Source organism: Poecilia reticulata, chromosome 3 (genome assembly GCF_904066995.2).
Source record: "Poecilia reticulata chromosome 3, P_reticulata-male-v2, whole genome shotgun sequence".
NCBI lineage: Eukaryota > Metazoa > Chordata > Actinopteri > Cyprinodontiformes > Poeciliidae > Poecilia > Poecilia reticulata.
In genome coordinates this window covers 21,417,938-21,490,026 of record NC_088832.1, presented here as the reverse complement: position 1 = coordinate 21,490,026, position 72,089 = coordinate 21,417,938, and the positions used below count along the sequence as shown (strand labels likewise).

Genomic DNA, 72,089 nt, shown 5'->3' with positions numbered 1-72,089 from the left:
ATGGGATTAATAAAATAATTCAAGGATGTCATAGTTAAATGTGAACCGTAAATTTGGAAAAATCAGGTTTATTTAAAAGGAATTTGTGAATGAAGACTAATTTATATTGATTGAAACAATTCATTGTGGGATTAATAGTTCTTACACCAACCTTCTTGCTCCTTGTAGTTCATGGCCATGTAGGCCAATATGAATAATAACTTTTCCAAACCTCTTAAACTATTCAGTTGGTTTTCACTAATGAGATGATCTTACACTACACACATCTACACCTAATTTTTTTATTTTTTATTTTTTTGGCGTGGATTGAACTGGGTGGGAGTCAAGTGTAGGATGAATTCAAATATTTAATTTAAAGAAGAAAAAAAAAGTGACGTGTGCGCGTGTGGAAGAATTGTGTTTTGTTAAAAAAGAAAAACAGAAGCAAAGAAACACATGAGTCATGTTGGAGAATCAAAGAATAATATGTAACATACCATATTATGCCCATCAAAACTACAAGTTGTTATTCTCTGTGTGATCTCAGAGTGGACATAGCATGAAGATTTGTCCAGAAGAGTTCCTGGTCTTAAATTAAATCCCTCAGAATGAAGTCTTCGGGAAGCTACGTTAGCTAACAACAGGCGCTAATGTTCATTTGGTCTCTACAGATTTTTAAACCACAGATGGATGAAATGGCTTCTGGTAAATTACAGCGTAGCATAGTTCATGTGACAGGTTGCACAAAGGCTCCATGCAGAGAGTGTTTGTGCAGTAGAGAATATAGGAGGCGGCATAGCATCACTGGAGAAAAGCAAATTACGTTCATCAAAGATATTTCCAATAATTACCTTTTTAAACACTGTGCAGGTTCATTTAGCCATTGCTTATGCTTCTCAAATTAACACAACATGCATCAGTTCAAGAACTTTATTTCTTAAATTCATAACAACTGCACATAATTTACCAAAATGAAAGCTGCTACATGAGCCAACTGACTCCATGATCAAACAGGTTCCATTTGGCTACTAAAACTATGAGGAGCAAAACAGACTGTCTGCAAATCAACAAAGAGAGCCACATGGAAGAATTACCTAAGCTAATGTCTCCTAGAGCTGTTTGCTCACACCATTTAAACCCTCTGACTCTCCTCCGGTATCCTTTCTCTTACAATTGCTGTTTTTGTCAATCCCATTTTATTTATCCGGAAACGACTTTAGTGTTATTCCCCCTGACCAAATGGGCTTTGTACTCTTTGCAATGGTTATCTCTTTACAATGCAGACCAGCAGAGCATGTGGGAAGTGTGAGGATAGCTTACAGTATGAGTAGGCAGTGAAAAGAAAATCTAGGTCTGTACGCACATAATCGAACTCAGTCACTTCCTTTAACTATGACCAATTTAATCCGTCCACATGTTAACCAAGTGCCAGACCTCACTATGATCGTATTTTATTTAATGTCACATCTAGTAAGTGTTTGTGCAATGCAGAGGTAGCATGATGGAATATCATAAACCCACAAGGACATATTCTGTTTTATAAATCCCAGGAAAAGTAATTCAATAATTTTGCCAGGGGCACATTATTGCAAATAATTGTTGTTGAATTTATTGCAACTACCGAACAAAAAAGTTCCAACTTTCCAGATTGAAATAATAATAGTGTGGAAAAACAAATGACAGCTTGTTGCAGAACTGAGCAATTAGATCATACGATTTGGGCCAACCCAGCATGTGCTTTTCTGGTGAAAAAAAAAATTAAAAATCATATTTATTCCAGCATTCATTCAACTTCAGCAAATTTGGTTTCTTTTTTTTCTTCTTTTGCTCCATCTGCCACATTTGATGATTTGGGAACTGTATCTTTTTAACAGTATAAGACAAAAATTTTACACAACCAAACCAGTAATATGATTTAAATATACAGCAAATTATTACTCCATTATTACTAGCCAGGAAGCAAGGAGGCTTTCTGCCCCGGCATAAAGCCTTCTTTATGCCGGGCAGAAACTAACCCACTAAAGCAGCCAGAACTCAGAGGCACCGGGGCAAAGAGGGCACATTACCGCTAAGCCCTGGGAGACCGAGAGGCATGGAGTCCTGTCCAGCCCAAGGTCCCCCCAACACATCCCTGGAAGCCATAGGCTCCTGTGTAGTCCTGTTTGTCTTTTGTAATGAATTTTACTGAAAGAACCTTTACTTAACAATCTGTATTTCGGATAGACATGCTAATACTTTTGCTTAAGAGAAAGACATGAACACCCCTTCCACCCATTCACTTGTTGTTTGAACGTCTTAGTGTTTCTGGGATAAGTGGCCCGGGAATACAAACTCATTAGCAAGCCTCAGTAAATCTGGCACTGCAACACATCCATCCACCCCCAACATCTAATCAAACAGAGACAATACATCAAATGTCTTTAGAACAAAATGAATCGATTGGGTATCGCTATGCCGGTTCTGGTGCGCTAAATGATGCAGGCTGACACACATCAGAGCTTGAAGACTTTTCCTAAACAACAAAGCATAAAGATATCTCCTTTTTAAAATGGTCTATCCTGTTTTTTTCTTGCTCTGGATTTCCATCGTCTTGGACTAATCTTGGTAGGATAAAGAGGGTGTGCAGCTGTAAATGAAGCACGAGCAGGGAGGGACATAACAGAACAGAACCACAGAACCAAAGATCTGTGAGGTTTCAGCAGACCAGGTGGAATAATTAATTTGCTGTAGAAGATCTTGAGCACACCAACAGCATGAGTCGAAGCTCAAACAACTGATATCTACTCAGTCTCAAAAGAAAGCTTTTGGTGCTGTTGCCTAGAAGTCTTTCCAAGTTTCAAAACATCCTCCAGTATGCAGCTTCTGGACATTCTCAAAGCAATAAAAAAAAACATCCAGAGATTGGATTCTGACACATTTTATACATTTTTTGTAGCTTTTATATTATGTGGTGTTAAAACAGCTTAATAACGCTGACGTAATGTGGCATAATTAGATGAGAAATAGTGGAAGCTTTTTTTTTTTTCCTTGTTAGGAGATAGAGTTGTGTCAAGCCCGTGGCTATTTGCATTTTAGCAGGTTCTGCTGCCCTTGTGACTAACCCTGTTATCACATGATAACATTGTGCTTCTCAGCCATACCCCAAACGCATAATTTCTTAATTAGCTTACTTCAGTGTTGCTAAGCAATTTCAACTGCACCAGCAGGAAAAGAAGCTGTGAAAGCAATCATTTTAATCACAGAACATTTTTTTTTCACTATTTGGTTCCAATGGCTGTCAACAAGGTAATTTCGGTGAAGTGTTTGTGAAGCATGCTGCTTCAGGAGGGACCGATTCTCTGTTTCTAAACTGACATTTAAAACGTTTTCAGACTCATAATGAGCATGCATAGCTATGTAGACAGAGAAAGCAGAATAAACGGAGATTAGCTTGAAGCCCAAGTGAAAGGTGGATAAAACAGATTTTCCACCCTGGAAGAATCCGTACTCCCACCAGGACTGCCCTCCCACTTGGTTTGTAGAGTGGGAAGCAAGTAGTCAGTCTCGACTCGTGCCATTTTTAGCTTGTTCTGCACCAGTGCCACCATGATTCGACACTTGGTGAGCAGAATAGTGATCAATCCCTCCACCTAGGAATGGAAACGGACAGCCATAGCCGGAGATATTCGAGCTATGGAGGAACTCGCTGCACTGTTACTATGGCAACAAGCCATGTGGGGAGGGGTGGGAGAGAAAGGGAGGGTGGCAGTAAGGGGGGTGTCAATGTTGGCTCTCTCAGATTGGATGCTGGTTTGTTTGGTGCAATGGTTCAGCCTAGCTTTTTGTGCACCTTGAACTAGCTTAGGCTTCTTGGATTTATGATGCAAAAACAGCAAAGACTGCAGATGTGAGTCATTGAAGCCCAGAATAATTGCTTAAAGCCATGAAAAACAATAACAAAAAAAAGCCTTTTTTATATTCAGTGACACGATAACTATGTCAGAATTTTCCATAACGGAAGCATTCTGTTCATCCTTTAGCTCAGAAATGCTTTCATTGTTTAGCATCTTCACTTATATGTAATATGTGGGCTAAAACATTCAGTTAGTCTTAGTTGCTTTATTTTATAAGCTTTTTTAATTAAGAAAAAAAATCACACAGAATACAGGAATATTACAATGCTACAGTATTAATATTTTAAGTATTTATAAATCCATTATATGCTTTTTTTCCACCTCTGTGTATTTGGTAGAGCAGTCAGTCAGTGGAGCTTGTCTGCGTCCCTCAGTGTTCTGACCCCTGAGGATATACATGCAACATTTACACACAGCCTCACCCAGTCTCTCTGATAAATTATTACTGAAATGCTTTCACAAACACATCATCTCACCGTGTCCCTGAGCGACTACACTGAACGCTCAATATCGTCGGAGTGAGTCCAGAAAATATGCATTATACAGAACATGTAAGCGGACACCTTAAACGCAAAGACGTGAAACCGTGCACACACACGCGTTCCAAACTTTTGCCCCATCCCGGCTCCCGAGAGCCTTTTTCCCAGCCGTCTTTTTCTCACAAAGATGCATTGATGCTCTGAACACGTGTAAGACTGTCACACAGGAATAGATCGTTCACATCACCCCTGGAGTAAACAACTCACTCAGCTGCACACGTTCAGGACACAGTCACCATCATCATTATGGGTCGTTTCGCAACTCTGCTTCCTCACTCACTAATGGCAAACATTTTGAACTTTTACTTTTGCATGGGACAAAAAAAAAAAACAACAAAAAAAGTTAATTCATTTGTAAAACCAGAATGAAAAGGCAGCAGGAAAGACTGAAAAACTTTCTTATTTGCTTCCTAGTTGGCACCAGTGGTCACCAGTTGGAGCAGGAACCACCGTGTGGATGTGCTTGTAATTGTCTTCCTCTCCTCTAATCTGAAGACTTTGTCTGGGAGCGTTCTCCCACGAGTCTCAAAGGAATTAGCGGGTCTCTAACCTCTCTCTGGGACGTTCCCTCCCAAGGGGAGCACGATGTCTGGCTGAGCAACACCTCTTGTTCCTGCAGCGGCTTTCAATCTGCCACTCATGAAAGAGTGGAGATGATGGACAGGCTGATGAGACTCCCTCAGTCCCTGAGTAATATTACTGTGTGCTCCAGCTCTGGAAATAACACATCAACGGTCCTACAGTGCTGCATGCTTTAGATATTTCTTTTTGTATCTGGATGTTCTTTTGCTCTACAGTAAATCCCAAAGATAATTAACCCATGATTGGTGGGTGACCTCTGTTTCACTTACATTTATGTCAAGCTTATACACTGGCTCCTACCTTATAACTCCGCTGCTCTTTCATTTTTAATTTAACAAACTCTTAATTGCATTTACAGTTTGGCTGTAAATGGATGAGTTAGTATGAAATGAATGAGTTGTGATTGGTTCCATAACAAAACCACACTATTTGATTCCAGTTGTGTTGCTTCCAGATTTGTTTTTGATGCCTTAACTCTAGTTCTCGTATACAACCCACTTTAATTCACGTATACAGAATGCAAATACAGCTGTTTAGAAGAGCTGATGGATATTTTAACCGTGTGTCAAATGAAATAGGGCACACAAATTAAGCCTAATTATTATTTTACTACAGGCAATGCATTTAAAAACAAAAGCTAAGAGGTAGGTAAAAACAAGACTATAATTGTCATGTGATAAAGTCTTAAGAGGACATTTTTATTTTATGCATCCAATAATTCTGGCATTATGTATTTTCTTTTGCGATATGTATAAATCAAGAACTTGGCATTGACTTTTTGAAATACATATCTAAGTACAGGTCTGCATTTTGGATGGAGACTATCACTATTGGAATGAATACCATAATTAACCCCCCCCCCCCCAAAAAAAAACAACAGGAAACAGAAGAATGAATTATGTCGACAAAAATCATAATTTTGATTTTGGACCAACCAAAAGTCAGTCCAAAAGTCCAAATCCTCCTCAAATGTCTTCAGAATATTTTGGCGTGTTTGATTTGATAGAAGTAAGGGTAGGCTTAAAGTTTCATAACACTAGGTCTGACAACTGGGAGTTGCAACTGAGCCAACAGAGATTATTACCTGCAGCTATTGGCACTGAAAGATGCAGAAGAAAATAATCCATTCCACTTCTGTTTGCCACTCAAAAATGCTCTGTACCTCTGTGGCTAATTTCAACATTGTTTAAATATTCTTTTTTCTTTTTTTTTCCCCATTCAGGATAAAGAATATTCAATTTCCATGTCCAGGATGAAATTAAGCTAATTTTTAAAACAGATGCTATTGTGCTTGAAATTGTGCGCCTGCTTTTTTAATTAGCAGATTAAGAATTTTACAGTCTTTACCTCAATCGATTGAGAAAGACATGTAACAATGCTGTTGCTAATGTAGGATTGCAAACATCCTATATTTGGACAACTAATGAAACACACTTCTGGGTGTGTTTTGGTGAGGGACCTGGTTTTGTATTAATGATTTTTTTTTTCTAAGCAGTTGAGGCACTACACACTGCTTAGCAAGGACAGGTTTGTTTCTTTCTGTACAAAATTATCTCTCTTGATCAGTAAAATGTTTTTTTTTTTCAAAAGATTCCATTAATTGAAGATAAAACTGTAAAGATATTCTGCGAATCTCTAAACACTGCTTGTTGTCACAACTCCATTTAATCTAAAGGGCTAAGTGGCCCCTGCTCAGCAATGTTCTGTACCACTTTACCAGGATAATTAATTTCAAAGGAAAGAAATAAAGATTGCAAGTTGAAAATGAACCGTTATGTAAACTGACTCCTTTGCTGCTTGTTAAAACGTGTCCCCTGTTCCCATCACAGTGGGATTATATTCTAATTCTGTCCCTGTGGACAGCAACTGCAAATAAAAAGATTTAGTCTTGGTTTGGCTTGTTGTCTTCCATTCTTAAACGGATATTTGTATATTTTTTTCATAAAGTCACTGCTTTTTTTGCATTTGCATGTGAACATGCGATTTAAATTTGATTTTGGTAGGGAGAGTGTGGTTCAGAGGATCAAATGCTCTCTCTGAGGATCAAATGCTCTCTCTTGTTTACCGCGCCTCTAAATCTTTTCCCTCGGGTGTGTGCACCTGATCCCAATCATCTGGCTCCCCTTTGTGACCTGCAACACCTGCCACACACACTGTCCCTCACTGACTCATTATGCTACCTGTACTTACTTCCATGTCTTTCCACAGGGATATATCACGTCTTTTAAACTGTCTCGGTGTCTCTGTCATCTTAATTGGCTTACATAGTTATCCGCTGAAGTCAAAGCTTTTTTTTCCCATCGTATTCTTCTGTGGATGAACCTGACTTCTTGTGTTTAACTTTGCCAGCTTGTTTTTCAGATGTCACATCTTGCTGCATCACAGCGCTCTGCAAATAGTGCATGAGTGCTAACCTGCTACAACTTCAATATGATTTGTATATATATATATATATATATATATATATATATATATATATATATATATATATATATATGTCAATATGCAATGTAACAATTTGGTCACATAAAATGCTCAAAGTGCCAAAGTATTTAAATGTCAGTTCTTGCATTGAAAGACTCTGACATTTATGGATGATAAAGCAGGAACAAATGGAAGCGCTAAACACACACACACAAAAAAAACATTTCAAATGAGTATATTAACATGATAATCAAAGCAAAAGTTGATGACAATTCAAGTAATTTGCACTTTCAAAAACAATCAACCAAAATTAGCCCACAAGTTCATACAAACAAAAAGTATGCATAAAAGCGGAATGAGTCAGACAAATGTGCTGAAAACAGAAGAAAATGGAGGCGCAAATAAGCATAAAGGCTAAGAAAAGTACTGAAATCTCTCCATATAGAAAGCAATTCTTTCCCCTATATGTGCAAATAATATCAATTGGTTTGGTCCTAAATGACAGACTGTAAATAGATTTCTCATTACCGAGGTATCAGAGAGGTATCTCATGAGGTACAGAAGCAAAGAGCTCCAGCAAGACCTTTGCAACCTTACTGTTGTAAAATATACTGATAGTATTTAATACATGTACTTCTTAATTTATTGTTGCAAAATCTTGTGAAAAATCTAGAGGGAAGACAAAGGTGGATCTTTCAGCATGACATCAGCTGCTTTTCCATTACACATCAGCCCAAAACCTTGTTGATATGCCACTAATGTAAAAAAAAAAAAAGAAAACACACACAATTTTGTAATTGCGGCGTTTCCATTAAATTAAAAAAATGCAATTAAAATCACACATGAATAAGTTTCTTCATACGATAAGACATTAAAAAACAAGCTAAAAAAATCACCTCATTCTGGCACACAAACATACGTTTTTTTGTTTGAAGACAGTTTGTGTGTAAAAAAAGTGGCCAAAACTACATGTGGTATTCAACTAGGTTCTCCTTACATTACTTCCCTGTAATGAAGTTGTCATTAAAAAAGGGCTTTCTTGCTGAAAAATTGACAGTCATTCCTCTGTTTTAGCCAAACCTTAATGCATGGGCTAATTTGTTCTCATATTTTGTTTTTCTGGATTACTCCTGTTTTTTTTTGTTTTTTTTCTAACATCTGGTGTGAATGTCATGTCAATAGCCAACAGTTTTTTTAATTTTCTTTCTAATTTTATTACATAAATATGTTTATTTGCGTGACACCTCATCACAGTCAAGAATACATTAATCGGATAACTTTCTGTCTCTCGTATATCTGTCTTCTCACAACATCTTGAATTTACTTAAAGGTTTTTCTCCTCACTTATAGCACAGATGTTCAAAGCCTCTCTTTTAAGTGCACAGAAGAACAAATTCAAAATAAGAGCAGCTGAGGTGAATTTCTCTCCAATGTCCTTCTCCGCGCAGGAAGCTCCTCAGAAATGCACATTGTTTGGTACAAAGCAAGCTGAAAAGCTTGGACACACGAGAATAATTTCTAATAATTCTCATATAGTATTTTTTTAGCCACACGTGAATTCTGCTGTGCTCTGCTGGCTGCTCACTGCCTCATTTCTTAAAATGGTTTGCCGTTTGACAACTTTAGACCAGTTTCACCAGGAAAGCTGCAACTTTCACAGAGGTCAAACCACAATAATGTGAAAATCCAGAACTAAAATATTATAACCTACCGCCAGTGTTATTGTGCAACATAGCACTACTCGCCTGTAGTTAGAAGCAAATTATACATGTTAAAAACCATGATTGATATTTAATGGGATGTGGGTTGAATTTGGGTCCTCTTGTCAGTGGACTCACACCTGTGTCCACCTCCTCATGCCTCCAAGTAATGACCAAATCATCATCGATACTGTCAAGTCAAACTGTCATAACTCATGCAGTGAGACATAAAATGTCAGTGTTCTCACATACCGAGCTTTGAGTGGCATCACGATATTTATAAAGGGAAATGACTCAGATAGGGCTAGCCATTTTACAGTCTTGTTATGGAATTGTATTTTCATAGCTGTGGCTGCGTTGAGTGACAATTGAATAAGCCAGGGGATGCATATAACACCATCTGGTTTTCAGTAAGCTCTATTCTTTAAATATCGCTTTATTCCGAGACGACGACAACTGAAGAATGAGCGTTAAACGGCACTTACTAATTTAAAAGCCAATTTTATTTTAGAGGCAGCCAATGTTGTTCCTTCACCAGAATCTTTTCGATGTTGTGTGGCTGTTGTTCCCGCCTAATACTGTTCAGTTCAGATGTATATTTATATCATTTATTACCAAACAAACTAAATCACAGAAAATGCAACATTCCCACCATACAGCATCTAACAGACGATTTAAGAGGACAGGAAACAATAAAGTTTCCTAGTAACCACAACTAGAACTTTGTTTAACCATGTTACTTACCAGGATGAAGCCGTTGGAAGAGCTATTGCTCCAATTAACTCAGTATTCTCTCTGAATCTCCCTCCTGTCCCCCAAATAGCTACCTTGGAACAGTGCTTTTTTTTCTGTCCCTCAGGTGACCCTCACCTCAGATCTTGTTCACTTGCAAGAGATAGCTACTCGTGCATATATGTTATTCCTTAATGGCATTTATCACATCAGCTACCATTTATCATGATCATTTTCTTCACCAAGGTAGATCCAGCAAGACCCGAGGCCCAAAGCACACCACCCCTTAAGGAGGGACCCGACAGAGCCAGGGCACACAAGCCTCACCATGCAGTCACCGGGAATGAGCTAGCTCATAGTCGAGCACCCAGCCAAAGACACCAAAAGCCACCAACGCACAGGCGGGCAGAAGCTCCAACTCTATACTTCCACATCCAGGTAATAATACCTCAGAAGGTGCTCGCCTTCATTCTAGGGTGGAGACAAGTAGACCAAGATCCTGCAGTAATGAAGGAGCCCATCAGATCAGACAAGGGGCACTCAATGCCCAAACAACTTCAATCCAAACCATGAATCGACCATCCAGAGATGGGGCCAATAAAAGGGGGCCAAACAAGCCAGAGCAGCCCACAAGTTTTGCTGACGTTTAGTGACTTATTGTTTATCATTTGTGAAATTGTGATAAATAATCCTCATACAGGCTCATTGTCTTGTTCCTAAATTCTAGGATATGAACTTTAGTGCTATGAGTGAGACTCAGCTCATTAAATCAGGAATGGCTTCGGAAGGCTAATAGTCACTGGTGTCAGTATTCTTCTTTGGTTCTTATCACTCTGTGAACTCATGTTATTAGCTGATAGCTAGAAAAAAAAAGCATCGCTAATTGAAAAGCACTAAATTGGAAGGAGATTGAGAGAAACAAAGCGCAGTCTTCCAAGAAATAGGAAGAAGATGATAATGGTGAAGACTGCAAGAAGTGAAAATTAAAGTAATTATGGTGAGGAGAAAAGCATATAACTACAGTATTATTATATTTGGGAAGGAGAAGAAAAGCAGAACGACTTGGAGTGAAGATTGTGGGTAAAGAGTGCCTTGTTTCAGTTGCCATGGACACCAAGTAAGCTGATTTTGTGCATTGCAAGCACTTTTCTCTGAATGAAAGCCCACATACACAACCAAACATTAGGCTCATTAACCATTCAACACAAAATGCTCACACAACCTTAACTCTTTAGCATTTTACATAATCAGCAACTCGCAAAAACATGTTTTACAGAGATCAAGTAATGAGGACCCCCAGCTGGGTCCTAATTAACAAAAAGTATCAAAGCCGAAAGTCAGGTTCAATCATCCAGAATGCCCATATATTAGCCAGACTCTATCATATCATAATAATCATACTTACATTATTTTAATTTCCATGTTTTTATGTATTCCTCCAAAAATTTAACTTAATTAGAAAGATGTGGCCAAGTCAGGAAAAAAAGGATTTTTTGTCATGAAGCTTCGGCACAAATTCAATCTGGAAGACTCTTTAGCTTCACCTGCCTCATCAATCAGCGCCTCCATCTCATCACCCTGGAGCGCTGGGTCAAGCCACATCATGGCCAATCATCGATCAAGCTCCAGTTCATAAGGACCTTCATCCACGGCCTCCTCTGCTTACCAGCTGCGATCAACCCACCTCCGCCCCATATCCACCTTCTGCTCCTGGCTCTTCAGGCCACATCCTTCTTGGACCGCCGCCACCAGTACAGGCCCCGGGGGGATTGCATTCCTATGCAGCATCAGGAATGTTTATCGAGCTTATCGAAGTTCCAGCTCGACGTCCTCGGCCGGGGCCTGAACGCCAAAGGACTTTAATGTTTATTTGTCATTAAACTTTTTTAATCGTTTTCTTTCTCTGTCTGAGTCTCTCCAGATTGAAATATCAGTATTTCTTCTCAATCTAAGGCAAATTAGAAATAAAAACAAAAGTTTGAAAACCTTTAAAGTAAATTTTTAGAGCGAGAATCCACATTTGACAGATGCTGACTTCTTAGACAAAATAAAAAAAATAAAAACCTAATTCTTATCAAGAATTAGGTTTTTGTAGCAAAAAAGAAGTAGTACTTTAGTTACGTAGCTGTTGTCAGACTTACCAACAGTACTCCCTAAATTATAAACACTGAAGATGGCAATAGCACTTTCAGTGCTTTTTTTGACCATTTTGCTTGAACCAGGTAGAGAAATTGTGATATAGAATCAGAAAAAGTAGACACTGTAAGCACTACAATAATTCATTGACTAACAAATTGTTCTCCACCAATGATGCTTAAGGCATCTGCTTTGCAGCCCCAGCTTCTTCTTTTGCTAATTTCAACACTAAAGGGTTATTTCACTGTTTTAAGGATTCTGGACTGAATTGTTCATCTCTAGTTTAAACATTAGCATACTTGAACTGGTCAAGTCTGAACCTAATAATTCTAAACACAATATTATTGACTGCTGCACAGTTTTTTCTGTTCATTAGAAAACAATAGGTGTCCAATTTCAGTATCGTTTTAGGTATTAGGAAAGCCTTAGATTAAATGAGAATAAAAACTTTACCTTTTGATAAGTTAATTGCTTTTATCTGGCCATGTCCCTCTTGGAAAAGAGATTGTAGATCTCAACGAGGTTCTTAAATGGTTAAATATAGATTATTATTATTACTATTATTATTACTACACTAATTTGAGGCTTTTTTAATACAAAGTTTTGAATTGTGAGATTACTGTGTTTGTGAAAACAGGGGAAAGAAGGCATTACTTATTTTCCCAAAATTGTTTTAATTCTTGACTTGTCTTACTCTTGTAAATATAATATGCTTTTTCTCATCTCATTAGCTGGATCTATCATTGTCCCTCTAGTTAAAGCCCAAACAGTATTCAGTATGGTCGGAAAATGTTAATTTCAGCACAATTTTATTTTTTCTCTGAGCCTGCAATCATGTGACAAAAGCTCAACACGAACACCGCAAACATAAGAGATGGGAAATTGCAGTGCAACATAATGAATTCACAGCTCACTATAGATCGTATTTATCTTTGATGGAATAGAACAGGCTGGATGTTCTGTTCTTCGTGGAAGGAGTATGGAGAGCATAAACACGGCCAGGATGTTTACCTCGTTTTAGTCATTTCTAACATAGTTTTCTTCAATGGCCTGTGTCTTGTAAAATCTCAACGAAAAAAAAAAAAACATTGGGATTTTTTAATTCTTTAGTAGATAAAATTGCATATATATTGAAAAATTCAAACCGCCTTCATTTGTTCATTGATTTCTACACCTCGATAGAATCGTAGATGTCCAATTAAACCAAAATAAATCGTTTGCCAATTTATGATAATCAGATTACCTATCTTACATTTGCTTTCTCCTTTGTGAGTTATTGCTTTTTCTCTTTTAAGATTAATAGTGCACACACTAAAACTACATACCTTAATTAGTGGGCTTCTCAATCAATGCAATGATTCAGTGGATGTGAAATTGACCAAGCTCCCATGAGAACTGACAGGTGAAGTAAATGCACATAAAGAACAACAATGAAATAGAGCATATTGACACCAATTATCCCATGAGAAATATAGAAGGCTGCCTACTGGCCGATTATAATTGGACTTCTAGAAGTCAAAGAAACGATCGGAAATTCTGAAAATAAATAAATAAATAAATAAATAAATAAATAAATAAATAAATAAATAAAGACAGGCAGATATTTATACATTGTTTCCTGATTAGGTTTAGCGTGTGGGGAAACAACCTTGGCATTTATGTAGCAGAAGGTCGTAACATGAAAACATCAACGAAAAGCACAATTTCTCTCAATAACCAAAAAACTATTCTGTACTCAAGTTTTCAAAATCTGCGAACAGTATCGCAGATTTTGATGGGTTTTGAGTGGAAAGCGGTTTTGCCAATGAAAGCCTAAAATGATTTCACAAAGCGAGAGAAAAAAAAAAAAAAGTAGGTTCTGATTGGCCATGTGCAGGAACGTAAAACCACACCAGGCTTGTCAGAGCACTGGTCGTTTTATTTATTTATTTAATTATTATTATTATTATTTTGTACTGGTTGTAAAGCTTGCGTCTTTTTCGCTCTCGCCTGCTCGGAGTTAACGTGTTCAGCTTTTCCCGGGATTTGCATCGTTTCGCAGCTCTAATTAAAAAAAAAAAAAGATTTGGAGACAGAAGTCAGCAGCGTGATGCAAACGATTTATTGCAGCGGGAGTACACGCGCACATTTCAGCACATTGGACAGCGCACGGCGCCGCAGAGGCGGTGCGTGGATTCAACCGGTGGCTTTCGGCAGAGCAGCAGAGTGAGAGGAGTGTTTCACTCATTGTTACACAAAAGAAAACAAGTCTTCTTGCTCCACATGTGGGATAGGTTGCTTTATTTTTGGAGCACTTGGACTTGGGGGGAAAGGGGTTGTCGCGCTTTCTAATAAAGTCCGGCGTCGGAAGGCGTGCCGCTCGGTGAGCGTTTCACTCCACACACCGTGCCGACCAGCGTTGGAATAGGTGCCGACGAGAGACCGTCCATTTATAAGGATGCTGGTGGGAAATGCCTGGAGACAGAGATGACGAGATTTGTCAAAAAGCACTCGAACTCCTGTCAGATCTTTGCTCAAAGGGGGAAGTGCAGAATGAAAACTGTCTGGATTTTATCTACTATTTCCGAGATCTGACCAGACCACGATATTCAGATTCAGGTAAGGCATCAGTAGCACGCTTTCCTTCAGCGGCGGTGCTGACCAGGAGGAAACGTGCATGTGACTTCTTTCGTTGAAACCGACCGGCTTACAGCACGGGCTTTCGGGTTAGAGTATTTACTTGATTATAGATATTTAATCAACAATCTTGGTTTTTATTTTTGTCCCTTAAAGTCATTTACCCGTTGTTAAATCGAAATTGCACTTTATATTTGAAGAAATGTCTTGTTTTTATTTTTTCCAAATCGTTTTTGCGATTTCATTTTGGTACCCACCAGAAGAAAATATTAAACTAACTTAATTCCTGACGTTGTTTCGTATAGTTAATGCATCTTTTCTCTATGTTGAGTAAGCAGGAGGTCCATTTTTTGCCTCTGTTACTCGCAGTTCTAATAGGCTCCTACTTATTTGAAAGTTTATTTTCCTCTCTTGCCTAAAAGCCTCTGCCTTGGAGGAATAAAGCGTTTGCCTGAAACCACATCAGAATCAAAGCCAAATGTCAAGAAATACGATTATGTTAAATCATTAAGGCTTTGAGGCTATCAAACCTCACCTGACTTGGCTGGTTGAGCGCGCCTGCGCACAAAAGCAATTCATAGATCGTGCTGGGCACAATTCCTGCAATCCTCCACAAGCCTATTTTTGTCTATATAGTTTCGATGATGATTTCTGATTATACAGAAATCGTGCCATTTTAGGTCTTTCTGTCCTTTCTGTGATTCTTTATATTTTTACTCTAGTCATTTTCCTCCTTAATTTTCTGTCCTGAGTAAACTCACTCACATCCCCAAATGTAGGATTTGTACGGGCTCACAAGCAGACACGGAGGTTGTCGATCTCAAATCACATGATATTTAATTTGATTTTTCACCGTCAGTGGACAGCCATTGGATCAACTACAGCTCTAAAGAGCTTGGACTAGACCATGCTAAAAGTTTGTTTCTCATGTTTTTATGCAAATCTTTTTATTGTCAACCATTGACAACAGTTAATACCAGTCACATATTTAGATCAAATTGTCAGACAGGTGCAGCAATATTAAACTATTAAAGGAATTCCGACTTTGCTTCATAGCTATATCTGACATCTTGAAATTGACATCTGTCTCTTTAAGAAGTTCCTCCCATTTCTGACACTTCCCCATCATCATCATCATCATCATCATCATCATCATCATCATCATCATCATCATCATCATCATAGTAGTGCTTCTCCCAAGGTGCCATTTACAACTGTTCTTAGGAGGGTTGGACTGAGAAGCAATTCAGATGATAATCTCAAGAGATGCACAGTTCCATCCCACTTGCTATCTGCTGCCGCTAGTCTGGTGGAGCTGTGTAGGGAAGGCAGATAGAGGTCCTCTGTGGGGCAGGAGTTTGGGTGGGCTGAAGGTCCAAGATGAAGCTTTGGGTGATAGGTGATAGAAACATTTCTCAAACATGCATGAATCAGCTAAATCAACACTCCAAGTATGTTTTGGATGAGGGAATAAAATTAGAGCATGATATGAAGCTCATAAAAGTCAATTTTATTTTACCTTTTAATGTGCACAGATCATATGAACAGAGAGCACTGACAGACATTCAGACAAAACACTTTTGAGCAACACCATCATGTATTCTTCAGAATGCTGCCTGCATTGTTTTGACTTTATTTAAAGGCAGGTAAAGATGTTTTGAAATATCCTGCGAAAATGTAACATCTGTTTTTGGACACTACCCAAAAATAAACTAAATATTTCAGTCATGGGTTGTGCACCAGAACTGATCAAAGATAACCTCATAATATTGCTGGTAGCAGAACTGTTAGAACCATATTCATTGTCATTCTTGGTTTCACAGCAGTGCAAAGATGCCCTGCTGTCATCTCTATTATCCTGGAGCTGATTTCGTTTTCAATATGGACAATCCAATTTTCCATTTCAAATCATAAAGGAAAAAGGAAATGTTTCTTGGTTTCCCTTTGAGACCCAGTTTTAAGTAGAATACATTCCCAGAATAAAAACACTGAGCAGGAGATGACCAAAATAGGTTGTCTTATATAAAACGCCGCAATTGTGCAACATTTCTTGCTGCTTTTAAAAGTAGCACACAAACTGCTGCTGTTTGTAATTCCATTACATTTCTATGTAACCATCAGCCAATAAGTGTTGCAGCTTTAAAACTAAGCTTCTGTGAATATGAACACCAAGCAGCAGGTAAAACCCAGAGGACAACAATTTAAAATGCAAGAGTCTGTCCCTGGATACTAACTTCTAATTAACAACTGGAAAATCAAGTAATGCTGCTTGTTACACATTGAGAAAACAGCATCTCGGAGCGTGCACACTGCTTTTTCATCTCTTGCTCACCTCCTACACTATTGCACCTCTGAAGGTCTTGTGCTCTAGATTTGGTTCAACTTCTTCATTGTGATGCTGTCTCCAAACCATCCCAGATGTCTGTTGATTCCTCTTAACCAGTCGGTTCTTCAACATTCTGCCAAGCTGGGCTCGGCGTCCTCAGATGGCAAATCCCTCAGTTTCTCCCTGATCACACTTACTCTGGTGTTCACAGAATCTCGCAGCACAGAAAGGACAGTTGGTCTAAGTTCTTGTGCTAACTCTTATGACTGTGCCTACACACAGGCTCAACAACGTACTAAGCAAATTTGCTGGATTTGATTTCTGAGCTACAACAAGAAAAAAAGAGCTATCCTTCTTTTTATTTCATTTATGACCATGTCCATTATCTTCATGTCAAACAATACTCTTATATCCAGGAAGCTTAATTGCTAATCATTGCACTTTTTAAAAATTGCCTTTGATGGTTCCCAAAAATATAGCCAGATTGACTTTTGTTTCTCAAGGTGGACACAGTGTTTATGTTTGTAAATGCTAATTAGCATAAACTTGAAGTAAATGATACACTTCTTCAGTATTATCTCTAAAAACAAAAATTAAAAAGTAAGACCATTGGCTTTGACACATTTGGGAAATATTTAACACGTAATGATTTGCTAATGTTAATTAGAAAAGAAAAACTATTACTATTGATTGAAGTGTCTATCTTCTCAATGTCAATTTTGATTTAAAAAGTTGCAAGCTTCAATGACCAGGTCACAGTAGGATAGAAACATCTTTGCTTATTACCAGAGATGTTTAATGGGGTATTCTGCTTCAAAATTCTGCGCAAGCCTTCCCCTGGACAAATTTATTTTGAATATATGGCACAAAATTCCATCTCTTCTCTTTTACAAAAAGATAACTTATGGCATCTTGCACAGTCAGCATAAGAAAGCAGAATGTGTGCACCACTGACACCATATATCCAAAAATAGACATGGTCAGGTGGATTTGCAGATACTGCCGCTATTAGAAAACACTGTGCAAGAGGGTGGAGTTTTAGAAGATACCTATGTGTCCAGCACAGCTGAACTCAAGGAGATCAGTCAAAAGCTAAGGCAGATGCGGGCGACCAGCGTTTCAATAAATGAACATGATTGGAAAATAAAGTTCTGCTGCAAAGTTGAAAAAAATGGAATGTCTCAGATGGCTAGTTGAATGGCAAGATATGATATGTTATGATATCAAAAAGACAAGTACTTTCTAAACTAAGTGCCATTTTTTCTGTTTGATGTAAAGAACAAAAACTTGACGTAACAAGTACTATAGAATGGAAAACAAAAGCGGAGACATTTAAATCAAATTCAAGAATCTGCCAGTGTGACAACAGCAGGAAGTGGGCATTGATGGACGTTGTAGTAGTGCCAAGCAAAAGACCAAACACTGATGTATAACTACACCTTAAACAAAGAAAGACTCTAGACCAGCTAAGGCGTGTTTGTTATGTCTGCAAAATAATGTTTTTATAGCTGTCAGATTCAGCTCTGACAGATATAGGCTGATGCTTTCACCTGCAGCTATACCAACTTCAGGATAAGAAATTGAAACTGGAAGTGATTGGAGAGGTAAAAATTCTACCTCAATGTGTATAAAAAAAAAAATAAAAATAAAAACATGAAAACTTCTACTGCCCTCATAGCAGGGATGAATTACATACATATTCAGTTTTTGCGTTAAAAAATTAAATCTGTATGTAATAACTTGGTTAATTTTCAGTCTCGACTCTACAGAGACATATCCATAAAATCAACTGAAATTAATTAATTAAAAACCAATTCATGTCTTATCATAGTCACCATGGGAGTGTATGTTTGAGAAGTAGAAGTAGTGTGAGGGTTACCAGATTAGAGATCAAGACCATCAAAGCACTTCTTTTCAACTAATCATTGCCCTCAGAAAATGAAAAGAATAAACAGAAGCCTGAACTCTGCAGCTAGAAGAAATGCATTGGTCCCAGGTAGTTCTTTGTCTGAAGCTCATAATGAGAGAACAATAAGAGGTATGTTTCTAAATGCCTTATTTATCAATAGTCTCATTTCTAGTGCATTATTCTCTCTAAAACTGCAAAAATATTGACATTTCACCTTTTTTTTTTTTTACTTCATATTTTGGGCTGCAATATTAATAGGAGTATTCATTTGCATATTAGCTTGTTTTTTGTGGCTGACTTTCTGCTTACCTCCTCATTTCATTGGTACTCTAATTCAAATCCTACCCATTCTGACATAAATGTTGGCATATCTACATTCAGTAACCCAGAATTGACTTCCCGTTTTGATAATCAGCTTTGTTAAAAAAAACAATACATTGTCGAGCGTAGCGCTTTGAACTGCAACTGGAAAGACAGAGGCTGCACAAAAAGAATCAGTTTAGTGCATAAATACTTGGTTGGAATTTGTGACAAAATGGCGTGGCAACATAAATACCAACCTTGTTGGCAGGAGAAGAAACCACTATGTGCATGATATAAAAATGCTGCATACTGTGCAGATTGCAAACATTGTACACATTACCGGTTTAGGCTTACCAAAGACCAAAGCAAACATGTCAGCTGAGAGTCTTCCAATTGCACACAATCCATCCTGGTAAAACCAGGCGCAGCTGTAATAGTAAAGGCAGGTAAATAACTGGAGAGCACTGACTTTGGCAAGGGAGAGTATTGGACCCACCGGGTTGTGAAATTAGTACAAAAAATTAGCCTAACTAATAATACACAAGGGAAACATGCTTATCTCATGGTGGACCTCTGAATGTTTACATGCATTAGGACAGACTAAGCATTCAGAACTTCTGGGATCAATGCACAATGGTTCATATAAAATTCCTTCTTCAAATTATCATTACAAGATTGTAGCAGTAGAACAATTTGCTTATCTGAAGACCAATCAGATTTTTCACACACAGCTGTGTGATGATAGCTGTGAGGACCTCCTTACACACCCAATCTTTAGTTAAATTTGAATTCTATTTAAAAAAAATAAATTGTGACAAAAAAACAAAAACATTATGCAAGCTGGGAAACAGCAAAGATTAGTTTTTAAGATTAAAGAAGTGTAAAAAAAAAAAAGTCATTAAAAAATAAATACAAGTAATCTGGGGGTATATTTACTGAATATTAAGGTGAAGACGACAATTGAAGTCTGACAAAATAACCAATACAGCAAACTAGAGAAATTCAGCCAAGCATACATACCTATTACCTATATTGCCAAATTATCTATCCCTTTGGCAGATGCAGGTTTAAAATAATCCTTTACTTTTACTAACATGCTTCGTCTGACAAGAGCTACTTTGTGGTGGCCAAGTTTGAGTCTTGACATGCATCTGGTAATCAGTGGAGAGAGCTAATTAACAGGGGGATGGGAGGAACTCCTTACAGAATGGGGGAGTCTGCTTCACTCATAATCTCTGTTTTGACAGTGATTCAAATATCATAAGATGAAGTCCACAAGTACACTGTGGGCTTAGAATCACTGTGATGTGATTTTTCACTTTTATTCTCCCACACCCACTGGATGTATAAGAATAAAATATACTGAAGCATTTTCCTTTTTTTTAAATTATTTTGTGGCCACAAAGTTCAATGTATTCTGTTAGCACTGCATTAATGTGAAGGGGAATGAAAAGATAACGGGGTTTCCAAAGGTTTATAGAAATTGCATAAAGTGTGATGTGGATTTGAAGGCTGGGAGTTCATCTGTGTAGTTAAATCAAAAGATAATCTGTTCACTACTCTGGCATTTATCAATACAAATAACACTTAATGATCTGATTTAAAACAGGAAATGTTTAGTCTTCTTATTTCAGACACTGAGAAGATTATTATTTGTGGGAGTGAAAATATTTGATCTCAGTTTTATTCTTTAAACTGACCATCTCACAGAGCACTGTGAGATGGTCAGAGCTAAGGATATTTTCAACCTCACCTTACTCAAATATCTGCTGTCAGCTGTATTGACTTAGTTGCAAAGCTACCAAGACCTAAACATAATTGATGGCAGAATCAGGCTCTGAGGATGCTTGTCTTCATCATGAACAGGAAAGCTGGTCAGAATTGGTAGGGTGGATGTAGCTAAATACAGGACAATCTTGCAAAAACCTTGAGATTAGAGCAGTGATTCAACCACCAGCAAGACGACAAACATAAACATATATCCAGAGCTTCAGTAGGATGGTTGAGAGCAGTGGTCGCCAAACCAGGTCTTAATGGTGAGAAACCTCATTTAAATGAATGGCGATGAACTGTCCTCAATGACATTCTGATAAGAAAATACAATCATTCAAATCAGGCCTGTTGGAGCAGGGGCAATCTGAAATATGCAGGACAGTGAACCCTGAGGACAAGGGTTAGGCCCACTGCTATTTGCATACTAAGAGATTGGAATAGGCTGCTCAAAATCCAATCCTTTAATTCATTTAAGAATTTGTGGAAAAATCTAAAATGTGACATTTATAAATACTTGCTAATTTTATAGGAGCAGGAAGCAGTTCTGCAGAGAATCAACTGGAACAGATAAACAGAAATATATGGCATGCTATTCGAACTTTTATTTGGAAAACATTCTATGTAAAACCTACATATAATTTATTTCATCATCAAAACTGTGCAGTGCTGTGGGTTGACCTTTACATCAAATCTTAATAAATTGCATAGAAGGTTGTGGCTGTAATGGAAAAAGTGCAAAGAGGTTCAAGATGTATACCCACATCTGCAAAGCCATCTATTTCTCTAAACATCCATCCATCCATCCATCCATCCATCCATCCATCCATCCATCCATCCATCCATCCATCCATCCATCCATCCATCCATCCATCCATCCATCCATCCATCCATCCATCCATCCATCCATCCATCCATCCATCCATCCATCCATCCATCCATCCATCTAGTGGGACTGGGACAAGGCTGGGACTAGGGACACCCTTGTCCCCACTAGGGACACCCTTGTCCCTAGTGGGGCTGGGAGGGGTGCTGGTGCCTATCCCCTGCGAACGTTTCGGGCGAGAGTTGGGGTACACCCTGTACAGGTCACCAGTCTATCGTAGTATTTCTAAATATATTGAGTAGTATTCTTATTTTCAACATTTTAAAATAAAAGTGTTTTTTGTAGGATGTTTTGCATACTTTTTTTATTTTAAAATGTTGAAAATGTTGAGTAGAAAGGATCCTGTTGACAAGCGCCTTTTCTGCTCTCTCGAGAAAAAAAGCTCTTAACCTGTTTATAAAGTCTGAATGGTTTCATATTTATTAGATTTTATTGACTCAACGAGTAAAATAAGTTCGATTCTGCCATGTCTGTCTCACTGCTGTGAGTTGCATTTTTCCTGTCTTGCCACGGAAATATATTACATATTCACTTTTACTTATAAAAGATGGCTGGGATACTTTATCATGTTAAAAAATGAACTGAGCACAAGGTAGTAGTTCAGCTCCTACACACCGTTATATTTTTTATACGTATGAGTGTACAATGTGATGAGAAAAGTACAACCGCTTTGACATTTTCACTTCATTCCTCCTCTACGATAAGCAAAAAGAACAAACTACAGTCTGAAGGACATTCAGATTGAATGAGTGAAAAATAAAAGAAACCCAAGGCTTATAATCTATTGAGTTCAAGATTTTTTTAAATATTAACAGGACAAAACCATGAAATCCACCTTTTGCTGGATCATTTAATACATAAATAAGGTAGTATAAACACAGCACCATCCAACATTTTTTAATTTGTACGGTACTTGAATGAAGTTAGCCTTTTATTATACTCTCTAAAGTGGTGTTGATCATTGGTACATTTTCTAGAAAGACTGAAGAGCCAGAGTTTTCTATTGACTTTGGTTGCTTTTTGTCAGCACATTATTAGTCAGGTCTTTTTCTCTCAGATTGTACAGTGTGAGAGAAAGTGCACTGGGTCGATGGGTAAAGAGGAAAAGTATTTTCAGAGCTTAAAAAGTATCTGTAGCAGATCTTCAAAATCATAAACTGGACGTTTGATCTAAGATTTTCTCTCAAGAAACTGTCTTATAATTTGACAGTGCTAAGTGCAACATATTAGAAAATGTATAGGTAATGTTTGCAGATACTTTTGTTTAAAAAAAATATTTGCTGCAAAGAAATCTAAATCTTAAACAATTTATATGTTAATTACACTGTCATACACATAAACACTGCTACATCCTTTGAGTATAGAAGCATTTGTATGCACCATACAACAGAGTTAAATGTCTTAAGAGAAAAAAAAATCCTGTCAAAATGTTCAAACTGAACCCTGATGAACTAAAAGAAAAAGTGAAGTAAAGCTAAAGTCTAAGAACATTTATTTGGCAATCCAAAATTAGCACATTACTGTATGTGTTCTATATAATTTATAAACAAAAACTATCTTGAAATATCCGCCGGAAGATGAATGTGTCTGTGTTAAGAATTGATAATATTCTCACTTTTCTCCTATAGTTAATCAATAGCAATGGTGTAGCTTTAGCAAGAAGCAAACATTACAAGTAAAACCTCAAATTAACTCTGATTTCTTTTCACTTGTCATCTTCTCAGATATATCAGTGAGTCTACTCTCACTGGTGGTTACTGCCTGTGGATTGGCCCTATTTGGGGTCTCCCTCTTTGTCTCGTGGAAACTCTGCTGGATACCATGGAGGGAGCGAGGACTTTCACCCACAACAAAGGAGGCTCAAGGGCACATAAACCCCACCATGAGCCCCCTGCCCACACAGCCTGCACCCAAACATCCAGTTTACACTGCCGTAGACCCTCCGATGCACAACCGCCGTAAGTCTTCGCATTGTTCTGTCGCCAAAGAGCCTACACCCGTGGCCTCGGTTGTGTCAGTGGAGGCTCCCATGACTCCTGTGTCACCTCCACCCGTGGCGATAGCCACACCAGAGGCAGCTATGAAGATAAGCCACACATCCCCAGACATACCACTGGATGCTCAGAGTAAAACTCGGGAAAATGGAGTTCACACAAACCCTCGAATGCAGAGGCAGACAACAGAACCAGCACCAGGACAAGAAATGGGGTAGGTATTGGTTTTCCTAATAGTCACAACTAAGAGGTATTCCTGTTCTGGGACTCCAGCCTTTCCATTATCTTGAATGTAACTACTCATATGTCTCTCTTTACAAAATGAAAAAAAAAAACAAGTTGAATCTTACTGCCGTTGATTCTTTTTGGCGTAGTCTGACTTTGATTATTTGTTTGCCTTCTTTGTCCTCAGTCAAGGCTCCATTCGCAGACATATGAACCTCTCTAACCCAGACTTCAATGTGGCGCAGTTCCAAAGACAGGATTCCCTTACTGGAATGGGTCTTGGCCTTGGCCGCCTCAAACCCGAGCTGTACAAGCAGCGCTCGCTCGAGGGGGACGAGGGCAGTCGCAGAGGTGGGGGCTGTGGGCGTCTCCACTTTATTCTTAAATTTGACTGCGACTTGGAACAATTAATAGTTAAAATCCACAAAGCAGAGGACCTCCCAGCCAAGGATTTTTCTGGTACCTCTGACCCTTATGTTAAGATCTACCTGCTGCCTGATCGGAAGACTAAACACCAGACCAAGGTGCACCGCAAGACGCTCAACCCCGTGTTTGACGAGGTCTTCCTGTTCCCTGTGGCCTACTCTGAGCTTCCCACACGAAAGCTGCATTTCAGCATCTACGACTTTGACCGCTTTTCACGCCATGACATCATCGGTCAAGTAGTGGTAGACAACTTCCTGGATCTGGCAGATTTTCCCAGGGAGACAAAACTCTGCCGCGAAATCCAGTATGTCTCCTCGGTAAGTCATTTCAGGTACTCATTTTGTTCCATGGTTATAGAAATGAGAAGTAAAAAATAAAAATGAATGTATGTTTTATCATGGTTCATTAGAAGTTTTTTTATATATTTATTTTCTTTTCTTTTCAAGCAGTTGAATTCTCATTTCTTCATTAAACACTTGTTCTCTGAGGTTCTTTGTGGTGTGAAGAAGCATAAAATCATTGTCTGCTTTCCCCTTTGCATTGCAATTAGTTTGACTAGTCACTGTAACAACAGAAAATATACATATTTGAAAGGAAAAACAACCAGCACACAGTAGCCGTCAGATGCCTATCTAACATAATCCTTTATAATGTTCACAGTTGCCAGACATATGACTCATTTTAGTCTGGGCCTGCTGCCATTACTCTTTCTGCTGAAACTAGCCAAAAGAAAAAGAATTCACAAGACTTTTGAGAAAATCAGCAGGATTAAAATGCATTTCCCACATCGGGTTTATTGCAGTTGTGCTTGTGTCTATTTTAAAAGGTGACAAAATTATAATGTGAGATTATTTTTAGGGATCACAGCTGCTATGTTATTCGACAAGTATGATCAAAGATGGTAGTTTTTTTATTTTCATTTTTTATTCTTCATGACTCTAAATATAGAAAAGAACACTAAGCATAATCACTGGAGTTTGGTGGCTCATTTCGTTTTTGGGTTAATGCTAAAAGGGCATATTCTGGGACTAAACATGTCTAACAAATAAGTTAACATGTTTTTTTGCTCAATCAAAGATGATGTGGGGAGATTTATGTTTTCTGTGTTTGTCCTTTCCTTGCAAAGCATTTTTAAATGTCCTAAACTGCATTAAATGTTTGTCATAAGTGGCTTTTAGTGTCAGTATTAGATAATATTTTAAATGAAGTATCTTCTCTTGAGCCTTGTCTGCAGCAGATTGATTGGCTTCCTTGTCAACCTGAGATATGAGAGTCATGATTGTGTTCACAGACAGTAATGTTTTAATTATTAGTACTATTGCCTCTATATTTTGTTTTAAAATACTTTATTGTGGTAGTGAAATTATTGTTTGCGTTAAATGAAACAATCAGCTAAACGACTTTCTTTTTTTATTCATGCCATGGCCTTTTTGTCCCTTAAATCCCTGAATTTAAAAATGTGAAGAGATTTAAGGGCTCCAGGCTTCAGCTTTAACATCAGTGACTCACAGTAAGAAGTTCTCAGTTTGAAAGTTGGCAACGCAAACTTTGCGGAGTTTATACATTCCCACTGTGCATGGGTGGACTTTCTTCATGTACTCTGGTTAGATCCTAAAATCTTCATACATGTGTCTTAGTTAAACATGAAATCACAAATATTATCCCTAAGTATGAGTGTATGCCTTATGGGTCATTCTCTCTTTTGGGCTTCAGGAAGGATAATGACTTTTGCAAAACTGATAACAAAAAAAAAAAAAAAGAAAGACAATAGTTAACCAGAGATGCATCTTTTTTAACCGGTCATGCAATCAGCGAAGACAGGAAGTTTTTTTTCTGCTCTAAATATCCTAAATCTTCACATAACTAAGAGAAGTCTCCAGTTACCTTAGAGAGGTAATTGCTTGCTGAGCCTCCGCAGATTTCCTGGAAGAAGACAAATGGGAAGAAATCATGTTTGAGGAATGACGCAAACTGGGTTTGGTAGTTTTGCTTCAAAGCTACAGAGCAATGTAAACTTTGATTTTCATGCTTGAGTCAATATTAAAAGATTTGAGCACACACACCTCAGAGAAAGGCCCATTTCACTCGCTGAGCTCCAGTGGAGCTGCAGCTAAATGTCTACCTGACTAAGAGAATGACATTGCCTTTAAAAATGTTGAGTAAAAAGGAAGTGATTTTCAGTAAAATAACATTTTAGTTAAACAAATGCACATCATAATTTTCCAATTACCCTCAGCCAACGGCAAGTTTTGCAATCAAATAAGAAGTAAGAAGGTCTCACTTTGAATGCAAACAGACAAAACTAGTTTGAGCTTAATAATTAATGAATACTACACATTACGTCAGTAACATTTCAAATTTATTACCATGTGCAAGAGAGGAGTGACGGAATAGAGAAAGTTGTCACAAATCAACAGAGAAAAAGAGGCACAGACATTATTCTGTTGGCATGCTGCCAGATAGAGACTTCAGAGGAATATCGACAAAAGTATTGATATTTGTGAGCAAACTCCCAGCTTATGGTTGTTTTGTGGATCGATGCCTCCCCACTTATGCCCTTGATTAATTGTTAGTCAATGTTGTCCATTTAGAGCAGAAACCCACGAGAAAGGTGGATGATGAGAACCAGTGATTCACAGAATCCAACATCCTCCATTCTCACACTTTTCTTTCACACTCCCAGTACTCAGAGAAACCAGATACAGCTCACAGGCTGTGTGCCTCGTCTGAGCACAGACTGTAAGACGTGCACAAATGCTTGTGTCCACAAAATCTGCACAGAAATATCTCAGAAATTAGTACAATATACAAAAGGTAGGACATTCAGTAACTACTGCACCACAGATGATTGGATATAAATGATGGAATTTTCATTAAGCCTCATTGCCAGAGGGAGGGACCATACTGTTTGTTTTGCTGCCAGATTGGTCTCGTTGAGCTCTGCAGCAGAAGCAGATTGTATATTGATGGAAGAACATGTGTCATTTTTCTGATATTGAGAATGGCACTGGTAATAAAAACAAATGCTGCGTAATGCTTTTATTGCTTAAGGGGATTTGGATTGGATTTCGTTTTGATGATTTTACCTTTTCAACTTCATGTAATGAAGGATAATGTGCCACAGATGGTAAATTCAGAATAACAATAAATGTAATATTGTTGAAAAAACCTCGGCATATGATTTCTAAGCTGGATCCTAGAGCAGATTTTGAAATTGTTTACCTGTGTGCATTTTGATGATGCATGTTGACGGGACATGAAGCATGTAAGACCCGCAGGTTCTTTGTGGGATCTGGACCATACTATGTCAATGGATAAATAAATAATCATTGGCTGTGTTTGATTATCAATTTCTGATTCATGCCGAGATATATGCCCTTGTGTACCCTTAGTGGTATATTTTTTCTTGCCTTGTATTGTAACACTCGAATATTTATAATTTCTGAATACAAATACCTCAGACAAAGTAATCTCAACCCCTGTATGAGCACCCATCGAATTAAACATAAAAAGTGTTTTAAGAACCTCTAACGCTATAACAGTCCTAGGTGAACCTAATTGTAAATGTTGGACTGGAAATGTGTTATGCTTGTATCTATTGTATAATTCCAGGTTGCCTCTAGGTCATAAACTGTTGAAGAATTGCTGTGAATTATTCTAAAGCCTAATTTAACACAGTTATACAGTATTTACACTTGCTGAAAATACTATTTAAATATCTGAAATGTATAAATTTCAATTGCTTTAATTACAAATTATATTTGCCCCACTTCATACATAAATATGTATTACATATCTATTTTTGTATTCGTAGCATATGGATGTCACCATTTCACGTGAAATCTCCACTTGTATCAAATGGGAAGCGTGTTTACTTGAACTCTTTGCATCTTGCAGAGTTCAGTTTGAGAGACATCTGTGTGGTTAATTATTATGAAGCCACAGCTAAATTGAGCAAGCCATTACACAACCATGTTCAACAATCTTAGTTAATAAATCACAAGAACCCTTTCACTTTCACAAGAGAAAACAAACATATCTGTTAGAGCCGCATCAATGAGTAAAACCAAACATACTCGGAAACTGATAGGTATTTTCCTAGAACCTACATAAAAGAACCACAGACAACGTATATGAATTTCATGACAAAGCCCTTGCAAAGGAGAAGACTCTATCAACTGCTCCTCTGAGCCGTTCACAGAGCGTTCTGAAGATCTTTGGGTAGAGCTTGTCTTTTATTTTCAAAATTCAAAGAGGGAGGATAGGCATGATAGACAGCAGAGGAAAAACAGCAAAGGTCGTAAAACATTTTACCTAAACACAGCAAAGGTCGTAAAACAATTTACCTAAACAACTAGCAAAGGTCGTAAAACAATTTACCTAAACAACTAGCAACCCAGTTCCAGATGCGATATCTGATTTACGGCCTGAGCCCGGTTCAAATCTCGGTCAAACTGTTTCACCTCAAGATGAACAGGCAGCTGTGACCCCCAGGTCAGTTAATACACACACTAAAGAAGAGAACATTTTAAACTGACTAACATTAGACTGAATATGAACTAAAGTAACAACAAAATGATAATACCAAAAAATCTCTAACAGAAACTCAAGGTAATTACTGGCACATCTTGGCAGAAACGGTGAACAGACACCGTATTTACTGTGCATAACATTACCATGTCAAACAATTATTTGTATGCAGGTAACTCGGGGGGGGTAGCATTACTCATTGAAATCAAATGATCTACTTTTACTGGCTTATTCACCTCTGATTGCGTCAAATAAAGATTGTTCATGAGACTCAAATCCCAGACCTTGAGTCTGAGTTGAGTCTTGAGTCTTTACAGTGTGACATCAAGTCTGTAAACTAAGTTTTTGCAAATTAAAAGTGACTTTTGTAAAAGTCACAGATTTGAGGCTCCTCTGGTAGTGATGCCTAATGTGAATGTTTCGTCCCAGTTAAGATTGCATTACTGTTCAGATAGTGTCTTTGCTTCGTTATAGCTAATTAAAAACTGAAAGGATTATCGTTTTATCCATGATAAACCTTAAGTATAGGTCAATTGGTGTGCATAGGCTTGGAGCACGTGTTTAAATTTCTCTACTCTATGAAAACCCTGTTGGCAGAGAGAAAACTTGCAATGATCACAAAACAATAACTCTGGAGTCACATAGTAAATTACTGCACTGCTCTGTCACACATGTGTGGTTTCAGTATTTTTTATGTTCTGATTTTTTTCACTCTCATAAAGATGCACACACATAAGATTGCACAGACTGGATAAAGCATTTGCAAGATTTAACTTTATCGTAAGCATGGACGGCTGGACGGGTAGATGCATGGATGTCTATCCATCAAACATTTAAATGCTTAATGGGCTGACATTTTATAAAATTAAACAAACACATCAATAACTCAGGGAGAGATTGTAGTGTAGGAGTAGTGCTCGCCACACATTTTGTCTGCTGCCATGGTTCTCACTTCTTGGTGGAGCTATTTTCAGTGCAGGTGATAAGTGAGCTGCATTTAAGCAGAAGTCTGCATTCTAGCTGAAATATGGGAGGGTTTATCTGAGCCAAGCACAGGACTCGGTTCTTCATTTTGAAAAAAAAAACAAAAAAAACATGAAAAGCACTGTAAATAAAAGTCAAGACACTCCTGCTGTTCTTCCTCAGCTTTGGCTCCAGTGCATAAAGGAATAACAAACGAAGATTCAAACCGAGGTGAGAGTAAATGTGTCTCTGATGTCTTTTAGGATAACGTGGACCTTGGGGATTTGATGTTCTCCCTCTGCTACTTGCCTACAGCAGGCCGATTGACCATAACTATGATACAGGCTCGCAATCTTAAGGCCATGGATATAACTGGCGCATCGGGTAAATGAAATCAGACCTTGTCAATCCATAGAAAGTTGTTCAGCTGTCCAGGAAAGAAATAAATGCATAACGTAAACATTTCTCTGTCTTTTAAAAAAGATCCGTATGTGAAGGTTTCTCTGATGTGTGAGGGTCGGAGACTGAAGAAAAGGAAGACATCTACGAAAAGGAACACCTTGAATCCAGTCTACAACGAGGCTATTGTCTTTGATGTCCTTCCAGAAAACATTGAGCAGATCAGCCTTTTAATAGCAGTGATGGACTATGATCGGTTAGCTTACAACTTACACCATTTAGTTACCTTCCATTAATAATTACAAAACAATAAAGAGATAAACCTACACTGAAACCTTTTTTAGGGGATGTATGGTTTAAAGTCTGAACATTTTTTTAACAATCTTAACACTTTCCTTTCAGAAAGTTTTCTCATTAAGAATGTAACATGGCATTGACCCAGAATGCAAGGCAAGCTGAGATTACATTCTTTCTCTTCTCTCTTCCCCCTGCACCTGTAGCGTGGGTCATAATGAGGTCATTGGTGTGTGTCGAGTCGGCAATGATGCAGACAGCCTCGGTCGAGAACACTGGAGTGAAATGCTCACATGTCCACGGAAACCTGTCGCCCACTGGCATCCTCTTGTTGAGGTGAGTTGGCTTTTCTATAATGGATGTGACAGCTGTTTCCAGGCATGGACGACTGACCAGTTTTCAAACGCAAAGATTTTTTTTTTCTTCAGTTGTTTTCTATTAACCATTTCAAAACTGGGATCTTCCACAAAACCTTGACTCTTCTTCTCAGTTCCCGAATTGTACCGTTTCTTCAACAGTAACATTTTTTGCACATTATTAAGTTTCTAGAAATTGAAGTGGCCCAAAAGATTTAAAACTTCAAACTTATAAAAAAAGATAGAAATATGAAGCATATTTCGACGTCCTAGTTTTTCACAAATAAAACCAAAAAAGTCGTCTCTTTGCTTGTCTACATAAGTTGAGAACAAAAAAAAGCATCTTCTCACTTAAAAAAGCATAGAGAAGATGCTTTTTTACATACTGTTATTTCAGTATGTATTTGAATACATTAGGTGTCTTTGGAACAATGGTCTTAAGACACAAGAGACCAAAGTGAACCACATAAATCACATGCACTTACCAGAATAATAATGTAAGTGTAAAGGTAAACAAGGCCGTTTGTCCTAAAGCTGATTCCAGTAATACAGCAGTTTAATGACGCTGAGGATATCTTCAAATCTGCAACAGAAAGTATGATAAAGAAAAGGTATTGTAGTGCCATAGTTGTAGAAATATCTGCAAAAATAAATGCCTGGAAACTGCAATAAAAGAAAACATTATTGTACACTTTGTAAAAGTTTTGCTATGCAGAGGCTGATTACATTATTAAAAAAAAGTTCTTTAATTTTGTTGTCTCTGAAGTTGGTCCTACAAATGATTAAACCGTGTGTTTTTTCCCCAAGATTTGTATATTATTGAGTCATTTCTTTTTCAGGAAGAGAAGCCATAATTTAAATACATTCCGGTTTTAACACAAGACGTAAAATTAATGTTCAGATACGTATCAAATTTGACAGAAATGAGACACAGTTTTTCTCTTGAAAGAATAAATATAACATTTAAAAAATGATTACCTCAAATAACAACCAATTCCACAAAAGAAGTACGAACTTCTAGGCGGTGGACAATAAAGTGATTATAAAGTCTGAACCTGAGTAGGAAAAAAAAAGATAATTGAGTTTCATTCACTTTCAGCAATTCAATGCAGACAACAACTTTCTTGTATCGTTGAAAAACATAAAAAAGAAAAAAAAATAACACGTCCTTGGAATCACGACAAATAGTATTGTATTTTTCTACATCCTCTGCAGCTGCTGTATTTTGAATCCTGTGTAGAAACCAAATATTAGCCAAAGTTTTTTTTTCATTTCCACAAATCACTCATTCTCACAAAAATCTTGTCCCATCTGGAGGTGCATACAGTATTTATGCATTCACATCCCAACATAGATGTGAATGCATAACTTTCAAACTTTCATCCTTTCACCAGCAGATGTCAGTCAGAAACTTGATTAAAAAAAGAATAAAGGCTAAACTTTGCTGCTTTCTTTTACTACCCAATTCCATGCTGGCGGTAAGTTATTTTGTATGTTCAAAAATGAAAATGCTCTTATAAAATAAATGTGCTTTTTCTCATTATCTATCTGTTTCTATGAGTTTTTGTGTAATATATTTTTCTTAATTTACTTGTTCATTAATTAATTTTTGTTTTGTTGTGTTCTTTCTCTTCTGTTTATTACAGTACCAGGGGACTACAAGTAGTAGCCAAGGAGGATCTTGTAATTCCCTAAAAGCTCCTCCTTCTCCGTAGCCTTTAGCAAAAATTTAAATGAAACTACTGATCAACCTGAAGCTCCTGCTGAGTGCTGCTGAATGTTGTTCAAAAATGGTTTTAATAAAATTGATGCAGGCATTCAGTAACAACTATAGAAAGGAGAGATGCACACTGTCTTATGTTGCATGTAGAATGATTGCAAGAATGGATGTTTTGTTTTTTATGATGTTTCATTAGAAAAACAGGTGTATGCAGACATTTTAAGTCTGTGCAATTCCTGCGTTTATACAGACTATACTGTTATTTATTTTTACATAGTCTTGGTACTTGTTTTAATAAAGTGAGTCTGTACCTGCAAGATGTACTTAAAACCATTTGAACTGCCATGCCATTTCTTTGGTTCCATTTGGTGTTGACTTGGTGCATGAGGTCATGGTTTGGTGGAAAATCTTCTCCTAGTTTGTTTGCTTCTGTTCCTATTTTTACAATGCAGTGTGTTGCTTTGTCTGTTGATGTGAAGTAACGGTTAATTTACATACAGCGTATATGTGAGAAAAACTATGTTGAATGTTGGAATAAATAGTGTCGAATAAAAGTAATTGGAGCCTTTTTTGTTGAGTTGTCATATTGTTAAATTCCACAAAGAAGTATATTGTTTGGAAGTCAACGTATAGACTTATAGAAGTAGTAGTACAGAATATATATACATGCACAACCCTGATTTTTACAACAAATGTGTAAGAAAATTGTTTTAAGCTATGGAAAAGACAGAAAAACCCAGTGAAACATAACTTTTACAAAATAAATTGTTTTTTTCTATATCTGTAAAAACTATCAGTATGCTGTGACATATGAGACAGCCTGTGAAAAGAAAATCCTTACTGTTAATACCTTTATGAAGTAATATATATGCAGACATTGGGATAGGATATTAACAATGGCTTGCGAACTTGCAATAGTAACAAAATGGGACAACACAATGCATCCAGTCTGGACCAATTGACAGAGATTTCTGAAGATATTTATCTGACAAACATAATGAGGGAATAAAAACTGTAGATGGAACAGAACCAAGAGAAATAGGAAGTATCCCAAAGAAAACAAAAAAAGACGTGTACCTGACATTTCTTACTAATGTTCATGTAAATCCCTGCTTTTGTTAGTAGGATCACAACAAATTGATTTACATTTTTATCCCAGGTTCTGATTATTGCAACTATTTATAGCAGTGGCGATATGTTGTTACAGATGAATATCCTAAGACTGTAACTATCATGCCCTTCAAATATTTGAGCAAGCAGTGAAGAACCATGACCCTGTCTGCTCAGTCGGCTGCTGATTATAATGCACCATGTGACTGTATCGTGATTGGATTGTCATCTGAAAGAGGGAAAAAAAAGAGTGTTGGTTGTCACTGCAGAGACAGAGGTGAGTGGGTTGCTTGTTAAGGCCTTGTTAGTGGGCACTGTGTATGACACATTTCTACTGCACTGTACTACAATGATTCAGACAAGGAGGGGGACAGAGACAGAGACAGAGATCTTATCACTGAACATCTTACCTGGTGGAATAATTATCCACCTGACATTTGGCTTACGCAACCAAAGACTGTTAGTGTTAAAAGGCTGAAGAAAATCCATTGTAAAAAGCTACATTGATAGAACATTTCCAACAAAAGTACTTCAGAAAGGTATTTTACAAAGTAATTAATGATAATGATTATTGGTTTGATCTGACGACACTAAAATGTTCACCTAAGAATATGTGGGATTCTTAGGTTCCACATATTTACTATTTGTAAATGTATCCATACAAATAGTCCTTTTTTTACTGCAGCCTATAGTTTAAAAAAAAAAACAGTGAAACAGCTACAAAATACTTAACCTATGCACTCCTGCTCCAAGTCTTAAGACTGGGGTAAAATGACAAGTATCTGGGTGCTCTGCTGAATTACAACCAGGTCTTAGGCCCTCAGGAGCTTTTAAGAGATTTAAAATTACTTACTGCGTCCAACCTTTGCCATCAGAAATCCTGCCTGTGGATCCCAACGATCCTGCCATGCCCAAAGCCAGAAAGCCTTTTTGCCTAGAGTTATTTATAGTGGTGTGAACGCTTTTCACAAAATGGCATGAAGGAAATAAATATGTGAAGATTTGGATTTCTTAAGACTGTGATTTAAGTTATCATGTGTTTCTAATACTTTGCCTACTTCCTGTGAGTTGCGCCTATTTCTTCTTTCAGAATTATTTTTGCCTGACTATGACCCAGAAGAAAATAGGAACACTGAGTCTCAAGATTTTGATCAGGAATGTATTGAAATCACATCAGAGAATTCTTTATTTATTTTTTTGTTTAAAAGCGAAAAGAAAAAGAGAAAATTGTTTCATCTATTTGATGTGCCTTGTCTTATCTAGATATATAGTTGTGATAAAAATAAATGCATTATTTAATTTGTATTTATTTTTCACTATTTTTTTTGTTTGGCCTCATGATTGTTATAAAAATTATGTTTAAACGATTTTCCAGAAAAAAAAATCATCTAAATATGACAGGTATAAATTCTTTCAAGCCAAACTATACAATGCCACTTCTTTGATTTATTTATATGAAACATTGTGAACAAACTAGACCTGATTAGATTAATAACAATTTCATCTAATAATGTAATAGTGTGTAATCAGGGCTAAACATTGAATGATACTGTTTTTGTTAAATTGGATGAAACATGACCGAATGATCTGTGTTTCATTAGCGCCCCTTGGTGGCCACAAACGAAAATCACATTTTAGAAAATAAAAATCTCAATAGCAGCTCATACAGCCTTTTTGTACAAAAACTGAAATAAAAAAATCCGCATGTAATCCTATTATGTTCAGTTTAACTTGGCGGTAAGGATATAAAGTTAGTACAGAGTATCACCTAATATATTTTATTAGGTGATATTGAACAGTTTTAACTTGTGTTCATAAAGTATGCACTAAAAACAGGTTGGGTTGTTTTGATAATAAATATGTCATATAGTTAACCAAGCAACAGTTGCACAAACATGATGCGCATCATATTTATATAAGACTTTTTGTAATGTAAAGGACTTTGATAAATCCTTTCAAATACCTTTTCTAAAAGTTATGTTTTTAGGTTTTAAAGTATTTTGGAAGTATTTTTTTGTATCAGGATGTTTCCTCTGAATAGGTAGGACAGTTATGTAAATCAAGACGGATCAGATAATTTGTTCCAAACCATTTCTTCTTTTACATTGTTTTATAAACGTTTGAGTGGTTCCTGTCTCATTTCATACCGCAAGCAAGCAGACTTTTTGGTTGAATGAAAACCAATGACAAATATAAACCTGTTCAGAGTGTAAATACATATTAGCTGAATCGTGTCGTGTAAGATTCAATGGAAAAACAACAACAAAATTATTTTCAAGGAAGAACAAAATCATAAAATAGAATTTTGTTTGTAAAAAAAAAACTACGTCTGGGTGTCAATTTCTTACCTTGTCAGTTCCAAAATTATTTAAACATACTTACTTTAAAGTTGCAATACGTAACTTTTATTACAATTTTTATTTTTTTTACATATTAGGTGAAACTGTCACCATATTCGAGCTCTCCTGCCTTCTCGTGCTATCTAGAAACAACCAATCAGAGCCAGGAGGCGGGTCTTAGCGCCGTCAATCTCGCTCCATCCCCCCACTCCCGCTCCACCTTGCTTGCTCTCTACTATGCTGCAGCTAGCAAAGCCTTTAATGAATCCGTAGGCTAATTAGCATGGTCACTGATAACGGTGGATAAACGGTTTTCCTGTAAGAGTAAGTTGGTTCTCTACCATTAGCACATTTAGCAGCCAGTACACTGCAAAAAGTCCCCTTTCAAAACAAGAAAAAAAGTACAAAAATAGGGTATAATTTTCTTAAAATAAGAAAAATTATCTGCCAACAGAACAAGAAAATTTATCTTGTCAAGATTATCTAAAACAAGAAAAAATATCTAACCAAGATAAACATACAATATCTTAAAATGAATGTATTTGTACTTAAAACAAGCCAATCTTACATATACGAGTAAGATATATTATCTTATTTTAAGAAAAATTATCTCAAGTAAAGAAAATGTTACTTGACACTGAATTTCTTGAAATAGCGTAAAATTTTCTTATTTTAAGGAAAATGTTCTATGTATTAAGAAAATAAATCTCATATATTCTATTTGTATTAGTAAAATTGGCTTGTTTTAAGTACAAATACACTAATTTTAAGATATTTGTAGGTTTATCTTGGTTAGATATTTTTTGTTTTGGAAAATCTTGACAAGATAAATTTTCTTGTTCTGTTGGCAGATAATTTTTCTTATTTTAAGAAAATTATACCCTATTTTTGTACTTTTTTTTTCTTGTTTTTGAAAGGGGACTTTTTGCAGTGATATACCTAAATCTAGTTTATTTTTATTGTTGCATAGGATTAAAATATATATTTTGTCACAGCTTTACTCAAGGTTCTTATGCTAAGACAAACATCCAAAAATTGATCCTGTGAATACTGGAACAAGAGATGTTATTGGCTTGCTGAAATGAAGACATAAGTTCAATTACTTTTAACATCTTTATTACATTTAAGTTTCACATAAACACAATAAAACATGACTACTGGTCAGAATTTAAAGTCTGGATGGGCATCTGATTCTGAAACAATCCTGTAAAATGACAGAACAATGACGATCTGACACATCTGCCGCACTAAGAGTCAAGCAAACCAAATTGTCCAAAGCAAAAAAAAAATCTTGGGATTAGATGTCAACAATAGGAGCTTCCTCCGCAATAAACTTCTTCCTATCAGGCATAGCCTTTTATATGTGGAAGTCTTGCCTCAGTTACGGACGGCGTTCTCAAGACGTGTCAGCAGCACAGAGAGGAGTGGCCCCACACACGGATGCTGAAAAGTGTAGTAGCTATGATGTCCTCCTTTCAGAAGATCAGGGCAGGCATGGTTCCAATGGCCAGTAGAAAGTTGGTTTCACGATCACCACAGAGCTGAAAAGTGGTCTTGTTTGAAGTTGTTGGGTCATCTGCTAATTGGAGCACAGACAGAAAAACAATCACAAAACAAACCACGTTTTAGGGACTAATCAGTGTAATGATGAATCAGTATCATAAATTTCTTACCTCAAGAATGTGAAGGACGCCGTCACTTGCAATTCCCAAAGTTTCTTTTAGATGGTGCAATACGTGATTGACATGTGTCTGGCATAGGCTTCACCATGGCAACAGTTTGGTTTACTTGAAAAATAAAACAAGTCTTATTTTAGTTCATGTGCTCCATTACAATATTACATGAATTCAAGATGACAAGAAAGTTATTTTAATTTAATCAAACAAGGACTACTTAAATTCACCAATCAAAAATAGTGTTTAAAATATTCTGGTAACAGTGTGGAATATCTAACCTTGTAGACTCATTGCATTTAAGTTTTTAAATTACAGCACATCAAACACCCTCAGTTCGTGAAATACTAGGCGGAATTGCCCTTTAACCATTTTCCGAATCATAAGCTACGAATGAGAAGCCACCTTAGCTATGTTAAAAAATGGAAGCTACCAAGAACTCGTGTCGATATTATTTTTAAGCCACAGCTATTGTGGTTAATAACTGTTCAAAGCTCATATTTACAAGAGCGGCTCTTTAACCGCGGATGAAAATTGGCATTTCACGACATGCTAACTAGCTTCAGTTAGCTTATCTTAGAAAGACAGACAACTTTAAACTTACCTCTGAGTACAGCAGCTGTAGGGTCTATACACGTAAAAAAGTCCTCCATCGTCATTCATGTCCAACCGAGATTAGAGAATTTGCCAAAAGAAAATCTTATAAAAGTACAGTAGATAAAAGCTTAGTTAGGCTGTTGCAACTGAATTAACCGTTAATCAGGGCAGTTAAATGATCTCTGGCGTTGCCGTTAGTGATGTGCGGATTGATACTGAAATATCGATTCTTCCGATACCAGAACTTAATTCTTTAAAATCTATTGTCAGATCCAAGGATCAATACTTTCAACACTTTAGTAATTTGAGATAATGTAGATTAACTAGAGTACGTTAAAAAGTAACTAAATTATTGAGATCTTGCCTAAATGAAACGTTGTTAATGGGAACTACTTTTTCTTCCGCTTGGTAAGTATGTAATGTGTAAGGACGTAATGCCCAAGCGCAGCGTGCTGCTGACGCTCACTCACTCAGAAATGGACATGTTGACAGATTATAAAAAAAGTGACATGGAGCTATTTCAGCTGTCATTTTATAGTAGTTTTAATAATTAAACAAGGATGTATTTAGTAGGGTTATTACTTTACTAATTTTCTTTTTTTTAGTTTGCAACTCGATTTTCACATGTTTTGTATATTTCAGCTGAATTAAAATAGTTTATAGTAAACGAGATTGTTGTCTCAATGTACTTCTGAGTTTAAAATGAGTGCATCAGAGTACATTGTGTTCTTTTTATGAAGCCAAGATATGGATTACATTTATTTTTTATTTAATTAAGAAACAAATTAACTGTCTTTGCTCAAAGTATGGGATCTGTATTGCCAATACCAGCTTAAATTTTACTCGGTATCGGATCGGAAAGAAAATCTGTTGTATCGAACATTAATACTATCTCACTGACATTTTGGGCGCTTTCCCATTTGGATTGTATGATGTCATAATTAAATCAAACAAGGACTACTTGTTATTGTTAGTTTGAACAATAAAATATTGTTCAAACTAATATTAATAACTTATAAAGTAAGAATTTCAAATATAAACCAAAAGTTAAAATATTTATCATGACATTGAGCTAATCAATATTGTTGATTCTAATCTCATTGTGTGGAATACCAGCCATTTCAAATCACACATCAATAGAAATTTTATGACATGTCAGTAAGAGCTCCCACATCTTGCATCAAGAAGATCAGATTAAGGTCCTTAGCAGATGGAAACATGCCAAGAATTATCTTGATATATAAACTGATATTGTCTCTGAAATTGTTGTGTTAAATGTCAACCGTTTAAATATTAAATTATAATTTCCAGTACACTCTGCCAACTTATACAAGAGTATAAGTTCATAGGGGTTTTTATTTTTCATTGTCAATAACACAAAGGATTCCATTTGGACATAGTCTGTTTTAATTATCTGAAGACATTTCATTAAGTATGTGATTTCGCTTTATGTGCTTGAAATAAGAAATTTTTACTTATATAAAATAAGTTCTAGACTTGAAGTTTGATTGGTAAATATTGATATTCTAGATTCTAGCACATATTTACTCATAATAAGTAATATTTTCTTAATATTAAGCTTTTATATCTTACTGAGATAATTAAGTACAAAAACACTTAAAATAAGAAAAATATTCTAACATAAATCCCTCTTGGTGAGAAAAATTATCTTGTCAGAAAGAAAACAAGAAAAATCTCCTTAATTTAAGATATTTAATCTTACTAAGATTTCAGTTTTTGCAGTGTACATAAGGGGATTAACAGCAATGCTAAGACACTCCTGGCCGGGAGATGTGCCTATCTTCATACCGCTAGTAGCTCTGAGCTACTAGCTCAGAGATAAGATCGATCTTTTCACAAGTTATCTGTCTCATAACATACAGACACGACATGGTGACAGTTTCATGTGTTTTATAAAAGTTACATACTGTATATTTAACTAGCTGGCGCCTGACAAGCTAAAGATTTAATTTATGAAGAAAAACGCCATTTCGACGCTATGAAGCTTACCGGTCTCGTGCGAAATTCTGTTCCTCTGTGTGTCGCGAGCGCACAGTGCAGTCAGACAGGATCTGACCATTTTCACGACAGATTATTCAAAACAGTTGAAATATTTTGTTCTCCCCAGATGAATTTGGCAAATAAAGAGCAAATGTTCCCAAATCTACAGGATTTGTTCTCCATGATAAGAGGAATAAACACAGTTAAAGACTTACTGGTAAATTAATTTGTTCCCATCTGATGGAGGGAAACGTATTACGTCAAGCAGCTAAAACACTGTTCCTCCACATCCTTAAACTTTTGTAAATAAAGACAAAATGCTTTACAGTTCTCAAGGACAGTTGTGTGGCACAATTGACCGACCTAAATTTCAAGATGATTGGTCCCATGGTTTCTAAAAGCATTTTTTTCTCCTTTGAAAAGAGAGGAACAATGTTCCCATACATCAAACAATCAAGAAATATTTCATGGTATTTAATATAAATGCTAGAACTTATTATTTGTGGCCTAAAAATGACATGATCAAAAATTAGCAATTAGAAATATCTTTCATCCAGTAATGTCTGTATTTCAGTAACTTTTCATGGCCTGTTATGTTGCTGACATCTTTTTATGTCAGCCGTAATAAATATATAAATACACACAATTTGTTGGAAGACAGTGTTTGGTGGTAATCCTATAATGATTAGGCGAATAATGAGGCGAAAGAAAACAAAACATGATGTTTTAGAATTGCAGACTGCAATTCTAAAACATCACAGAAAATTTACATTATCATTCACAACTTCTTCCGTTACTGATTGACTCATGTAGAAAAAAAAGATACCAGAGGGAATCCAAGTGAAAGGGGCAAAGCCCAGAGTCTGCAGCAATCTAAAGCTTATTTGAGCAGCATTGCACAGAAAGGCAATAGCCAGCTGGCTAGCTCAAGCAGTTTTGGGAAATAAATGTTTTGTTGAACTTTTTGCAAACTGCTTTACTACTATTAAAACCTTAAATATGACTATATCACATGAAATCTCATTAGTTTGGGGGAAAAAAATTATTCAAATAGCCCAATGAATTTATTTTTTGTTGTGAATTTTTCGCTTTAAAAACAAACAAACTAAACCGAATTGAAACGCTCTAAATTTGAGCTTGCACCTCATTTGGACGACAAGCCTGACAATTTGTGACACTCCGGTCACAAAATGAGAGGAGAGCTTAAACCCAAAAGCCACACTCTGGAGGTTATTTACTTTCAGAGTCACAAAAATGTCAGGATAGCTGTTAGAGCTTTGCTGTGAACTTGAACACACTCTGCAGTCCTGCCCTTCAGAAGAACATCTTTTCCGTCATTTTATCTACTTCCACTCCGCTTTACACATGCGAAGGAGTATCTATCTGTGCTGCTTTAAGAGTTTCCATGGAGGCACGTGCCAGCCACATGTTAGAAGCTGCCTTGGAGCAAATGGATGACATTATAGCTGGTAAGAGTCTCTGTTTCATCATCAAAGTCTCAAGAGACTACCCAGTTTTTAATGTTAGGCTTTCATAAGACCGCCAGCAGATTTTTCTTATGACCACTTTACATGTGTATTTAATGGCAAATCCTTCCTTAGCATGGTAAGGAAGGATTGTTTCATGTTTCCTGCTCATTCACGCTGTATATAATTGACCTTGTTTCTCTCAGTAATTTAACTGAAGCTTCTCTTGTTTCTTGTACAATTCTCACAGAACAGCGTGAGCTTTAACACATACTTCTAACATTTTACGTCTATTCTTTTCCAACATTGGTGATACATTTTGCTTACGGCTCATGCTGCAACAACAGCAGTGTTGTAGCATGGAGGCATGACTCTTAAGATCTATAATCAGAGGTGACAACCTAGTCATTATCACATTTAGCGACAACTTAAAGGACAGGGAAAAAGCTAATAATTAAACAAAGCAACCAATAATCTTGGCATCAAATAAGATTACTTGTTTCTCCAGATTATCATTTCATGTAATGATTACATTACTCTACCTTTTGCTTTGGCTTGAAAAGGAACTACATGAAAAGTACAGTTTTTTGTGGATTTGAAAAAGTTTGATACTATTTACATTCTACATGCAGTAGCAGGTCATACTGCCCACAAGGGGGCATCCCTGAAAATCCTTTTCGTCTCCCTGCAAGTCATGCTTTTTTGCTGCAAAAACAGCTGCAAAAATGCATAAAGGTAGAAATAACCACAATATCTGAGGTAAATGCAAACTTCTGTATTTGTGGATTCCCTCTGTTTCAATCTCTAGGCAAAATGTGTGAAGGTCTTTTCAGTCCTCCGATGCAGCCGTGTGACCAAGGTTACAAATCTTCAGATGTTGACCCAGAGGTGCCCCTCCCCATGCCTGTGGACCCTGCTTTTGAGGCACTTCAGCTGATGGAGGTCCTCAGGGCTGTGCTGGAGGGCCAGAGCAGTGAGGAAAAGCAGGGTGCTCTCTGTAAACAAACGTCTACAGACACAGCAAATGTTATATTAAAATGGCTGCAAAGAGATGAGGTAAGTAGTATGTTTTCACTGACAGTGGTAGTTTTTGCACACATTAAGCAAACATAATAGCATTGTGAAAAATGGGCATGCAGATATCCACAGAACTTTGTCTTCTAATGTCAAAAGGTTTGGTCATTGAATTTAGAAGTTGTGCTGGGGCCTGGCAAGAATTACTTCTACTAGGATCAGATTTTTTTTATTTTTTGCTTCACTTTTGGTCTTTGATCCTGTTTAGCAACATCTGGGGGACTGTTTTCTGGCCTGCTAAGAAGTGAGCCGGAAGGAGGATATAGTGAATGGCACTAGTAATGAGATCCAGAGCTTCTGTTTGGAGTGCAAGTCATTTTATTTCCCTTTGAGATTTCATGTCTTATTCTTTTTGTCTTTCCTTTCAGAAATAGTGTTTTAAGTGGTTCACATAAGACACGTAATGTATTTGCGCTTGTTTAGATGTGATACTCTAAACGTAATGCTCATTTCCACTCTTCTCCTCTGCCTCCTCCCCTTCTGTATAGCCTTTACTGACTTCTTGCCCCGCACCACATCTGAGAAGCATATGGTGGAAAAAAAAAAAAGTTTCCTCTCCTATATTCCCCATTTAGAAAGCCCCACAAAACTTAGGTTGCTTGAGGGGTGCTGCGAGAACAGACTTATGAGAGACGAGAACAACAACAAGAAGAGAAAAGGGAAAGGTTTAGGACAGATGTGGTTGAGAAAATCATAAATCACATGCAGCTCAAATGCAAAAATATGCAGCTAAAAATCAAAAACTCCAGTCAGGCATGAAAGAAAGAAAGAAAGAAAAAAAGGGCAGTTGAAAGTAGATAGAAAAAAAAATAAAAGAGGGCGTGGGGGATGGGGGGCAGGAGGTAACATAAAGCCAACTGGCATAGTTTGACTTATTCAGTTCAGCTCTAAAAGTCTGAGGCAGTCCGGGCTCCAAACCACACAGACCTAGATCCTTCCTGCACGCTCCTTGCAGCACTGGGTTGTAGTAAAAGAAGGAGAGCATGCAGTGCAGTTAAAAGCCATTGTTTTGATTGTGTGTTGGTGCTTCATAGCATATGTTCAGTTCTGCTAGACATCAAATGTAAGATCTCAACTACAATGGGTCTGCAGAATGGAGAATCATATTGATTTCTACAAACATTTCACTTGGCTCAGAAAGGTAAGAGATTCTCCACTTTTATGTCTACTCTTCATACCTTCATTCAACATAGTTGCACAACTCTTTCCTGCATTTTTTGATTTTGTTTTTTGTTCTTGTTTTTTTTGCTTTTCAGTTGCAAATGCTTAGTTTCCACAGTCAGTATTTCAGTGGAAGACTTTCTTCTTTCAAACATGAAGTGTTGCTGCATAATAACAGTTTTGTGCTGTCATAACTTTTGAAGACCATTTCTCTTGTTGCTTGACACCCCAGGTTTTCTATTTTAAGGTAGTTGTCTTGTTTGTTTTTTCAGAATTTTTAAGTTGTTTAAACTGAATTAAAGGAGGAAAGTACAATGTGTGAGATAATTCACCATAAAGTATCCTTTAATAAATATCTGCCATTTGGTTATGTATGAGACCTCTTAGTTTGGTTTTCTACTAGGTTTTAATATTCAGAGCTAATTAGATTAATAGAAAATGAGCCCTGAATAGAAAGCTCAATTTGCATGAGTTGTTGTGTACTTTGACTAGACACTTGACCCTCCTTGCCTGTTCATGGCAGCCTCTTTTATGTCAGTCTGCACAGGGCAGCTTTAGCTACTATGTAGCATCATTGTGTAAATGTGGTTCAGTGATGTTCATAGCTGTAAATGAACTCACCCAGAGTCGCATGCAAATCTTTTGAGAATGACCCTGATTATTTGGCACTTGTTTACTGCAACATTGCCAACCAATGAACCAAATCAGCTTGTGTTTAAAAAGATTATCTTACCCACCTCATGCAGACAGTGAAAAAAATAAACTTGACCCATATTACTTTCCACCAAGTATGCTTTTTTTTTTTTTTCTAACTGGCACATTTAAAATGATCAGTTTTCAATAGTTATTTTTGATTTGAGGGTAATGGCTGTCACCTTGGTTTGCTGGAGTCCTAAAGCCTCATTTGCTATTTGTTCTTCATTTTCTTCAAACTTTGACATGATGCGTTGCTTTGAATTTTTTATTTATTTTTTGCAGTTTTTTGTAAGTGATTTCTTATTTATAAACGTTTTGACGGTCCATCAGTATCCACTAGCATGATTTGAAATTGTAATTTGAAAACTTAATTTTGTATTTACTCAGGTATTTTTATCTCACACTAAAATTTATTTCATGATTTGAAAGATTAAAGTGGGCAAAACAAATGTGTACATGTGCAAATATTCCCAGAGTAATGCAATAATGTACATTTCCCATATATAAAGAAAACGAGGAGAAATAAAATGGGAGGAAAATTAGGAGTGAGAACACTGGTGCTCCAAAATTAAATTGGTGTTTCTGATCAGACATGCGAGTTGCAATTGTAAGAAGTATGAACCTTCAAGGCTCATTCACCGTTTTCTATGAGCCACAAAAGATTCAGATTTAGATTCAGTATTTAGTTATGAATACTTTTCTAACTGGATTCATTACATGGTCATAAGTTGAAAAGTTTTGCAATTGTAGCAGCTTTTAATATAAAGCTAATAGTATATTTAAACATTAACTTTGGAACGTCGGACTTTTACATATTTGAGAAGGTATGTTGCAATTCTCCGTAGCACAAACCACAAAAGCTTAATAATTAATTCTGAAAAACAATGTTTTCTTCTAGAAGTTCTGAAGTTCAATTCAATTCAATTCAATTCTTTTTTTTATTCAGATGATAATTAGGAAATATGGGTTGTATTCCTATACTTTGCACTTCGATGACTGTGAAATACGTTGAGTACACAGGCAACACTGATCTAATACAGAACTACCCTCTAAACTAAGTAACTGGCATAAAATGTGGAACACGACTTTTAATGCTGGATTAGGATTTGTAAACGTCTTACAATCTCCACACAGTTGTGGCACTGTAAGAGGTTTAAGATTTCAGTGCTTAAAGGCTGTAAATAATAATAAAAATGAAAATCTAATTTCCACTGAGAAACTGTTCTATCTTGTTAATATTCAAAAAAAATTGTTCAACTATTTCTATTCAACAGGCAAACCTCACCTTAAACAACAGCAGTGAGTCCTATCAAGAGAGGTTATCACGTCTGGAGGGAGACAAAGAGTCACTAATTCTGCAGGTATGACACTCTTGCATTGGTCTTGGAAAACACAAAAAGGACAACTAAGATGGCTTAGAAATATTAGAATGTTCCCAACACTGTTTTCTTCCCTTGGGCATCTGAATATAAAGTGAATTACCTGGGAATTGATTCTAACCTTTGGTTTTATCGCAACACCGAGACAAGGTAGAGTTGGGAAAAAGGGCAAAAGAACAAAGATGTATGGCAGCATTGTTGTTGCAAAAGTTGCACAAGTTTCTGCTTCAATACCCAGGTGAAGCAACAGTAACAAAGTGGGTTTGGTGCTATTATGACACCACAATCTCTTGTTTTGACTGATGTGTTTTTCTTATACCTGTAGGTGTGTGTAGCACTCGGGGCGGCTGAGCAAGTGCTTTGTAGACAGGTTTAGGCTCGCACCTTTATGTGACCTGTTGCATGTAGGCGTGTTTATGTGTCAGAGTGAGTTTAGAGCAGGTGCCTTTTATCATTCATTAGGCCTCAGAGAAAGAAAATAAATTCTTTAAAAATGTTTGCTTCAACGTTGAAGCAAAGCTCAGCTATTTCAAATCAGTTTTAGCCTCTCGGCATCAAAACACAACATCAAAACACAACATCACAAGTACACTATTGCACATATGTGGGGTAGATTCTGTGCACACGTATATAGATTTAGCACAAACAGTAAAATTATTTGTTTCTGGTTAATTCTTCCTTTCTTGTAAAGTTTCTCTTTGGTAATAAGCTTCATGGTGTGGAAAAGCATGTTCGGTTTTTTCCTTAAACAGCTCCACATTTGCTTGAAAACTCATTTGTGGGTTGAGTAGCAGAGTTGAGTAATTGGGTCTTACCAATGAAGTACTTGCCAAATACTAATAAAAAAGAAGGCTTGTCATCTTTTGATTTCTCCACAATTAGAAGCTGAACTTGAATGTACGGTTCTTGTCAGAGTGATGAACACAACATGTGATAAATGTGGGGTGAAGAAGGCCGTCCCACAGAAATACGTGTTCAAGTTATTGAGCAACAAAAAGAGGAGTTTCAAAGCTATTTTGGTTGTGTACATTTCTTTTGTGTACTATTGAGGCCTCTACTTGTTAAATGAAAAAGGTTGTGTGACAACCGACATTTCTTGTTTCTTTAAACTTCTATCGTATACAATCCAATAATAAATTACACCGTTTGGTTCTTATCCCTTCTCGTGTCTGAGATCACTGGATCAGAAATCAGTGCTGCGGACTAATTTTTAAGACAAATGAAGTAGACAGACATTTCTATTCTGATCTATTCTAAGTTGTGCAATAAATTACCCTTTTCTTTGCATGACTGTGAATCAGTTAAATCTTTTAAGAAGCACCACAAACATTTTTTCTTTGCCACCTTTTAGTTAGTTAAGGCGTAATCCTGTACCGTTTTCTAAGATATTTTCTTTTGACCTATATTTTTGTTTTTGATTGTTCTCATCCTCCATAGTGTTTGCCTACTTCTGCTTAGCATGTTGTGACGTCTACATGGCAAACTGGTTTATAAATTAATTGTACTTACTTAGACAAAAGGAGAGTCATTCAGAGTCAGCTCTTGGTATTGGGAGTGAGATTTTGTCAAGGTTTTTGTTGGCAAAACATACTGAATGATGCTGCTCAACCTACAAGTTTCATAAAATATGCTGACATTTCCTTACTTTTAGTGCCACCTATATTTACCTTTATGTGTTGCTGATATTGCTGTAATTGTTTCTTTATTTAGAATCACAGAAATTTCCTAAAGGAACGTTTTATATCATATCTCCTATATGTGGAAATTTTAAGAACCTAAGCATCAGTTTATTTTGATAAAATATTCATCGTGTTCTAAATTATCTGTTGACATACAAAACCCCTCATAGGTGAGTGTGCTGACAGACCAGGTGGAGGCTCAAGGGGTGAAGATCCATGATTTGGAAAGTTCTTTGGTGGAGCATCAACACAAACTCAACAATACAGAAGAGATGCTACAGCAGGTAGTTGCCTCTACTAGACTTTGAACTATGCTGATTTGTTCAGACAATATTAGCACAAAACAATTAATTTGTGTGAATCTGGACCAAAGTCTGGAAAGCCTCATAATGACTGCAAGAGTAATTCAATTAACTTGTTGTTCCCATAAAAATATACAGGATACTCAGACAGTCCATCTCCTTTAAAACGTGACATTTTCTGCACTTTTATGTGTTTTTCATAAGTTGCACCCAGGAAGAACTTCCTCTTCAAAAGTTCATTGGATTCTGGAGAAGGTAGTTTTGGATTACTTTGGCAACAAAAATATTTAGGACGCTCAAACGTTTTCCCAAACAGTTTCTCACTCTGGGTGCCTGTCTGGTTTTATGCAAGGCCAAACTAGTCTGTCTGGGCAGGAGATTAACTGCACAGCAAGCCACTCCCCTAACTGGTAATAACCATGACTGCTCACATGCGGGTTTCTGGAGAGAAAGAGAGAGACAGGAAGGAAAAACAGAGGGAGGGAGAAGAGAACAAACAAGGAGGAGAGAAACAGCTGTAAAAAAGGTGGAGAGATGGGAGGGAAAAAGAGCGTAGTGGTGCTCCTGAAAGAGCTGGATGTGCTTTGCTGGCTCTTGGCTCTTTTGCTTTAGATTTGAGGCGGTTTGTTAGAGGCCACTGGATGAACTGGATATGTGAAACCTTGTCCAACGTGAACTCCGACACATTGTTTGCATGAAGGAAATACTGACAGACACTGGATAAACCAGGTATTAACTTTCCTTCTTATGTTGCAACTCTTGCAAAATCTTTGTTGAAGCCCGGAGTGAAAAAAAATCTAAATAGGTCAAAAACGTATTTATAACCGTGTCTTTTTTTTTTTTTTTCCTTGTAAGACTTATTTAGCAAGCTTGCACATTATGAAACGGGCAGCCAGTTTCTTGGAGATGTGGTCATTATGAGGCTTTGGACCTGAGCCCTAAATCTCTTCCTGGTGACAGAATTAAAATACTTTCCATGTGCTCTCTAGAAGAAGTTCAAATCTTTAAAAAAAGCCTACAATTTAAATGTTTACGTCTACTTTCACTGTTTTCTGCTCTTTTCTGGATGTTCATCACCTGCTTGACATGAGCCAAGTAAGAAGTACCATCTACCCTTATGTTCTGGTTTAACTCTGATGGCTAACAGCCTTTGAGGAAAGATATCACAGAGCTGTTAAACTGCAATCTCCCTCAGCATTAGGTTTGTCAGGAGGTCATTTTTATACAGAGGACAGGGAAATGCACCTGTCAAAGTTATTTTGATATTCTGTCAATGAATGTTTTGCATGCTTTTTCTTGGTCTCTCCCCCTCCCTCCTCTCTGCTATGTACTTTGAGAGAGCTGCGAAATACACATTATAAATAGTGGTCATGGGTTGTGTATATTTAGCCACCCAAACGGCTTCAGAAACCAGTGTGGTTTGTGTGGAGGGACAGTCATTACAGAGCTGGTAACTTGCTGTGCCTCACACTTCACGTTGCCTTTGTGGAGCAAGTGCTGTATCTTGTTTAAAATTAGGGGTTTAATGTATAGGGTTGCATCTGCCTGTGTTTTTCACACTCTTGTGTGTCGTTGATGACAGGAACTCGTGCATAGGACGTCACTGGAGAAACAGAAGCTGAATCTTATGGGGGAGGTCTCTTATCTGAAACTGAAGCTGGCAAACATGGAGGGAACGCAGGTCCACGGGGCGGAGAGGCAGCACAAAGCTGAGGTGAGACTTCTGACTGGGTCAGGAACGCCTCAGGTACATTATATAGATCATTTTGGGTTTATTATATTGTCTCAAACTCAGTTTCTTTCAGTTAGAAAAACCGGTGTGCAGAGAACAATCACTTAATTCACAGTTGCTTTGTCATAGTTTCCAAAGTGAACAGACCTGATTTTTAACACCATAAAAGTCTTGTTTCCAAATTACCTTTCATAGTTTGATTTACTGAAGATGAATATCTTTAATCACAGGAAATTTAAACGTAACTCTGGCTGTAATGACAGGGGTAAATATAATAATCTGCTTTTTGAATGGAGGCTGTTGACTTTAAGGAAGTCCATAAATCCTTATAGGATCTGTGGAAACAAAACATTCTCCCAAATACTGACTTCATTGTACCTGAGAAAAAAAAAATAGTGAATGGGATTTAATTTTTTTTTCTTAGTTTAACCAGATCATTTATTTGCTTAAGACTGGCGTGTTAGGTTACCAGCAGACTTCCTGGGCATTTAGAGGCCACATGAATTATAGAAACGGAAATCAGAACTTTTATTACCAGACGGGATACTGTAAAGTATGTAATTACTGTCCAAATGTTGCTCAAAGGATCTTTTTGTCCTCAGTTTAAAGGAGTTCAAACCCAAGGGAGCTGCCATGATGGCCCAAATATGTGAGCCCTTAGTTATTGAAAGAAATTCTCCGTTTAAATAAACATTTTCCATAACATTTTCTTGGAATCATCTGAATACAGTTAATGTTTCTGGAGGTTTGCATTTGTAGGTCCAAAATATCACACCTGCTTTGACTGAAGGAGGTCAAAAAACTGCTTTTATCACTATAGTTGTCGCCCGCATGCTGCCTTTGTTATCTAAACGTTATGTCCTCACATATGCATGTTTGCATGTACACACACAGACACGCGCAGGAAACTTGGTCCTGGAGCCAACAAGCTTATGGTTAAAATTAGCCATGGAGGCCTTCCATATCATTTGTCATATCCGTTTTACTGAACCCCAATAAGACTTCCTCTGTCCACTGTCCAGGCATAGCATGTGGGCTGTTTACACACCGTCTGGGGGAACATGGGTGGAAATCACCTTGAAAATATATTGATGTCTGTTGGTATGAAAAACATGGAACATATTTTATGTAGTTTATAGAAACTACATAAAATATATTTTTGGACAAACCAGTGTTGGCTCAGTAAGAGTAACGGTACCAGTATGTGTCCCTTTAAATAGTAATTTCAAATGTAGCCATATGAAGATACATTCATTACCAGAAATCTGGAATGAATCATTAACTTCATTAATTCATTAACTTTATAGATAATATAAAACAATAAAATTAAATTAAAAAATACTTTGCATAAAATGAAATAGACTGTTAATAAGGTAGCCTTTGAGGTGCAAAACAAATTAACCAATAAAAAAAATTAAGAACCTTTAATGTGATATATATCCTGTATTTTTGGTATAGAACAATAAATGAAGACCACACCTCCTGTAAAACGCGGTTAGGTCGTGGTGGTGCAAATAATGAATGATGGGGATACTTTTCTTCAAATGTAGTTTTACCTTTCTTAAAGTGGATGAGTTCTTAATGCAGGTCAGTTTTCACCCAAAACATAGAGCATATCAGCAGTTTTTAAATTTTTATTTTTTTTTCTAAAATTGTCCAGGTTGAATATGAGGTCAGAACTAAAATCTGCCAGGAAATGTTTGTGGATCTCATGATTGTCAAAATCAGTCTGACTTCTTACGGATTTTAGGAACTTTGAACAACCACAATCTTATCCACAGCCCCACAAATCTGACAGGAGGCCTGGAAGATTTAGATGATTTTGGCAAGACAGAGTGGGCAAACAGTGCCAAGTCATATGGGACATGGACAAACTCCAACTAACAAAGACAGACTACTGAAATAAAATTAAAGAGGTGGTTTAATAGAATTTTGTGCACAAAATATGCAAAAAAAGTTGATGCACACCTTTTTCTCAGAGTTTTTCATACCAACAGATGTATTTAATTTTTCAGTTGGCTTGCACAGCTGAAATTATTTATTTTGTTTCTGTTTTATATTTTTGTCTTATCACAAATACCTGGCATTTAGCATGGGTGTAGACTTTTTAAATCCACAGTATGCACAAATCCTGCACATAGTTTCTTTCTCTCTCTCTAAACATGTTCTTCTCAATGTTTTTCTTCCCCACTCTATCTGTCAGACTGTAGTGAATTTCATTAGTGAACTGCAGGAGCAGATGTGTCAATTTCAGAAGGAGATCAATAGCAAGATCCAGGAGAAAAAGGCCTTGGAGATCTCGACTGACAGCAGGTTTCCAGTGGTGGGCCCCACTGAGTCCCCTGAGGGCCGAAGCAAAAACTTCACGGTGTCCTGTGATGGACCCTCGGGGTGTATGCAGAAGCTAGAGGAGACTCCAGACAGACCTTTGGGGAACCTGGGAGAGGGTAGCTCAGATGCAGAGCAGCTGTGCCACTGCGGAGGAGAAAGAGTAGGCATAGTTCACCTGCATGGCTTCCAATGTTGTGCACAGCATGGGTTGTCTTACTTTATTGTGCTGAGAATTAGATGGAATTGAAACATTCACCTAACACATGAAGCAGTGCTAAATATAGCTGAACAAACACAACAAATACATTTTGGATTATAGAATAACGTGACATATTAAGAATTGTTAGTCATTAAAGATTGTGTGCTGTGTGAAATTATTAGAGTAAGCGTCTTTGTGAAAGCACCTGGATTGTAAGCCTGCTAAGTTCTCCAAATCTTCCTGTTTAGGTTTTGCTAAAGGAGCTCAGGATTCTCAAGGACAAAGTGCAGTATCTGGAGGACCAGAAGTTACAATACGAAAAGAAGCTCAAGGCAACCAAGGTAAAATATCTCTGTGTTGACATCGCGATACACCATAAGTGCCCAAATTCCACTGTTAATTGTCCGCTCAACTTTCCTGAATGCAGTCCAGTCTGATGTTTCAGCCAGCTAAGTGAGTCATTCTCTTGCGCACGTGTTTGCTGTCTTTTTAGGCGCGTATGGGCATGGCATATATTTGTTCAATAGAAATAGAATTAATAATAGCTTAGTCTATTTAATTACCATCTTTATATTCGTATATGGCTTTATTATAGACTTTCCTCTAAATTTCTTTAATCTTCAGTTAGAAAAACAAGTGCACAGCTTTTAAAAATACAGTACATAATAAAAAATACAAAGGAAACAGACATCTGTAGAGATAAGAACCTGCACAGTTCAGTAACCTATTTTTGTAAATTAACATCCACTGTGACAGCAGTTTAGATCTGTCATTTTTGTACATTTTGCTACATTCTGTCTGGGTTTTTGGGAACTGGGGATCGCATTTGTTGTCGCTTTGATATCATCAGACAGACTGGCCACAAGAATTTTGTTAAAGAGCAGTATGCCAAGATTACTATGCTTTTGAGAAGTAAATGGAGCACAAGGTTTGAAACTATGTGAAAGATTTTTAAAAAAAACTGACTGAAGCTAAAGTTTACTTTGCAAAAACAGCTGAAAGGAAGTTCAGTCAATCTTACAGAAAGTGTCTTAGATTTAGGTTGTATGAATTCTAGTAGACTTTTTGTGTTAAAACGTAACTTTTAACTATCCAACTGTGTTACAGAACTGATTACATGCCAGTATAATAGCCATACCTTGTGACTTAAATTATCATACTTGTCACATTTAAGTTTATTCCAAAGATGGTGACACAGTTCAGCCTGAACAAATCTGAACAAACATCTGTGTCCTCCTTATGCAACTTCCTTAAAAACAAACTAAACTGTGGGGAGTTGTGGTTCAACATTTGGTGCTTTAGAACTCGGAGAAAATAACTTCTCCGTTCTTTGTTTGGGGTGTTTTCATACATAGCAACTTTTGAGGAGATTTGAAATGCATGCATCTGTCTAGCCTTTATTGAGTGTAAACTTCTTGGATGTGAACCTTTTGTAAACAGTGAATAGACCTATGTTTTCTTTCTGCTAAAATTCCTCCTTGTGTGTCATCCTCAGGCAGAGATCGGCAGCCTTCAGCAACTTCTCCTCACAAAGAATGCAGAAATTGAGAGCTTGCACACTCAGTTGCTGGCCAGGCCTCCTCTGACGACAGAGATCTCAGAGAGAGGTAAGCAAACAATTTGTGCGACTTCAAAGCTTCAGCAACCTGCCAGTGAAATGCTGCAAACACATACGCATAATTAGATGAAGACAATTATCGACTATCCTTTTGCACTCAGTAACAGCTGTGGAAACATTTTGGCTTGACACTATATAAATTGTGTTTTTGGGGGGCGGGGGTTGTGTGTCTGTCTCTCAGAGGAGATGTACAGGAAAAGACTAAGCACCAAATGTAAGCCTATTGAACGCTCAATAAAATATCTTGGGCCTTGTCTGCTACCAACTGTAGATTCACTGCTTTTTCTCTTGGGTGTTTTTTTTCTTAATTTTTATTAGATTCACTGCTTTTTCTCTTGGGTGTTTTTTTTCTTAATTTTTATTTCCTTCTGCTTTAAAAGACTGCTTTGAAAATCATCAAAAGTTTGCTTAAATTACTACTTCATTCTTTATTCTCTTTATGTGTTTCTAAAGAAACATCCTTTTTATCAAAAATTGTCTGCTTCTGAGATCTTGACTCATAGTTATTATCGTTTACTAGAAACGCTGATGTATTCCTGAATAAAGATAGTTTAACAGATTATTAAACTATTTAACTTTTTTTGTGACTTAGATCAAGAACTCCAAAGACTTCGCAGTGGAATGAAATCACTGGTTGCTACCAATGATGAAAAAGTAAGCTGTAAAAAAAATGAAATCAACTTTTTAAAATGATTTTATTGTGGAAAAACATTTCATTACACCATAACTTATCCAACTGTTTGTGGGAACACAGTCAATTTTTAGGAAAGTACCAGCTATTAGATCCTGTTATTTCCTAGAGGTGCCACCCTCTGACCATTTACGTTTAGCACAGAGGATCTTTTGTGTTCTTTCGCCCAGAGTATCTTGCACTTTAAGCACTTACAGACGGACTTACGTGTAGCACACTAGTGAGGACCTGCACACACACACCCACACACGCACACACACACACATCCTGAAACGAGCCTTTTCAGACTAGCCACAATTAAGCAGGCTTTGCTCTGCCAAGTTTAATTTTGGAGTGAGCTGCATTAAGATAACTATGGCAAAACCAGGCATGGGCACCACTTCAAAACAAACACACTCCTTGCAGCTGTTTGCTGCAAAATACAGTTTCCAGTGAGGTCTAGGTCTGTTCCCTCCCTGTCCGTTACTTTGATGTAAAGGCCATATGGTGGAAGGGTAATGTCTGTGGGCGTATCAGCCACCAGCCGAGTAAAACCAGCAGCGGGTGGTCATGCTTCTTAACTTTTAATGAATATCCTAATAGGGTTATGTTGACTTTAAAGCTCCACTGCTGTGTTTTCTGCAGGACAGACAGATTGAAGAGCTCACTCTGCTCCTGAATCAGTGCAGACAGTTCAGAGATGTTACTCACATCTCAAGACAAGGTATTGGGATTATTTACCCTTCTATATGAGTGACTGAATTTCTACCCTTGTGATGTATAATGTATAATCCTTCCATGATTTGTCGCAGCTCCATCTGCTGTCAGTTCATTGTCAAATGGTCGGACTGCTTCAAGTAGCAGTGAGGAAGGAGACCAGATCCTGACCAAGACGGTTGACTCTGCCAGTACAAAATCCGACGACGTGAAGTCTGAGGTGGATTTAAATAAATATATCAGGTTTTAAAGTTAGCGTGAAAAATACAAATCTAAACAGTCCATGCGAATTCTGTGTATTGTAATTTTTTGACCCATGACAGGTTTCAACAAATAGTTCGTCTTCCCAGCAAGCATCAATCCAGACAGATTGCGATTCCAGGTAGTAAAATACTTTTTCATCATAATTAATTTTGCATCTCTTATTGGAATCTTTCTGAGGATGTTTTGCCTTTCTTTGTTTTTTTACAGAACGGAGCTACAGATTTTATCAAGTAGCTTGAATGACATAACAAACGGACATTCACCCAAGGTATTTGTAGTATTAGTGAGGTATTTACCTTCCCTTATTTTAATCAACAGAAATGCACATTTGATTCAAAAGTAGCAAGTTGGTCTCATTATGAATATTTAGGGTTTTTGAATATTTATTTTGTTGCAATTACCAAGTTACTGGCCCAAACTTGGAGATATAGCAGTTATGTTTAGTGTCCTCTCCTTGACTGTGTCCTGTACAGTGTCATCACTGATTTAAAATTCTTTAGAAGCGTCTTTAAGTCAACTTATGAGCTGTTATAGTGAAAGCCTCAGGCAGAGGCTTTCGTCTTACCATTCTGTTCATTCTCACTTTAAAAGTCAGGAACACACCAAACTAAATGTCTGAGATTTAAACAGTCAATTGCTTTCAAAATTCTAATTAATCCTGATGTTACGTTTATGAGTTGAGTGGTGATAAATGTGTGAGTGTGTTATTCCTGAGACATTTTACAAAAAAAATAAAATAAAATAGCCTCATCTCCTAATGTTAGAGCCGTACATGTATTAAATGATCTGAGCTCGTTGAATTGCATAAGAATTATTAAGAATTTTCTCCTTTTTTATGTGTATATCTTTTAAATTTGTAAACAGTTTCTCCGTGGTGGTCTGGGTGACAGTAGAAGTCAGACTTTGCCCGTGAATTCTACTCTCCTGGAACAAAATGAGACCGATGATACAGACATTCAAAAAAATCCAGTTGAAGATGGAGACTCGTGCCAAAGTAAGTTAACACAATAAGTTTCATACTGCTATTCGTAATATTGTAGGCTGAGCAGTGTAAAATGCTGTGGCATAATGTATTTCTGAGGCCTAGAGATTCCCATGAGAGCAGACAGGACTCAAATTTGGAGCTATAACCACTCTCTTCTGACCAGAAGACCACTGCACTCTTGATCACAGCTAATTGCAGAGGCTCCCGTCAGAGCAGATGGATCGTGGGATAAGGTTACTTACCCAGCCCAACCTCTCCCTTTCTTGAATCAACCACATTCAGCCCAGCTCCACCCTTCTTTGATGTGACTGACCAGTTTAAAATCCAGGCACACCCTGTTATCTCTTTGAACCTTTTGCACAGACAACAGACTTTATCATAAAGATATCACCATGTAAATTATCCTAAAACTTTTTGTTTATGTTGATACATTTACCCGGTGATCTGTAACCAGTGTTTATCAACTCAACAAAGCATTGTGAACAGTCAGGGTACCGTTTCACATGAATTAAACATGTTATAAAAATATCTGACTCCATACTCATTCATCATTATCAAGATATTTTCTGTCGCGTTAACTACAGGGAAACAGATATAATCTTTATTCAGATGTCATTAATCAAGATCATGTTTTTGGCAGGAAGTTACTGAAGCTCAGTCGGCCCACTGACGCTATTCTGAGTAAAGCACTTTTTCAACAGCACAAACACGTCTCTCTAAAAAAAAAAACCAAGAATCCTTAAAAATGACCGGCGCTTTTAGGTCTCAAGTCTGCATACTATTTGTTCTCAGCTACTGACTGTTGTTTTTATAACCCCCTTAAGGAAAGTTGGAGAGAGCCCATGACGGCACACCCAGTGAGAATTCCCCTGCTCATTGTGAGGCACAGCCTGGCCAGCGAGCTGTGGGATCTCCTGAATACATGAAGAACAATAGGAGCTTCAAGAGATTCTGGGGAAAGTAAGTGCAGAGACACAGAAACAAGTAAGATATGTCCAATCAATTAGAAAGAGGTGACATTTATTATTTTATTTTTATTGCAGTTGCAGTTTTAGAATGCGTAAAACTAATGTTATATAATTAACTGACCACTTGAGGGCATCCTGGGCATTGACATTTCTTTGTTAGATTATCTGCTGATTTAACTATGAGCAAAAAAATCAGAGTGATGTACCCTGCCCTGGTAAAGCAGTACACTGTGAATTACATTTGGTTGATCCCAATATACTGACATGCAAAGTGTCTGTCAGTATTTAGTTTGAGCGTCAAAACTGCAGACATTTTAATCTGCCAGCTTGCACTTTTGTACATACAGGCTTCGAAGAACCCAGTCTGGCGGCTTCCAGCCTGCAGATCCAGACGCGGGTCAGTTCAGAAGAGGAGGCTTACGTGCAACAGCGGGGCCCAGACTTACCCGAACTCCTGAATCCAACCCCACACGGTAAAACACTTACCTTACCCATACCTTAATCAATTTTATATTCTGTCTCAATATTAATTTTGTTGTTGTCAGCGACCTGAATATTCCATTCAGTCAGTGGACCAAGGAGCAGGTGTGTGGCTGGCTTGAAGACTACGGGCTTGGCCAGTACATCAACCTCACCAGACAGTGGGTTGAAAATGGGCAGACGCTTTTGGCAGCCACACCTCAAGACTTTGAGAAGGTTTGAGAACCGCATGCCAAGTGGAACACTTGTACAAAAATAGATTTTTACATATCTTTACACTTGTATGAAGTGTAAAGATATGGCTAATATTGTAAAACATGTCAGAACTATTGTTTCTGTTCTCCCTTTGACTTTTCTCTCTGATTTCAGGAGATGGGCATGAAACATACCCTTCACAGGAAAAAGCTCCAACTTGCTCTGAGGGCCTTTACTTCAAAGGTTGCAGAGAAATCGTCAGAGCTGGATCACATCTGGGTCACCCGTAAGCATTAATCTGCAGGAAATATGCCTCTAATTTTAGTTAAATCCACAATGATAAAGTGGGGTTCCTTCCGTCATAAACCAATCAGTCGTACACATTGTAATGCATCATAACAAAATGTAAATATTGTCATTTGCCAAAACATAAAAATTCAACTTTTTTTTGCATGAACCATGTTTTTAATGTTTTATCTTAGTGAGCATATCTATGTGGGATTTTCTGTCTCTGTAGGCTGGCTGGATGATATTGGTTTGCCTCAATATAAAGACCAATTCCATGAGGCTCGAGTTGATGGCCGGATGATCCAGTATCTCACAGTGGTAAGGCTTAATCACAATAACACACAATTTTCTAACACACTTAAAGTAATAAAGCTGTTTTGGTTGTCGCATGAAAGCAAACTTTTCATCAAATTCAATGTTCTATTTTATTTTATTTTTTTTTGTAATTCCAGAACGACCTCTTGACTCTAAAGGTCACCAGCCAGCTTCACCATCTCAGCATTAAATGTGCCATTCATGTTCTTCATGCCAATAAGTTCAACCCAAATTGTCTTCGACGCAGGCCAGGCGAAGAGGTGGATAAAAACAAAAAGAACCAAGTTGAAACTAAAAATATACTTGAGGTAGTATTACGATGACAAATATGGCCATGCCTCACCGTTATTTAAAGGCATGGATGTTCTTACTAGGGAGGTGTTTACCGAAAATGTAATCTCATAATCTTCCACTGGATGGCAGCAGAGATTAAACGTGCTTAATCTCAGGCATTATGTTTGTTTTTAAACAATTGATTTTGCTGTCCATCAACAGTGATTACATATTTCTTGTACAGTAAGATTCTAGTAGGTATTTTTTTTTATTTCAATGGAATATTATTTCAATTACATTTTGCTTTTATTCCCAGAAACATCCCTCTCCTTCAGAGGTAGTGCAGTGGTCAAACCACTGTGTAATGGAGTGGCTAAGAGCAGTTGATCTCGCTGAGTATGCGCCTAATCTACGGGGGAGTGGCGTTCATGGTGGCCTGATTGTAAGTACTGCTAAAAAAACAAAAACAAAAAAAGCTGGTCTGTGTTATTCTTTGTGGTTTTATATTAAATAAAAATATTTTCATTTCTATCTTGCATATCTAACAGCAAAAAGGCTACACTTGGTTTCAGAATGAAACACAATACTGGGTTAAGAGGGTTTAAAGAAAGAAAAGATCAAACTGAAAACCACCCAAAGACCTTTTCCTTTTCTTTTTTTTTCTAAATGTTTTTAAAATAAGTTAAAAATTTTGCATTAACCATGAATTATGATCTTTGTGTCAGGATTTTTTTCCTTCTTTTTTTATTTTCTTAAGGCATAAAAAAGGTAGGAAAAAAAATGTAGTAAATAATTTTTTTTTTTTTTTTGTTTTGGGTTGTAATTATAATTTTCTCCAAATACAAAGTTATTTGAAAATACATCAGTAGTATTGATCTTTAGGGGTTATATAATGTCACAATATTTTATTTTATTTTTTTACCTGTAAGAGTCGTCTACAGTAGAAGGAGGGACCGTGTCAGTCGGCATGCTTTTTGTCTGTCGGCCATATTGGATTTAACAAAAAACTTTATTGCATTTGAAGCTGATGGCCAGTAGTTGATAGCATATTTATGATGCATTAGTGTCCACTTCAGTAATCTGTGTGCATTTATAACATAAAAATCCACAAGAAAATAGCTTTTAGACAGCTGTCCACTGTAGTGACCTCTATGCATGAAAGTGTTACGGTTCCTTTAGACCACATGTGTCAAACTCAAGGCCCGCGGGCCACATGTGGCCCGCCATGTCATTTTATGTGGCCCCCCAGCGTTTTATAGGATCATGATTGACTTAAAATAGGTTTTCAGCACGAATTGACTACAAACTACATCTCCCATAATGCATTCCGATTGTTACCAGCCAACATTACGGCTTCTCGCCACTAGAGAGCAGCAGAGTCACCTCAAGCTGCTTATTGATTTTCCCAGCGAATAAAACTGAGACGTCGACAAGCTAACATCAAAATGTCCAAGAAAAGAAACATCGATTTACAAGACTGTGAATGAAGATGTGTGAGTTGGTGTCAGGGCGGCAGCTAGAACTTTTTTTTGTTATCCGTTATCTTGACCGACAACATAAAAAAAAATCGTTCATGTACTATTTTTATCCGTGAAATTACAACCATATTAACATCGGCTAGTAAGTCGCATTTCATGCGGTTTAGTTGATATTCACCGTGAATCCAGATCCCACATTTTTCTCCGTAGTGACAAAAACTTCTGACTGAGGCCTCAGTAACTTTTAATAAAATAAATTAAGCGACTTCACTTAGCATCACTTCACCCGCTGGGGTCTGAACGCATTTCCTCCTCTGCAGAAAAATCTGCGCTAATTCATCAGTCAGTTGGATCTGTCTGATCCAAACAGATCAACTGAACTCTGAGTGTTTTGCCCTGTGCGCGGTCCGGTTTGCGCTTTTACCAGGATTTTTTGTTGTTTTGCGTGTTTTCGCTTCTCCGAAACGGACAGATGTTCCGTCTGCAGCTCCTCCAGAACGCCGCTCTCCTGCGTAATGTGCACCAAGAAGGCTCCATTTGTTAAATCTTCTGGATGAGTTACTTCCAGCGGTTTTTAATTCTTCGCAGCCGCGTCCGCAGTGGTTGAGCAGCGGACTGCGCATGTTACATCTAATTAACTTCTGCGTCATCATTTATTTCCTCAAGATAAATTACCGGCTCCTCAAACGGATTAACACAACGTTGCATTCTCTTTAGTTTTAGGCTATCTAGTCTGTAATGGAGACTGGAATTTAACGCGCCATTTCAACCAAAGGTTTTGAATGCGCTTCCTAACCAGACGCTCCAAAGCGTTATTTAACAATATGAGGTGTTTAATCTATTTTTAACATTGTATTTTCATACATTTATGCTAGGGCTGCCCAAGTCTAGTTTTCCAGAGCTACCATCTGCAACTTTAGATGCGTTCTTTCTCCATCACACCTGGATCATTGACTCATTATAAGCCTCTAGAACTGAGTTGCTGCTGATGAGGGAAGTCAACCTTTTGTCTGGGGTGTTTTAGCAGGGATGCATGTAAAAGTTGCAGTCTGGAGAACTGGACCTGGGCACTCCTGATTTGTACCGTCAATGTGGCCCGTTGAGGGAGGCCAATATGCTGAAGTGGCCCTTGGTGAAATTGAGTTTGACACCCCTGCTTTAGACAAATTAAATACTATGGGTGACAAATCAAAGACTATAAAACATATGGCTACTCAGTAGCCTAAAAGGGGAAACGATGGCTTCAGAGGGCAAATTTTGCTATTCAAAGCCTTTTTAGTAGTTTGTGGCTTGAGATGGTTTCATAACAAACTACACTAAATATTTTATTATCAGTCTTAGGATAAAATGTGTTCTTTTTTTTTTTGTTCTTTTATAGATCTTGGAGCCTCGCTTCAGTTCTGAGACTTTGGCGCTGCTTTTAAATATTCCTCCACAGAAGACTTTGCTCCGACGTCATCTTGCTACTGCTTTTGCTGCCCTGGTTGGGCCTCAAGCCATGCAGGAGAAACGAGAGTACGGCAACGCCACTGGCCATGTCCCACTTACTACCACTGCTAAAGTCAAAGTAAGAGGGCCGTTTGAGCAGAATCCATATGTAGTTATTACAGAAAAATAACAGATGTAAAAATGGATTCATATCGTATTGTACCTTTTGTGTTTTTTTCAGCCAAAGAAGCTGGGCTTCACCCAATTCAGTCATCTCAGAAAGAGGAAACCCGATGAATCTGCAGACTTTATTTGCCCAATTGACAGCGAGGCGCTAACAGTGAACGGAGTTTCCCGGGTGCTCACTCCAGCACACAGAGGCTTTAGCTCAACTTTGGACAGACAAGCTGAAAAGTGGCAACCAGCAGCTGTAAAAGCTCACAGTAATGTTCCAGATAACAACTGAATAAACAAGAAACTCAGTTTTATCTTCCACTTATTGACTTAAAATTTGCTGAAAGATTATTATGGCTTTTCACCAGGATGTATTTCTGTTGGGATTTGCTGGATGGGTTTGGAAGACTATGAATACATACGAGTGTTTTATTTATCATTGTCTTTTTTGATCAGATGTAAGATTGAATATCTCAGTATTTAAGAGTTAAACGTATCTAATACGACGTGAATGGTATTACAAAGGCTGCTCCCGGCATTCCTTATGAAGATTGATTCCAAAGCTTACCCCACTGCTTTAAAACTGTTTTATTGACCATTTTGTATCTAAATATTTCTGTATTTTTTAAAATGTAAATTAGGATTGTATATACAGCTTAATTATTGACGTGAGGTACTTCAAGGTTGTGTCTTTTTATTTTTTGGAATTGTTATTTTTGGCATTTGATTTAGTATATTAGATCTTAAAATTGTGTAAATTGCATTCTGCTAATTAAACAGTTAACCTAATTGGAACATAAAATTGTCATTCATTAATATGCCTTAATAAATTGTAGGTTTCCAATATTTCTGAAGCTTTTAATGACGTGTAATATTTATTTCTGTTTCAACGTTGGGTATAAATAGATGGACCATAGTGCATGGTCACCAGAGCCGTCGTGGCTTTAGCAGCTGAGATACAGTGAAGAACCCTCAAGCACCCTCTGGGAGGATGTGAGCTTTGGACTAAGAACCACTTCTGGGGAATGATGGGTGTGTGGAAGAATGACTTGCATAAGTATATATATATATATATATATATATATATATATATATATATATATATATATATATATATATATATATATATAAATAACTTGTATGAGTAAGCTGTGTCAATACTTCCACCTGGAATACAAGAGGGTAAATTGCAAGAACTGTAGAATTTTTTATTTCTTTTCCAATTTTTTTTTTTTTTAATCCTTATAATACACCAAAATATTTGCACAGTCTGTTGTCAGTTTAAGTTATAAAACTGACAACAGGCTATTATTTCATACACATTAAAACACACAAAAAATGTTTTAATGTGTATGACAAATGTAGCCAGGTTTCATTTAATACCTGAACAAGCCAGATATAATTGTTAAAAAAAAAACAATCTTACATACTGGCAAGTAATCAGTAGCCATATGTGTCGGTTTTATTAACCCATTAGAAACTGCAGTGCATATTAAAGCTGCATCTGGAAGCAAATGATCGCCGGGATGGAAAATATAGATCTGCTCAGACCAGACTTCAAACTGTTGCTTTACTCTTTTGTTGTTGTTGTTGTTTATATGTATTTTCATATCTGTTTTATGGTGCTGTTCATAAAACGTTGGTCTCACTTTTGGACATGTTGCTGCTTGGAACAGCCTAAAAGAAATACAAATAAAAATGTATCTAGTTTTATTTTAGTGTAGCTTTTCTCTGCATTGCAAAGATCGAAATGATAGACAAAATTCTGCTTTGTGAAGAGAAACATGAGGTGTTTGTTTTTCACTAGTAGACTTATTTTTTTCTTTATTTTTCAGTTATTTTAATTGAGCGCTTTACGTATTTGATGTATTTAAATAAACAGCTAATTTGTTGTTTTTTTTTAATCTTCTTTGTGATGGTGTTTGGTATCAGCCTGTTCTACCTGCAACATGTGGGCACTTCTCTGTAAGTTTTTTTTTTTTTTTTTTTAATAACTGCATTGTGAACTATAGTTGACAAGTATTTAAAATTAGCTAAGACATTATTTTGTTTTTTGTTTCAATTTATTCAAGAATATAAGACTATTTAATATTACCTTTAGTCAGATCTGTCAAAGCTCATTGAATTTTTGGTTGTCACTGGGTTAAACCAACAAAAAAAAATGTTCAGCATTTTCCTGTTTTACTGAAACCTTTGCAGCAACTACAAAAAATGCTGCAAAATATGTACATATCATATCTTAATAGCACAGTGAAAACTTTAGGTGTGTAAAATTATGGAACCCTGCTCCATATAAAAGAATCTTACAGTAAAAAAAGCTTAATAAAACCAGGGCTGTGTCTGTGAATCTAAAATATTCCAGCAATTTCAATTGGTATTGTAGCAGTGGCACAATGGCAAAACATTTGGATACCTATTTTTCAAACACACAAAAAAATACAAGTAATATATTAGCTCTGCATTTCATTAGTTTGATAAAGAATATTCTGATGATTAAGTGCAAATGACAGTGTCATAAGTCCTTATTTTTATTCAACTCATCAACATAAAAAATTGGAGAGATGTGAGAGTGGAGGTTGGCATTATGGAAGTAGCTGAACACCTTAAAAACGCATGAAGTAATCGTAACACAAGATTTAATAAAGCTGGTGATTATAATATAAGACAAGAGGTTACATGAATTGAATGTTAAGTGCAACATAAATCCCTTTAAACCAGCAGGTGTCAGTGTTGCCTATGCAGTCTGACAGAAAACCGTCAGTTGTGAACTTTTAGACTTGGTTTCAGCTCTTAGTCACTTATTATCGAATCACTTTTATTCGTTTTTTGGGACAATCATTTAAGCATCTATTTTGTTACTTATTCTTGAAAAATCTATGAATGCAATCTTTAATGTGGAAGGTCTGAGAGTTTAAGAACCTTCTGTTGTCATTTCGCTCTAATTACAACGTGGTATGTAAGACTTTTCACATTTAAAAAAAGCAAAAAACAGATTAGATCTAAAATCATGTCAGATGTATCCACATTTTATTCAGTTTCAGTTTTACTCTGCTTTCCAAGTTTTTTTTGTGTTTGTTTTTTGTGCATGTCTATGTGGAGAAAAGAGGCTTTGTTTATAACAGTGCATCTTAGGCTAATTTCAGTAATGTGATCCAGCCTGCACCCGCTGACAGTTTAATAGCTATTATTTGTGTCACCCTCTCTCATAATGCCTCTGCTGTAAATTGCTACCTGCAGGCAAGGAGGGCTTGACTGACATATTACCTTGCAATATGGTATCTATTGTTTTAATTAACTGTAAGTGTTTGTGACATTCATTGGTTTCCAAGTTACTTTTTAATAGCACATCAAAAGGAAAAAAGAAAGTGGAATTAAATTATTACTGTTTACATTACATAAATATTTTTGCAAACTCTTTGCTAATGATTACACATTATTCTACCACTGTGACTGTCAGTCTATTTAAATGCATCACAAATAAAAACGATGGATAGGTGATGCAACATAAACCCTCTATTGGCAGCATCTGCTTCCAGTTTTTTTTTACTCCACCTATGAGCTTTATTCTTCTTCTTTTGTCCTTTTTTTATTCATTGCAACAAAAACTAGTTTAGGCTTCTTTTTTTTAGCTCTATTTAGTGCTTTTTAGTTCCTCCCCATTTCTGCCTGCTCCATTTACTCTTTTAGATGCCCTAAGTGAGGCATAATCATGTTTTCATCTGATGTCACTGGCCATTCCTGTCAGTAATGTACCACCAGCTTGCCAGTTGGGGGAACATATTTGATGTTAGGGAGGTGCATGTGTTGCATACTCTCCATCCAGCCACTGAAGTCGTATCTGTCTCCGGCACACCAGTTTGTTCTGACAGGCCTGCCACAATGATGACTGCATCACCCAGATGCGGCAGAGTGGCTTCCGAGCCAACGCTGACATGCCGTCTAAAGGAGCAGTCAGCCGTCTACACGAGTCTCTTTCTGCCCCATCAAACCTCGGAGCCCATCTCATCCCAAAGAATGAGGCAGCATCGCCGTGGTTGGTTGTTTCGTTTTGCTCTCTGCGATGAGTTCATCTAATGTGACAGACTTATCTGACTTGGATCGTCTTAATATCTTTAACGATATAAGTTTGTGTCTTTAAATCTTTGAGCTATCTAAAGACATTCTGAATTTGCTGCGTACATGTAACGACTGTTGGTTTTAAACGTGCGCGATGATGAAAAATTCTAAACCAATCACAAATACAAATAATGCTCACAGAGATTATTTGAACAGACCAAAATTTCCCACCTAATCAGCACCTCCCTCTTCAGATTCAAGGTGGTGTCAGACTGGATTGCTTCGAGACATGAATATCAGTTCCAGTCAGACAATCTGCCCGGGACATGAATATGTCAGATCTTGCTTTGGCGTCAAGTCAGTTGCTGCTGCTGCTAGTTTGAGGGAGCTGAGTGGGGAAGGCTTGGAGACTGCAGCTGTGAGAAGGAGCTGCTTGGAAGGCGGCGCTTGGTTCCACCAAACGTTTTGCAAATCAGAATGGTTGCCAAGGAACATTTAACAATTTCTCAAGCATGCGTGAAAAACAATTAAAGCAATCCACGTGTGAGTGACATTATAAGATGACACAGAGCGAAAACAAAGTCAATTTTACAAAATACAGCCCCTTTAAATGACATTTTATTTTCAAGCATTGAAATAAACGTGTGCAAGTGATGCTCCACACAGGTGTGCTTACTACTGATGAAAAATCTTTAAATGTCTCTACAATTGAAGATAATAATATTGCATTCCTTTAAATAATTTACTGGTCACGTTGGCTTTATTTGAAGTAAATAATAACACTAGGTCAGACGTGGTTTCTAAAACCAGAAACCACTGAGAACAGAGCCTTGTACAACCAAGTTAACACATATACATTGTCAGACTGTAAAATTACAAACACCATCACTATTAAAAAAAAAAGAAAGAAAAGATGTTATGTTACCCACTTTTAAATCTGAGTTAATCTGCTCTGAATGGCCGGTTTGACAACCAGAACTATCATAAAAGTGCTGAAAGTCAAAAGAGTTCCCATGTCAGAAGAATGGACGCTGTTTCTGCACCCCTGGACGTCATCATGGGTGACCAAGACTGACACACATCACCAAAGGCTTTCATGTCTGATGAGAACACCTGTCTGACTCCCGAGATGAAACTGGACAGAGGCTTGCCAATGCAATTAACATTTCATATGTGCTGTGCAGTCTCAGACAACAGTTCTGTGGTGCACTAAAAGAGAGAAGACAAAGCAAGAACAAAACTGTAGCAAATTCTATATATGGTATGATGCTGTGAACTTCTTGCTTTAGTTATTCTTTTTTTTTTTATCTTTGCCATTTCTTAGATCTAATTCCTAATCTATAATGAGCTGGAAAAAGTGTTTGCCCCTTGTGAATTTCTTATCTTTTTTTTGTTGAAATTAAATATTTTGGGTAGTTTAATATCAAAAATAAATAACACCAGTGTCTACCAAAATCAGTCTCAACATTTATTTATTAACTATCCCCAAACCAACCAGCAAGTGAGCAAAGGGAGAAAAAATGTCTTTAAAGGGGCCTAATCAAAGTTCAGACTTAATTCTGACTGAGATCATATGACAAAACCTTTAACTAGTCATTTATTCTTGAAAAACCTCCAATACTACTGAATTAAAGTAATACTGCTAGAAAGAATACGTCAAAATCCCTCAGTGCCAGAAATGGAGAATGTTTGATGTCAGTTGTTTCTGTTCGGTGTAGAACAACAGGATATCAGGTTCAGTGGCAGTTGCTTTTTCACACTGAGCCAGGCGTGTTCGAATAGATTTTGTAATGTAATAGATGAAATTACAATTTGAAAATTGCCTTTTTGCAATTACTGAAATGATCTTTCAATGATCTCAATATTTGTCTCATCTGAAACATTTAGGTGGGACTCAAAAAAAGCAAAAAAATATGACACACTTTTTCCTCTTGGCTGCAAAATCACTTTGAACAAACAGAACGATTAAAAGCTGGGGTCATAGAGATGTATTACTTATTGGATTTATATTAATTGACACAAGGAAAGTCGATCACGAGACGTTGATGCTGACGGTCTGTAAGGAGAAAACAGAAAAATGTCCACTGAGTTGAAGAACAAAACAACCATTCAAACTTTTCTTCCAAAATTTATAATTCAGAGTACTCATAAATAGCTATTACAGTTACTATTTTAACAAACTGAAAAATACTATTTCACTGTGTAAGCTATCCACCTCTTATGGACATGATCGTCACATTTATTAACAAAACACCTGGTCGTGTGGTTTTATTAACCTCCTGCGTAAATATGAAAACCAGAGTCAGAATACACTGCATCCTCTTTTTGTCACATCCTGTTTACAAACTGCAAATACATACAGCAAGGGAGCTGTTTGATGAGATAAGACAGTCTCATTTGGGCAATATTGCATAAAGAAATATGCAAGAAAAAAAAACAAAAAACCCCACCAGCCACGCTTGATGAAATTACAGACAAAAAAAAATGGTCTCTGATGAATTGGCACTTAATTACCGGTTGATTAGCATAATTATGCATGTTAATAGCATCTCAAATGAATTGCAGTTGTCAGGAGGGAGGAAGCATCTGTAGTGGTGGCAGCCTGATACATATTTTCTCCTATCCAACAGCGTTGTCTAACTCTTCCCCTTAAGTGTTCTCCATTAATCACAACACACTTCTTTTCCTTTGGAGTGAAATTTGGCATTTTGGGATAATTGGCCTATTATGGTGCGCTTGTCACATCTGTAATACCAGGCTAATGAGTCCCCTTGTGTGCCAGCATTCCGAGATGATGGCAGAGCGTTGGTGCTGAGTGGCAGGTAAAGATATGACTCAGTCATACTGAGACGTATAATCAGACTGGTGCAGAGCTCATCCTCTCAACATTCAAAACACTGACAATATTTGGATCTCTGTGAAGCCAATTTACCACCAATCAAAAGGTGGAATATGAATATATGTTACTTCATACAGATTTTAGACTATGGTATACTTACAGTGATGTCATTTTACTGTTATATAATAACATATAACTAGCTACAATTTCTGTGTTTTATGACCTTTTAGATGTTTCAACAAAAGCATATTTTAACTTGGATTACATTTTTATTTTTTGTATTTTTTGTAGCAAACCACAATATGTTGTAACACAATACATAACAATGTACACGTTGACAGGCTTTAGTTGTTTTTGATACATCTCATGCTATTAATTTGAATCACTTACTTGAAAGATGACAATGTTTACCTTCTCTTGATTGAAAAAAAAAATGGCATATCAAATTTGATAATAAATATTTCCCCACACTACTGCTGCTGGTCTCTTATTGGCAGGCACTGAGGAGTCAGTGCCTGTAAATCACAGTTACAATATTCTTAGGTGACGCCTCTTTAATAAAACAAAACGAAACGAAAACAATTAAAAGAAGCAACAAACAAAGTGCAAAACTCAGTGACTGAACCAATCACTTTATCCATTGGCTTTTGGGGCAGGGAGAATTGCATTGGATATTACCTCACTAATGCCTTGTGGTCTGTCATTCTCAGAGACGGCCTCTTAATGCCCAAATGGCTCATTTACATTATTGATAAACCAACCCTGAATCACCTCAAACATAGACTATTTAGGGGAAATAATTTTATGCAAACTACATATTGATGGACTAATGATCAATTGGTCCTTGTGTGGTGATAATATGCAACCACTAAAATGTGATGTACATGCTCAATTAGAGAGTGTAGCTAAATAGTAGCTGGTTTAAACGAGTGGCGTCGCAGCACTGCTTCTCCGTCTGACCATACATCTTAACTCTGTGGATGATACTGCGACAGATGTCTTCATCATCCTTGATAAATGTTTGGAAAGCAATATTCTTCTCCAATAATGGTAAACATTTTCTTTAGTTTAACTAAGATGGATCAGGACGTCATTTATGCATTTTTAGTGAAAGCAAGGCTGGAATAATTTCAATAACAGAACATTCATGTGTTAGAATGACGATCAAAGTCCAGGCGTTAAATTAGCTTAAAAGTCTTCAGTAAGACTAAAAATTATGACAAGTACACAAATCAATTTATAGTATATGCCCACTAAAGGACATGCAGACTTTTGAGGTGAAATTGCAGTGATAGGTGATTCTAAAAGTATTTATTTGGTGGCTTCATGGCGAAGGTGAGCATTAGTTCAAAATTTCTTAAAAACTAAAATCTGTTTTTCTTAGATATTTACCTAATTTTGGAGCCATTTATCAATCCTTCACTTCTGACTAATACCACAGACTTTGCTAATAAAAAGCCCTGACAGCATGATTTCTTCCCCCTTGGCTCTTGGACCTCAAGTCTTGAAAGGTAAACGTACATTTGTTGGCACAAATTTTGCGGTGCAAAAAGTTGCATTTCATGTTAAAATGTTCATTTCTTTCATTTTGTGTGAATGGAAAACAACATGGTGCATGTTTTCAGGTTTTTTTTCCCCTAACTCAGTGCAATCTCACTAGAGAATCAATGAGGAATTAAATCGATAAGTAAAACCGATTTCTTAAGTATATCTTTAATTTGCCTGTTGGAGCCTTTAAACATTTCATCTTTCTTCTTATTTTAAATCTTTTAAAAATATATTTTTTTGGAGAGGTCAAAGCAGATAAACTCCAGAAATTGATTGATCAAAAGGCTCATATGCATTATAGGGACATCCTTTTTTCCAAACAATAAAATAATCAATGCTGTGATCAAATACATTGTTGTGTACAAAGTGATGCAAATGGGGTCTGCCAGAGCTCCTTTTGTGCCTCTGACAAATTGGGGACATTGTTTGCATGCAGGGAGATTGCCTGTCTCTCATAGTAGCACATGGTACAGAGGATTTGTCTTGCTGATTGATTGGTGTCATCTGTAAATGCTCATCAGTCTCTTGATTTCTAAGAGCCACCACTACAAGAATGAACTTATTTTAAAAGCAACCATAAGTGGTACGATTAGCATTTATGTGTCTCTATGACAGAAAAATATTCATTATTATTCCCCACCCAAACAAAGGGTACAGCTTTGTCTGTGTATCATCATTTATCTCTATGACCTACAAGGTATATAGATGTCACCAGTTACCATTGAGTTAAAGACAGATATCCACTATAAAACATTGAGAATTCACAATACAATCAAGATTGGCAAAAATTCAGAATTCTTTTTTTCCCCCAGAGATCCTAAAATTCTTCCGTAGACTCTCGTCTACTTGATTTTGTTCGTCCAGTCGTTACATATAGAAGTAATGAAGACACTTTTTCAATTTGTACAATTTAATTTACCCAACTTCAAATGCAAAGCATCTCTGGCAATGACCAGAATCTCATAAAATGGCAAACAAAAAATGCAAACAAAAGTCATTGTTTGCATTTTCAGCTTCCAAGTCAAAGACTGAGGAATAATCAGCTCATGCTTTGGGCAATGTTAGCCCACAATGCCCTTTTTAAAACGACTGACCACCATCTGCACTTGTGTTCACAGATCCTGCTCAGATTGATGGCAATGAATGAAACGTTCCTCTTCATTTTTAGCTTTTCCACATATATCAGCCAGGGGGAAAATCATTCATCAGGGCCATACGGGTATTATGTATGCTGACTGCTACCATTATGATAACATATAATAATGAAAAGAGGCTGTGGCGATTGGGGCTCTATGAGCCTCAAAGGCAATTTGCACAGTCATGTTTCAGGCGTACTGTGCAGTAATTTTAAA

General features: G+C 37.0%; 2 protein-coding genes and 1 long non-coding RNA gene across 18 annotated transcripts; 2 read left to right on the top strand and 1 right to left on the bottom strand.

Moving 5' to 3' along the window:
* The first annotated feature begins 14,213 nt into the window (after positions 1–14,213).
* syt9a (synaptotagmin IXa) lies at positions 14,214–33,270 on the top strand. Its single transcript, XM_008405898.2, has 7 exons — positions 14,214–14,583; positions 23,520–24,003; positions 24,202–24,757; positions 30,197–30,317; positions 30,417–30,588; positions 30,833–30,962; positions 32,629–33,270. The coding sequence occupies exons 1-7, from the start codon at positions 14,436–14,438 to the stop codon at positions 32,695–32,697; spliced, it is 1,680 nt and encodes a 559-aa protein (XP_008404120.1). The 5' UTR covers positions 14,214–14,435; the 3' UTR covers positions 32,698–33,270.
* A 3,079-nt stretch (positions 33,271–36,349) lies between these two features.
* On the top strand, positions 36,350–63,156 carry ppfibp2a (PPFIA binding protein 2a). Of its 15 annotated transcripts, none has more exons than XM_081605217.1 (24): positions 36,350–36,475; positions 42,697–42,944; positions 46,094–46,180; positions 48,048–48,161; positions 49,762–49,926; positions 52,115–52,402; positions 52,690–52,782; positions 53,937–54,048; positions 54,241–54,273; positions 54,652–54,713; positions 55,375–55,453; positions 55,542–55,666; positions 55,770–55,828; positions 55,918–55,978; positions 56,575–56,704; positions 57,520–57,655; positions 58,011–58,136; positions 58,209–58,359; positions 58,513–58,624; positions 58,856–58,944; positions 59,079–59,249; positions 59,531–59,656; positions 62,071–62,259; positions 62,362–63,156. In XM_081605217.1, the coding sequence occupies exons 2-24, from the start codon at positions 42,702–42,704 to the stop codon at positions 62,584–62,586; spliced, it is 2,976 nt and encodes a 991-aa protein (XP_081461343.1). In that variant the 5' UTR covers positions 36,350–36,475; positions 42,697–42,701; the 3' UTR covers positions 62,587–63,156. The 15 variants fall into 15 exon arrangements, with proteins under 15 accessions (XP_081461343.1, XP_081461340.1, XP_081461342.1 ...); XM_081605214.1 differs by lacking the exon at positions 36,350–36,475 and adding an exon at positions 41,680–41,891; XM_081605216.1 differs by lacking the exon at positions 36,350–36,475 and adding an exon at positions 41,681–41,891 and having other exon boundaries at positions 59,079–59,201.
* Positions 37,251–40,171, bottom strand: LOC145551109 (uncharacterized). Of its 2 annotated transcripts, XR_014086923.1 has the most exons (3): positions 38,429–39,242; positions 37,825–37,938; positions 37,251–37,730 (listed from the first exon to the last, which is right to left on the bottom strand). It is a non-coding gene; the product is annotated as an uncharacterized LOC145551109 (long non-coding RNA). The 2 variants fall into 2 exon arrangements; XR_014086922.1 differs by having other exon boundaries at positions 37,251–37,938; positions 38,429–40,171.
* Positions 63,157–72,089: the final 8,933 nt, after the last annotated feature.

Coding starts and splice junctions, on each gene's coding strand:
- syt9a (XM_008405898.2), top strand. CDS start 14,436: ATGCCTGGAGACAGAGATGACGAGATTTGTCAAAAAGCACTCGAACTC. Junction 14,584..23,519: donor ACCACGATATTCAGATTCAG/GTAAGGCATCAG, acceptor TCATCTTCTCAG/ATATATCAGTGAGTCTACTC. Junction 30,963..32,628: donor ACTGGCATCCTCTTGTTGAG/GTGAGTTGGCTT, acceptor TGTTTATTACAG/TACCAGGGGACTACAAGTAG.
- ppfibp2a (XM_081605214.1), top strand. CDS start 41,828: ATGGAGGCACGTGCCAGCCACATGTTAGAAGCTGCCTTGGAGCAAATG. Junction 54,714..55,374: donor TTGCTACCAATGATGAAAAA/GTAAGCTGTAAA, acceptor TGTTTTCTGCAG/GACAGACAGATTGAAGAGCT. Junction 56,705..57,519: donor AGATGGAGACTCGTGCCAAA/GTAAGTTAACAC, acceptor AACCCCCTTAAG/GAAAGTTGGAGAGAGCCCAT.